General features: G+C 40.4%; 1 long non-coding RNA gene across 1 annotated transcript; it reads left to right on the forward strand.

Moving 5' to 3' along the window:
* Nucleotides 1-12,013: 12,013 nt before the first annotated feature.
* Nucleotides 12,014-23,439, forward strand: LOC134477252 (uncharacterized). The gene is made up of 4 exons (XR_010049176.1): nt 12,014-12,088; nt 16,262-16,313; nt 18,140-18,226; nt 22,900-23,439. It is a non-coding gene; the product is annotated as an uncharacterized LOC134477252 (long non-coding RNA).
* The last annotated feature ends 48,650 nt before the right edge of the window (nt 23,440-72,089 follow it).

Here is a 72,089-nt window from a genome sequence, read left to right on the forward strand (position 1 = left end):
TATTTGCAAATAGTGACAGTAGGACTCTGACTCAAGGAAGAGGTAAATATGTCCAATGAAGATGCATCTGGATTTTGTTTCAATAGGGAACGTTATTAGAAGGCATTACCAGTGTTTCAATGTACAGAAATTTGTCCCAAAACTTCATTATCTTTTCAGAGGCCTATGAAAGAAATGAAATTGATGGCTGAACAGTCACAAAGCAGTTTAACAAAACAGGCAGATCTGGGATCACTTTCTGAGTCTTGTTTTAGGCACAGGAGTTGGAAGCCGAGAGAGGAGAAAATGCTGCTGGACAGATTACGGAATCTCGGCACATGGAGAGGAACAGGGTGAGAATGAGAGTTCCTGGGAGTCACACACCAACATGACATCTGAAGAAGCTCCTAGGATATTGATGATAGGGTTCGGTGTGATCCCTGAGAGCTGTGCAGAAAAGGAAAAGTGACCACTGCAAAACAGACCCAGTGCCTTTTCCAGACAAGTGCTCAGAATAAAGCTTCTCATGAAACTTATTTAATTTGTGGGAAGTGAATGACCCAAACTATGAGCAACCACTCATTCTTCACATATTACAAGAAGGAGTGAAAGTAGTCCGTAGGAGAAATAAATCAGAGGAAATGACCTGATCCTCAGGAGGAGCTGTCATGGGAAAATTAGACACACATTTGGGGATTCCATATGCAAGATGGTGGGCCAGGATGATAGGGATCTCACCATGAGAACACAGTATCTCCTTTTGTACTAGATTATATTTCTCCTGACAATATAGGTGTCTTTTGACCCAAAGCTTCACCACCAATTCTTTTTTTTTTAATTATTGATTGTAACTGTACCTTGTGTAGTAATATGAAACATCAGGGTTGACTGAATTTGAATTTTTCTAATAGCAGAGATATTGAACATTTTTTTTTTATGTCCTGATTGGCTATTTGAGTTTCTTTTTTGAAGAGTTAGGCACAGCACACAAAAAGATTATAAGTAGGACTCAAGCTAACGTCTCTGGAATTTTGATGCTTTTATCTAAGTGAAATGGTGCTCAAAGCAAAAAGTAATAAATAAAAAACGTTTAGAAGAACATGCATATCAAGTGCGTTCCGTATTCCACAGAAGAAAAAAAAAGAAAAAAAAAATATATATATATAATCTTGCTAGCTATAAACTAATCATTTTTTGTCTTTTTAAGAAAGGGTCTCACTATGTGGTTCAGGCTGGCCTTTGGCTCACATTTTAGCCCAGGCTGATCCCAAACTTGCAATGATCCACCTGCCTCAACCTTCCAAGTGCTGGGCTCTAATCAATTGTAACTGCTTAGAAACCATTGACCTGAGGGTTACACAGTCAGTGATCTATTAACTGTGCTCTCCAGATCCCAGTGGGAACCCATGTGTTTTATCACAAGTGGAGCTGCAAGAGTGTTGTCAGGACTGCGGAGACAGAAAGAGCACCCCCTTAACATTAATTGTTACAGTTTAAAACTCAGAGTCCTCCAATGCATGTGTGGTGAAGGCTGGATCCCCAGCTGCAAATGTTATTTGGAGGTTAGGGGGAAAATCAGGAGGTGAATGTTTGGCAGTAAGTAGGGTCCAGAGGATGTGTCCTGGGAAGAGCACACTGCGATCTTGACTCTTCACACTGACTGGACATGAACTGATCAACAAGTGTCTGCTGTGCCCTCCTGCCATGCTGTTCTGCTTCATCACAGGCTTAGAAGCCATTGATCCAGAGCACGGACTAAACCCTCCAAATATTTGAGACATCAGATTTCTCTCTTCAGAAAAGACTTATGTCTTTGAAGAAGGTGGGAATATGGCTTAGAAGGTGAGACTATTGGTTCTTCTCCTGTGCCTAGTGAGACATAAATGTCATAGGTCCATCAGAAGGTTGCTTGCTATATCAGCTAGAATTCATTAGAAGGACCTTTAAATAGAAAATATGTACTAAGTAGGCAAATGATGGCTTCCCACAGAGTCAGGAATGGAAGACTGTAAAATAATCATGTGTGAAGATGAGAGTAGGAGGATCCATGTGAAAACAAAGAACTTCAAACTTCTTCTGACGTCCAGTGAGTTTGCATGCTGGAAATGTAAGGGTTTGAACTGTAAGGCTTAAGAGTCTGCACAGGTTGCATGAAACAATAAGGAACATTCATTGTCAACAGTGAAAACTGGATATCCTCTAAAGAATAAAGTGCCACCTTCCTTCTTTACCTTTTTATTCCTTTCATTCTACAAGCTGATAGGTTGATGACACTTGCATTCCTCAGGTATCATCCCTACACAGTTTGGGGGATACATGACAATAATTCACAGACACAGTCATACTTGTGCTTTACTAATATCATAGACACTTCCTAGTCTACTTAGGCTGACCTATCACAGTTAACAATCACACATGGGAAAGTTAGGAGTGCAGGTGACTTATGGGGTCTGATTCTTCTTGTTCTTAAGTGTTCATTCCCAATTACAAGCGCAGGAGTTAGTACCTGTCTCTGCAAAGCTCTCACAGCCTATGCCCCTCCCCGCATGGCCAACAATTGCTCCGTCAATCTACTAACTAGGTAATGGTGTGAATACAGCATAGAAGACATGATGAAAACTCTAAGTAGAATCTATCTCTCAAGGGCCACATCTCCACCTGCAAAGATGTCTTCAGGAGTGGTTCTCCATGTGTATGAGCTCTGTGACTTCTGAGGATACAGACACACACTACTGTCCAAAGACAACATACAGAGACATCTATGTAAGTGCAGAGAGGAAGCTACCTTCAGGAATTCACAGGACAAATTAATTAAGTCAGACTTAAATAACTCAGGGAACCAACTGTATGGTGAATGCAGAGAAAAAACTGAAGGTTTCCTTTCTGGCTATCATTCATGAGCCAGTAATCTTTTCTGTTTTAGATTTGGATCCCTCTGTACTCAAAACCCAAATGCACTCAGTGGTGTATATTTTGAAAGGCGAGTGGATCATGGCTGTGTGATGCTCCTGAGTGAGTTAGTGTAGGAAAGGACCTCAAAGCTGTCTGCAATGTCAGAGTGAAGCCACTCAGGGTGAGGTGAGTCACTCTGGTATGCACTGGGAAGGAATATGTACTTCCTTCTCCCTTGCTCCTATTCACTTCTCACTGCCATACTGTGAGAAAGCCTCCTCTGGAATGTCACTATCTCATAACATCCTGCCTTGGAGCCAATGACCATGGACTGAAAACTCTGAAAACTGTGCCTAAAAATGGGTGTGGAGAGTGGATCCTAAGGAGTGTCCCATTATTTTGCTTGGTAACACAGGATTGGCTTTCTCAGCTAAGGCAGGGATGCCAACATCACAGGGAGTATGTGTGAAAATCCCTCTGGCACTGTAAGTAGGAAAACTTGTACATTTGGCAGGGTAATCGCACAAGAGTCCAGGAGTTCCATGTCTTCAACCCCACCAGTGTACTCACAAATGTCTCCATCTATGACCTGGATGTCACTGATCCACCAAATCATACATTTGGGAATATACATCAACTGCTCATCATGAAATAGAAGAGTTGTGAACATAATCAAGCAGGGCAGCACCACTGAGCACAAGCAAGGCACATAAAGAAGCAGAGAAAATGCACATAGGCTCTTCACTGTACTGTCCATCCCTTAGTTTAGGGGCACATAACTTGGCCTCATGGAATGCACTACATGATCAGATGCAGAGGAAGAGAATACGAGGGCCTGTCTTACAGACAACTGAGAACATTTTTCAGGCACCACACACACATACACAGCTGCAGAATCACATCCTCCTCCCAGGATGTCCCTGATGGACAGTAGTGAATGGAAATATTCACAATGGGCAGAGGACAGTGTAGTTCACTTGGTAGTACATTTTGTCTGGAAGGAAACACAGCCAGTTATATGGATCCATACTGATTTTCGGGCTGTAGCCAATAGTTTCACTGGATCTTCACAGATTTTTTTTTATTTTAGAAAAGTTTAAAATAAAAGAGGACATAACAAAACAGGTCAGAACACAAACAATTTAGGCAGCAGTGTTTTACCACAAGACAACCCGATATAACCGTAGCTACCATAGTGTTTCTTTCCTTGAAATATTTGAGTATACCTTCATACACTGCAGTATCAAACATAACAAAACAGTATAAAAGTATTCAAGAGAATGAAAGTATTATAGGCTATTCAGAACCAAATAACAGAAAATAAACAATGGTTACTATATATTTGTGTATACTACCACATATAATAAAATCCAATGGAAAAACAAAAGCTGAGAAGGACTTAAGAACAAGATGTTATTAAATCAGCACTAGCAGGGGCTGGGGATTTAGCTCAGCGGCATAAGCGCCTGCCTTGTAAGCAGGCAGTCGTGAGTTCGATCACTGGTACCGATAAAAACGAAAAAGAAAAAAATATATAAATAAATAAAAAATAAATCAGCACTAGCTATTATACTGTCTTGTTTTCTTCAAAATAGCTGTTAATACCATCACAGACAATAAAATCAAACAATCAAGAATAAAACCTTTCAACTAATGAATGAGAACATTATAAGGCTTCAAAACCATATAATGGGGAATTATGATTACCACATACTTTTATGTATTCTTAACATTTCTTACACTAGGGAAACTATTAGGTATTTATATATGTGAGTTTGATTTATTTCATTTATGAGAATGGCCTCAAGCTGTGTCCATTTATTTATAAATATCTCAATGTGATCTTTCTTTATAGCTGAGTGCTACTCCATTGTATAAAAATTCCACAACTTTTTTATCCATTCCTCAGTTGACGGACACTTAGGTTGTTTCCAAGATCTGGCTATTGCAAATTTTACTGCTATAAAAATAGCTGCACAAATATCACTGTGGTATGAACCGTCCCAGTTACCAGCGCAGGAGTTAGTACCTGTCTATGTAAAGTTCTCACAGCCTATGCCCCCCCACCAGCATGGCCTCCAAGTACTCCATCACATCCACTAACTGTTGAAATATGAACTTGATTGGAATACGACTTCCAAACCCAGCTTTTTGAGATATCTCTAGACAGACCTCAGTAACCTCACAGATATTTAAGGAATAATGTTATCAACCATATCTTTCACAGAAGTATGTGAATTGACCTCTGCATGTGGGCAAAAGACATAAATATATTTGCATTGCATGTAAACAGTCACCTAGAACTCACCTAAGCAGAAGACTTTAATAATCAAGTGGGCTTGGCATGGTTTTGCACACCTATAATTACAGCACTCAGGAGGCTGAAGCAGGAGGATTACTTCAAGTTGGACGTCACTCTGCGGCATAATCCTCCTGCTCTTGCTCTTCATCATCATCATCATCATCATCATCATCTCATGATGATGCAAATAGGATGACTGGTTCTCTGGAAAACAGTCAACCATTTTTTCAGCTAACCTATCAATGACCAGTAGATTCATGAACAGTGTCCACAGTGGCAGGACGGAGCCCATGATGTGACACAGCTCTGGAAATGATACACTAAGATATTTCCTACTGTGGCATGGTCAACTTAACCTCAGCTGCATTATCTGAATGCTGATCTAAAAACTCCTGACACATGTCTGGTGCCTTTGTGAGCTGTTTGTCTGGCATAGCCAGGCAGCTGAGATAATCACAGGAAGGAGAAGCCCAGGATCCTGGAGCTATAAAGCAGCAAATATTTTTGTGGCATTGTTCTGCCTAATTTGTGTACATTGCAAGGGAAGTTTTATTAAATTGTACAGGTTTCAGTGGATTCTTGGAAAGCTTGAACTCTATTTCTTCTTTGTTGGTTAATTTCACCTTCTTCTTGGACTTAAATAGAACTTACTAATGGGAATCATGTTATTTGTGATTACAGTTACTAATACCCCCTCTATGAGCTCGAGTTGTATTATCTGATTGTAAAAATGCAAAGCCTTCTCTGTATGACCTGAAGCTACAGAATGTAGAGCATCTGACCATGAAAGATGGCCAGTGCTGCCTGTGGGTATTCCTCCATCCATTCAAGGTATTCTTAAAATGATTGCAAGCAAAGCGCTGCAGCCTTATATAGGACTTTCTTTACCTGTTTCAGGTGGCCTTGTCCTATCAGGGCACATGTGGCATCACAGCACAGTTTGTGGGTCCCTTCTGGAAGGCCCAGTTTCTCTGGAGCCACTTTGCCCAGAGAAGTGCAACTAGGAAGTTGCACTTCCAAGTGCAACACGATGATGGGTTTGGAAGTGCAACACTGATGATGGGTTTCCTTTCCTCAGTCTCCTCATAGTCTTGTTTGGAGATTTGGATGAGATTTACATACCCAGCTTAGCATTTATCATATTATTCCAAATTGTAAAAAATTCCTGCTTATGTATTCAAACTATTACATTTTTTACATGGTGTTGGAGACCAGTACTGGGCACTCAGGACCAGTAGCAGGAGCACAAGATCAAGGAGAGGGGACTGCAAGAGACCAGGACGGGTGCTCAGGACCAGTTGTCAAAGCTCTGGACCAGTACATGGACATGGGGATCTGCATGGAACCAGGAGAGGCCCCATATTTGGTGTAAAGAAGGAAGCTCCAGACTGAGGGCTTCACAACTTTTAGTATCTGAGTTTCCATTCTGTCTTAGCGTCACACACATACATTGGAGAGTGCACAGTGCATCCTCCCACAGATTCACAGGTTAGGTCTTCAGACTGGATAGAATTGAAGGGATTTTGGTGTTGACAGAATATGTTTACACCTGTATTTTACATTTTTCATCATCTGACATCCTGAGGGAAGGCTGCATCAATGTACATATTCTGGAAAAAGGAATGCGAATCTTGGGAACATAGATGCTTTGTGATACACAGTTCTCATGATCATCATGCAAATGTAAGCTTCTATTTTTGTCACCATGAGGGATCTGCCACATACAGCCAAATTTTTTCAGTTTAGGGAATAATAGAATAAAAGTATTTACAAGAAGGGAGTTTTATTGAAAACAACAGGAGACATTTACGAGCACTCACACTAGGTATCTTAAGAATGGACATGGTTTGTGAGTATTTACCTACTTGTATAGTTGTGTCAAAATGTATATCACTTGTTCATCAGTAAAATGAACATCTAATGCATATATTTTTGCATAATCTATATAAAAATGTTTGTTTTCTGAATAATTTCTTACCTTTCCAGCACTCAAAAATGATATCAGATCCTTGAATATAATTTTGAAAAAGGTGCCACTTGTCTACTGATTTATGAATACAACAGAATACAAATGATAGTGTCCCAGTCACTCATTGGAAGAAGACACGTGACAATCCTTGGGCAGCAGGACCACTCCATCTTGGAATTGCTCAGCAAGCTGTTGAGTTCTGCGAGAAACATTGGAGGACCTCACAAACAGGATGAATTTATAGCCTATGATCTCACATCTCATAAAACATTAGCCTTCTCACTCTATGTACACATCTGCAATCCTGTGTAGTTACCGAATCCACTAACTACATATGTGAGAATAAAAAAAAAAATGTGAAGTTACAAATAGGAAGAAACCATGTGTTCTGTATGCTCGGAATGTTACAAAACAAATCTCAAAACACTCTCATGTGCTTTGAATCCTTCCTTTTCCGAGGCTTCCACCAGAGAAATGTCCAAATATACAGGAGGCCATGCAAATAGGGCCTCCCTGTGCAGATGGAAACCAGCACAGCCCTGACCCTGTGGCTCTGCAGAGGAGCCCAGCCTTGGTGCTGAGCTGTTCCCACTCAGTGGCCAGGAATGACCACAGATGGCTCCCCATGGAGCTGGCGCTGATCTGGGTGTTCCTGTTTGCAATTTTCAAGGGTAAATTATTTCGAACAAAAGATGCTAAGGGGACCAGTGAAAATGCATGGGTTACACAGTGGTTGTGTCCGACACTTCACTAAGCAGGATGTCTCTGTGTTTGCAGGTGTCCAGGCAGAGGGGCAGCTCATGGAGTCTGGCGGGAGGCTTTTTACAGCCTGGTGAGTCCCTGAGACACTCCTGTGTGGCCTCGGGATTCACCTTAAGTAATTATGGGATGGATCACCTCCGCCAGGCTCCAGGGAAGGGGCTGGAGTGGATCTCAGTAATCAGTAGTGGTATTAGTACATATTACGCAGACTCGTTGAAGGTCCACTTCACCATCTCCAGAGATAACGCCAACAACACTCTGTATCTGTAGATTAGCAGCCTGAAACCAGAGGACAGGGCCGTGTACTTCTGTGCAACTGACACAGTGAGAGAAACCTCCATGGGAGTCAGTCATAAACTTCCGTGCAGGGGCGCTGAGGATCAGCAGGGGTCACTGGAGAACACAGCACAGAATCTGCAAAAGGACATGTATTTTACCATTTTATTATTTTAGATTAGCATTATGAAATTTTAAAAAGTGATGTTATGGGACAATGGAAACATCAAAGAAACATTATAAAATAATAACTACATAAAATGCCAACTAACCCCAGAATTATAGATTCATTTTCCAAAACTAACAAAAAGCAAGAAATCTATTGTACAAAATAGTGTAATACAGTTTGCTATTGTTAATATTATTGAAACAGTGTGGTTTTTTTTTTATTTTGTAGCCTTTTCTCAAAGAAAAGAATAACTTTTTCAATGTTTTATAATGTAACGTAAAAGAAGTTAGTAAAATACAGTATAAATTTGCTTGAATGTCTCAAAATGCATCATCTCACATGTCTCTCACAGATAATATGCTGGACAAAAAGACAAAAATTTTCCATCAGATGTATAATTACATACAAGTCATATTTTGACCTACTCACAATGAAAAATCATATAATACTGTCAGAAAAGGGACTTAAACTGTGCTTTTCAAGTAGAATTTAATTCATAAAAAGCCATGATCCTAAGTACTTAGACATTCAGAGAGTTCAATAATTATCAGCTTTTTCTATGAACAAAACTTCTGCCAAATATTTTTTTCTAAATTATGTTCTACACCAATGTTTCTAGCAAATGTCATGTATTAATATTTATTTTCTGTCCCAAGAAGCTCATGGACAAACATCAAAAATGTCTATGTACAGCAAAGTTGATGACACTAAATCATGTTTGTATCATATTCATCACCTCAAGTATTTTAATGTTATAAATTTATTCAATGAAAAAACAGCACAAAATTAAAATATTTTTGAGTTTTCAGGTGTTCAGTTTGAGGTGCAGCTGGTGCAGTCCAGGAGGGCAGGCTTGGTGCAGCTGGTGGCTTCCCTGAGACTTCCCAAGAAGACCCTGGACTCACCTTTTGTGACTGCTGGATGAACTGGGACTACCAGCTCCGTGAAAGGGCTACAGGAACTCATTGTGGTGGTAACACACACTGTACCGACCCTGTGAAGGGCTGATTCACCATCTCCAGAGACAGTGTCAAGGCTATCCCACTGCATCTACAGACGAGCAGCCACACATCCAGGGATACAGCCCTTTGTTACCATGCAAGAGCCACCGTGAAGGGACATCAGTGTGAGCCAGACACAAATCTTCCTGCAGGGCACCCACTCTCTCTATCTGTCATTCTGAGACAGGGTTTCAGGCTGGCCTTGAATTCAGAGCAGTCCTTTCACTTCAGGCTCCTCCGTGATGGTCTTTTGGCTCATGACACTATGCCCATCTCTTGGTCTCTTTCCAAGGGGTGCACATCCACACTGTTCACACTCAACTTGACCCAACATATGTTTTGCCACGATTGTCCCATACCCAGAAAATCCATTCCCACACTTGCTCATCAGGCCTCTGCTGACAAGAGTTAGGAAAACAAGATGTTCTTTGGGAGAATAGTAGACCTCCTTATGGCTCACACTGTGCCACTGCCCCTTACAAACCTTCCGGGATTCGAACCTGGTTACAGGCCTAAAGGCCTAACTGGCTGTTGAGTGTGGGATCTGAGGAGTTTCAGAATTATTATGCTTGGTAACACAGGCTGAGTTTCCTCAGGTAACAGTGGCAAGGTTGACATCACAGGCATGTGTGTGTGAATACTTTGGGCCCTGTGAGGAGGGAAATTTCTCCAATTGGCAAGATAATCTGAGTTCAGGAGTTCAGTATGCTCCAGCTTATAAGGTTACTCACAAATATCTCCATCCCAATGCCCAGGATCTAATTTTTCACTTTCAGAACCCTCACTTTTACTTCAGGTACCTTTTATGTCTGAGCATTAAAGTTATACTTCATGGTATATTCAGGATTTACAAGGAAACATATTTAACAAGACACATAATTTATAGGATTGTTTTATATTATTCACTGGATCAATAAAAATGCAGAAGAATGCAGGAGATCTGTCTACACACCAGAGAGCCAATGAATCCAGCTAAGGACCAGTACTAATTGCAATGTCCTCCACTACACTAGATGGAAGCTGAGAGCCCACAAAAATGTCCCATACAAGTCTTTGTGAAGAATCTGCACCAGAAAGGCCCAAAGGTCAGTGGTGAAAGTTAGAAAGCCTGCATCAATGGGATGAAGGATCTAAGCTGCAGGCTGAGGGATCTGCATTGCATCCATGAAACACTGCTTAAAATAAATGTCGCAGCTCTGCCAAGAAGAGCAGCAGCCATCCTCCATGACTGACATAACCTGATCTCTTCTGACAAGAATAACAGGTGAGTTTCATTCAGGAAAACCACCAAGACAAGCTTCTCAAGGAGCATCAGTAACAAACCAACTTTCCCTCCACTTCTGCTTTTATGCTGCTGGCAAGAGTCCTCAGGTGGGACTTAACATCCAGGGCCATGCTAAGTTCAGCCAAGTATCACAGTTGACCATAGTTAATTCAGTGCTTTTATATGAAGGAATAAAATTATCAGGACTTTTAGGACAAATAATAGCTATTACAGTTGCCTTTGGAAAAATAGTAAACCAAAACCAGTATCACATTCCTTGTGGGATTAAGGGATTGCAGTGCCTCTATGCAAGTTTTAAAAGATGTAAGACTTCTGGATCCCACCATATCTCATTTCAGTCTTTTTGGGCCTTGCAGAAGATTGATTGTTCCTGGAGAATGGGAGTGAATGATCATGAATTCAGTCAAGTACCAATTCCGATTGTACTTCTGAGCAGATGAAGTTTCTTTGATGATGGGTTGGTAATGGTTTTTTGATCTCTTCACAAGTCGAATAGAGTTGTTGATGTGACACAAGTGTTCCTTTCCATATCAACCATAATCACAGTGGAAGAATGAGGTTTCAGATGGCGAGATCAGCAGTCTAAGAGCTGCAGTGTCCTGCCTCAGAGAGATATTAACTCTTCATTCCTGGGTCACAACTTACTCCCCAGGGATCTTGATCATCTTTATCTCCCACAAGGTGTTCCTCTGGTCTCTTTCACTGATAATATGAGGTCATTTGCACCAAATGAGCCCAGTTTGGGAACCACCCTGGACTTGAAATTAGAACATGTTCCAACATACTTGCAATTAAAATTTAAGGTCCCTGAAATTTAGTCACACTTCTAGGAGCCCAATGAGACATTCATAGCTATCCTTTCTAAGTTGAAAGATAAATGGTCACATCTCAACCATCATTAGACCAGAGGCATAAAGTTGAGTGCCCCAATTTGGATTCTGACACCAACACAACCTCACTAAAGGGATTTGCTCTAGCTGTTTACTAAACGCTTCAGAAAGGTTCTAATTTGAGTGTGGTCGAGGAGGACAACAAACTCTGCAAGAGGTCCACAGTTCTGTGTAGACTGTCCTGCAGCTGGGCTATATGATCCAGAACACTGAATGGAATTTGCAATGTCTGTGACAGATAAGAATGTTGTTTATTTTCTGAGGTAGGATTTCACTGGTAATTAACAGCAAAGGCCTTTACAATTTTGAATGAAGTGTGGGTCATCACCTGAAAATAGATTCTCTCCATTTGTGAGGCTGCTCATTCCTTGTAACAGGCCTCAGTGTACATTGAAAGCTTGAACAAGAGTCACCAGGGTAACTTGCATTCTAAACTGCCTATTATGACCTGGATATTAGCGATCCGCTAAGTCAGACAGTTGGAAATACACAGTAACAGCTCATCATGAAATGGAAGAGGTGCACATGTGATCAACACAGGGCATCCATTTGGCAGAAGCAAGGTACGTGAAAAAGCTGCCCAAATGCCCAGGGGCTTCTACCCCTACAGTGTACCCTTTAGTTTAGCAGCATGCACCTATGGCCTCCTGGAAGGTAGGTCATGACCAGCTGCAGAGGAAGAGGACACTGTGACCTGGTTTACAGTGAATTCTGTGCATTTTGCAGGCACCACACACAGATAGATAGCTATGGAATCGCAGCCCCTATTCAGGAGGGCTCAGATGTTCAATAATGAAGAAAAATCGTCACATTGGATAGCACTTTGGGCAGTGCACATGGTAATATGTTTTGCCTGGAAAAAACATGGCAAGATTTGTGTCTGTGTGCTGATTCTTGGGCTGAGGTCAGTAGTTTCCACAGTGGAGTTCAAGGACAGCCTGAATTGCATAGTGATACCCTGACTCACAAACCACATCAAACTTCTGGTCCTCCTCTTGTTCCTTCTCCTTTTCATCATTAACTTCATAAACATCATCATCATTATCATGTTAATAAAATGGAAAGTGTTAATTTTTATCAGGCACTGCCCTACTACCCTATTGGCACATTAATAGAGTGTCTATTGTGGCGGGAATAGAGTTCATGAGTATTAGATTCATTCTGCAAACATTGCCTGAAAAAATTTTCCTTTTTCCATGGTCAGCTTAAATGCAGCTAAATTTTCTGGATTCTATTCCTGCAACATTTCTATTGCTTTTGTGAGCTATTACTGTTTTTCTGCTGGGATTTTGTTTGTTTTCTTTCTTTCTTTTTTTGTTTGTTTGTTTGGCAGATCCAGGAAGCTTGCATCCTTATAGGTAAGAGTGATCAGGGCATTGAAAGTGTGGACCTGCAGATGTTTTGTCGCATTGATGTTTCTACTTTAAACTCACAGCAAGTAAACATTTTTAAATTTCTATAATGTGAAGTTGTTTGTTAGAAAATTTAAGCTCTAGCCTTCTGTAGTTGTTAATTTCCCGTTGTTGTGGGAGTCAAAAACAATGTGGTCCTTACTAATTGTAATTGTGTTAGCTGCAGGTATAGCTGGCTATCTCCTGTCTATTAGCTCGAGTTTTATTTTCTGATAGTAAAGATGAAAAGTCTCCTTTGTATGACCCTGAGGGTACAGAATGTAGGGCATCTGACCATGTGTGATTCCTACCCATAGATCTTTCTTCATCCCATCAAGATCTTCTGAAAATCATTGCCAACAAAGCTCTGCAGCTTTCAGTAGGATTCTCATTTCCTCATTCAGCTGGCCCTGGCCATACAGTGCACAGGTGTCATCACACCACAGTTTGTGGGTCCCTCCTGGGAGGCCCAAGTTCTGTGGAACCACTTTTCCCTAACTTCTCTACAACAACTGCTAAAAGTTGTCTTTTCCTCTCCTCATTGCAATCTTCTTGGGAGCCTCAGAAGAGATTTATGTACATGGCTGTGCATCTATTATTACATTCCCAGTGTTACATAATTCCTGCTTTTTTAAAGGTGGCAAAGTTCCAGATATATCACAGGAGGGCAAAATTCAGAAGTGTTGGCAAAATAAATGGGCTCAGAGTAATTCTTGGTCAGGTAAAAAGGAATTAATAGAAAAAAAATATTAAGACACACTCAGTAGTGGAAGGCATCATGTGAAGAGCTACTCAAGCTGCTCTTGTTTTAAAGTGAGGGGAAGAACATTTTATTACAGGGTGGTGTAGAGTGCACTGAGGAGCAGAGTGTAGCCACTCAGAGCAGTGAGGCACAGAGTCGCCTTTTGAAGGTGCAGTGGCAGCACCTTTTACAAGAAAATACCTTGCAGGGCTGGTTTGATTCTTCCCAAGTTCATATGTGTCTTTAACCAGGGTATGCTCCATGGTAATTTGCCTGCCTTGGCACATTTCATGGGCTCAGGAATCAAGTTGTGGAACTGGGAAAGGTACCAATTATAGCTGCTCCTAGTGACCTGCAAGTAAATTTTCTACATCTTTGTTCCCACAAATGAGTGCACTGCTGGCTTAGGTGCCTTAGTTTCAAAGGAGCAGGAAGCTAATATCATGCAGCAGAATGATGATTTCATAGATCCTGCAGCCGAGGATTCCCCTGGTTATTTTGGGCCCTCCTGCCTCCTACCTCTTCATAAGTTAAAAGGAATGATAATGAGGCAGTAGTGATTTACCCAGAATATCCAAGGGAAACTGGAATACTACTCTACAGTGTAGAAAAAAAAATACTTTATGTGGAGAGCAAAATTTCCCTCAGGATCTGTCCTTATCATACTCTTATATTAAAGATAATGGCAAAGGACCAGCAGGGGGTGATGGGAATCCATGGGTCACAGGCCAGGGCCCAGGGCAGGTGAAGAACAGGATTCAGAGAGTTGATGGCTTCCTGTTGGCCTTCGGGGTTTCATTTGGGTATTAATATCACATAACTTGAAGAGCACCAAAATACACAGGCTTCAGATGATGTATGAATTATTCACAGTACAAGTGCAGTTTATATATTCTTTTCATAGTCTCATACTTATGATTTTTCTTAAATTTCCAGTAAAACACAAAGTACCTTTTCAGCATTGAAATTTGCTTTAATGTCACATTATTATTAAGTAAATCTGTACCCTAAGGGGCTGGGGATTTAGCTCAGTGGCATAAGCGCCTGCCTCACAAGCAGGCAGTGGTGAGTTCGATCCCAGGTACCATTAAAAAAGAAAAAGACAAAAAAAAATCTGTACCCTAGAGTATAGTGAGAGATCAGGAAGAGGTACAACACACGATTCAATTTTTTTTTTTTTTCAGCAGGCACGGAATTCACCACTGCATGTTTGCATGGAAGGCACTTATGCTGCTGAGCTAAGTCCCTGGCCCTATTTTTTAAAGTGACTTGAGAAGAAATTAATAGAGGTGCACTCAAGAGTAGAGTGTGGGTGCCCAAAGATAAGAGGCACCACAACAGCCATTTGAAGATGCAGTACATCACCAAGAAAAACAGAGAAACATTGCAGGGCTGGTTCAGACCTCTTAGGAAGGCCCTGTGTGCTTTAAACCAGGGTGTACTTTATCATAACTTGTATGCCATAGCCACAGTTCATGGGTCCAGGAATCAAGAGACTGTGTTGGGGCACAACTAAATTATTAACAAAAGCAAAGTTATAAAATAACTAGATAAAGCTGGGTGTGGTGGCTCAAGCCTGTAATCCCAGTGCTGGGAAGGCTGAGGCAGGAGGGTTGTTGCTAATTGAAGACTAGCCTGGGCTACAAAGTGAGCGCCAGTTGAGGCCCAATGCACAGCAAGACCTTGTCTCAAAACAAAACAAAACAAAACAAAACAAAACAAAACAAAAAAACCTCCAATTTACATATGTGTAACAGCATAGTAAAATCAAACAGCAGACTCGGTCTAACTCCTGCCCCCTCCCAGGTAAACACCCTGCTGAGTACAGGCAGCCTTGATGTCTGGATCAAGTTGCTTTTTTTCAGATACTGTGTAGGACCAATTTGAGTGTTCCAGTTGATTTTTCCATTAATGAAGTAAATGCATTGCTCCTAACTGTCTTCAAGGGCTTTGATTGGGGTAAAGTAACTCAGTCAAAGATATTTTTTTTTACTCCATTTACTGCAGTTGAACCTCCCACCCATCATTTCCAGGGTGTACCTTTGTTATGATAAGCAATTCCTTTTAAACAAATGTGTGCAGAGTTAGCTTATCTGACACTATATGACTTAATTCGTTTCCTGTAACGATCATGCAATGCTTGTATTTCCTGCTTGCAAACTATAGGTAAACTGACACACAGCTGCCTCAGTGCTGATGATCAAGATCTGAGGTGGCTCTCAGCCTGGCAGCACAGTAAGCAGTTGCCATCTTCATGCCTCAGTGCAAAGATTCTTCCGTTCATTTTGATATCGGTTTTCCTCTAACAGTGGAACTGGGAAAGGCACCAGTCCCCATTATCCCTGGTGAACTACAAGTAACGTTTGTGCTTCACATTCACGCAATCATGTGCTCTGCTGGCCTATCTGTCCTCCTTCTGAAGAAATGGGGAGGCTTGCACCATGCACCACAATGATGATTTCATGGAACCGGAAGCTGAGGAATTAACAATGGTCATTTTTGGCTCCTAATGCCTCTGAGGAAACAACATAAAAGGGATGTGGTAGTGTGGCAGGGTTGACTGATTTAGACTATTAAATGTAATTTGGACTATTACTCCACAGTATAGAAAAGAAGCAAAACACTTACAATGCAGAAGTTCCCTTAAGCTTGCAGGTAAGTCCCTTTACCATGCCCTGTTCTTATGGTCATGCTTCTGGTTAAGCTTTTAGCACTTGTCCTTGAACACAAGGTTTCCCATCCACAGCACCTTAACCCTTAGTCTTCCCAAAATCAACATACCTTGGTGATCCCAAAGATGTAGGGATGACACACTTCAGTGATGTGTGCATACCAATGTCCAAGCAGCAGTGTCCCTAAGAGCTTAGTCCTTCAAGCAGCCTGTAAGGCTAATAACAGATGATGGATGTGCTTCCCATACTTAATGGAATGCTACTCACATACAAAGAAGAGCAAATTGAAGATATTTGTAGGAAAAGGTGTGTACTTTGAAAATACAATGTTGAGAGAAACAAATCAGACACGGAAGCTTAAATACCTTACAGGATTTCTTTTCTGAGTAAGGAAAAATGCAAACAAACAGCATGGAAAAGGAAGGCTAGAAGGAGACAAGTGAGCATATCTCTTGCAGATGGGAAGGAGTCCATTTGGAGTCTCACCTATGTGAGAAAAGGAGAAGGGAAGGAAGTTACAGCAAAGTTCTGATCTTTCAGGATTCCCCCCAACCACATTTTTTTCATCTATTTCAGCATTTAAGATACATTACTTTTAGGAGATTGGGGGTTGGGCCAAGGCCTGAGTACTCTACCTCAAAGTTTCTTGTGATCATTCAATATGAAGTTTTATTTCTTTCTTAGACTCATGAAAAATTGTGTTGTTCTTTTATCCATAATTTTGTAGAACTGAATATGTGGATAATGATTTTGTGCCTTATAGTTTCAAGTGAAATCTAGGCCCAAGTTCAGTGGCCAAATAACAAATCTTAGATTAGTCAGAGTTCTAAGATCAGTAACTGAAAATGATGTTTTCACAATCAGGACTGAACACTAAACAAAAGAGAAAAAAGAAACAGAAGGAAACTAGAGATTTCTGGGATTTTCTGGTGAGGGAATTCCAAAGTTACAACAGAGGAGATTTATCTATATCTCAGGAGGTAATGTTTTCTGGAGCTGTCCTCATTTGTCTCTGAAACAACAGATGCACCTGGGACATCACATCAGGAAGAGGAATTCTAATTCCTTTACCCCAGGACACCACAGTGATGATGCTGGTCAAGCTCAGGTGCAGAGCAGGGGGAGGAGGTGGAGGTGCATTTAACTACACAGGAGGAGTGTGACTGTGAGGTCATGATCTTATCTGAGGGACAGTGGCCTGTATGTGAGAACCTCATCTCAGTTCTGCCTTCAAGAAAGAGGCATCTGTTTTTTTCTCCAGATGGTATGTTCCTGTTTCAAAGACGACCATAATAAAAAAAATATTAAAAAGACCATAACTAAAAGTATAATAGTAAGTATGCAGGCATATTGCATTATATGAGGACAACTAAGCTATATGAGACTCATAATTATAGAATTAACTGAGATAAAACAAAGAAATGTAAAGGCAGAAATATAAGAATCTATTTAGGAAAGAAATAGGAATATTATGAAGCTAGAATATTTGACTTTACATATTCTCATTATTTAACACCTTGAAATCAGAAAAGGAAAATGAGAAACACACACACACACACACACACAGAGAGAGAGAGAGAGAGAGAGAGAGAGAGAGAGAGAGAGAGAGAGAGAGACCATTCAAGACAGAGACTGGAACTCAGAAATATATTACACTGAATTTGGCTGTATTTTATGACTCACTAATTTCTAAGACCCAAAACCAAGATGCAGGGCCAAGTTCACTTCATTGCTCTTTGACAGAATGAGCACACAGAAGCCTGGGGACTCTGCCTGAGTCCAGTCAGGTTTCTCCTCTTCCTTTCACAGGGTGCTGGGACTGTTCCTTGGGACCAGATCTCCTGAGGATGCGAAGCCGAGGAGAGGGCTGTGTGTTCTCAGGCCCTGTACACAGAGGTGGGCAGGATTTAATTTCCTAATGTGGTGCATTTATTTCTACGTGAGACAACTCCTTATCTGGAAAAAATTAGATGAATTTTTAATGATGATGATTTAACATGTAAAAGAAATCTAATTCTGTGTTTCTAAGAGAAACATGGGCCACAGCCACTGATATGGCAGGATACACAGAGCGCATCTGTCTGTGGAGTCCACGGTACACTCCTTATACAGAGCCACAGATTCTAACAAGTTGACTGCATGGATGTCTCCATCTGGCTTTGAAACCAAGCCCTGGCTTTGCAGACATAGGCAGGAACCACCGCAGGAGGGGGGACACTGCAGAGACCACACAGAGCCATTGCCACCACCAGGGTTGTGTGAGAACCAGCACAGAGGTTGCAAACCTTTAGCCTTGTTGACCTGTTTTGCCCTGTTTGCCACAATACCCCTAGCCTGCAGTGCCATCACCTTAGAATACCATTGTGGGAGCCAGCAGGCTTGAGCTCACACCCATGTGTTGCATGGAAGATTCTTCCAGAACCTTCTCAAATTGTGACTTTGTGTCACAGTGACATGACATCACAAAGGGTAACTGTAAGTCATGAGGTAGAAATGCTGATCTAGTGGGGATTTCGTGCTTTGTGGACATTTTTACTCTGTTCCATCAGCTCTGTGGACTGGGAATGTCCACCCTGTGACAGGACCAATACTGAATTTGGGAAGCACTGAGTACAGTTAATTTTCTAAATACAATCTGATCGGAGTTATCCAAATCTGACGCATAGTTCATTCAGATGCTGTTTATCTTAGACTTTTAAATTAATACAAGAAAAGTTTCAAACATTGGGGCCACTATGAGTTAAAAAATTGACTTTAATTAGAGTAAAAAACAGCATGTAGGACAGGAGGGAAAGCTGTGATTTGAAAGCATGGGGAGAAATAAAAGGACATGAACAGAGAGAGATACCAAGACATTTACTCACAGTTGGTTCTCATGTCATCTTGAAGTGAATAATTGTTGCTAAACTCCATCATCACACTCACATCCTTGGTGGACAGAGCCCTGTGTTAGATTTTCATGCTCCAAGCTGTCTGTATAGCAGGAAGCCATGCAAATGGGGCCTTCCTGTGCTGATGAAAATCAGCCCAGCCCCAACCTGCAGCTCTGCAGAGGAGCCAAGCCATGGTGCCCAGGTGATCCCAGTCAGTGATCAGGATTGAGCACAGATGGCTCACCATGGAGCTGGTGCTTAGTTGCATTTTCCTGCTTACAACTTTCAATAGGAAAATTATTTAGAACAAAAGATGCTGAGGGCATCAGTGGAAAATCGGTGATAGTTTTCTGAGCAGGAAGTCCCTGTGTTTGCAGGTGTCCCGGGTGAAGAGCAGCTGCTGAGTCTGTCAGAGGCTTCATTGCAGCCTGTGTGGTCCCTGAGACTCTACTGGGTGGCCTTCTGGATTCACGTACAGTAGCTACTGCATGAGCTGGATCTTCCAGACTCCAGAGAAGGGACTGGAATGGAACTCAGGGATTAGTTATGGTAATATGAATATGCAGAATATGCAGATTCCATGAAGGGTCGATACATCATCTCCACAGACAACAGCAAAAACCCTGTATCTGCAGATGAGCAGCCAGGGTCCTGACAAAACGGCAGTGTATTACTCTGCCAGAAAACAAAATAGGGGACATCAGTCTGAGCCCAGACAAAAAACTCCGTACAGTGTCTCAGAGGACCAGCAGGCTGTGTTCGGGAACACATGGAGCAGGGAGTCTATCACAAGAGGACTTGCGTTTTACCATTTTATTATTTTAGGTTGCCTTTATGACAGTTTAAAAATGATGCCAAGGGGTAATATTTATCTACATACCTAGACCTCATCTCTCCTTTGGCATGGATCCCTATGTCTTTTCAAAGCCTCATACACTTTATGTCAGCATTCCGAGTGGTGCATAGACTTAGGGTGTATGGATATGTTTAAGGGCACGTGTCAATTAGATGTACCATAATTTATGTTAGTGGTCTCCAGGCCTCATGGGGTTGCATTGTGCATTCGTAATTGGTTCATTGTCTAGTGCTTGGATTGATGGTGTCAGTGCTACACCTACGTAGGGGTGGAGCCAGCATACAATATAATTGCTGGAAGAAGGTGTGCCACTCTCTCTTGCGGGTTTCTGCCTTGATGTTTTCAGCCACCGTGAACTGTGCTCAGTCATGCTACCCTGCCTTGGCACAAACTGAGTATGGACTGAAACCTCCAAAAACTGCAAGAAATAAATCTTTCCTTTCCCAACTTTGGTCATCAGGCATTTTGTCTCAGTGACGAATAAAATATAACTAAGGCAGATGACTTCAGTACAGGTCTGGGGCAGGACCCTGGAAACACTGCCCTGGCTTGCGCTTACCACATATGCTTCATCCCTATATGAAGATGAGGTACAGGGAAGTTTTCTCTCTATTAATAAAAGCATTGCAGTGCTGGGGTCCATATTTCCAAGATTTAAGCAATGTGTTGAAATTACAAAATATCTTGCCAAATCCTACAGTGTGAATTATCTGGCAGGTTATCCATTTTTTTTTTCTCAAAACATTTCCCTCTCTCTTGCCACTTTTTCTGATGCCATTCAATCCCCTTGTCTTTGGGCAACTCCCCCTCAGGAACCAAATCTAGGAGCTTTTCCCACGTAATCCTAACTCATGTTCAGGGTGGGATTGTTAGTCAGATCAACTAGTTGGCTCCCAGGAAGGGGAATTGGATTCTTGTTCTTCTTTTTATTCCTCCCAGGCCCAGCATGGTTTACACTGGGTCAACGGAAGAGTGAATTTGGCTTATTCTCCTCCCAGACTCATCATGGCTTGAAAAGTGCTCTTGCCTTTAACAAAATAGATCATTTAACACATGTGTGGTGATACTGATGTGCATGAAACATTTTCAAGTGTTACATCACACACAAAATTGCAGCAAACCATTTTTATTTTTCTCTAGAGTATATTAAAAAACAACAGCACATTTAAGACATTAAACAAATTAATATATACTATTTTAGTTGTGTTAACAACTGTTATGTTCTTACATGAATGTGAATTACTCTATGTGTTTGATACTGTAATATTAAAGTCATCATATTACAGTGATGCATATTTATAATACCACAGCTCACAATAGATAAAATATGGAACTGAGCTATTTATACTCATGATTAAATGAAGGCAGAAAGTCTGGTATATATACAAAAGAGAGACAAATTTGAGTTATTTTAGAAATATGGCACATACTGTTTGTGCCATATTAGTTTTAACTTCCTCTTTGCGTTTCCTCTGAAGTAAATAAGAGCGAGCTAATTCAGACAACTATGTTAAACATCACATGATCTGTCTAAAATAAGAGATACACATTAGAAACAATTTAAAGAACAAAATAACCTTGTTAAAGAACTGAAAATTACCCTTTGCGGAAATGTGAAAAAATCTGGGGCAGAGAAAATAGTAGGGGAATGATGTGACATGTAACCATTACCTGTCACAAACATATAGTGATAAGAAATTTAAAAAGAATGTTGGATAAAATGGATGATAAAAGAAATGTGGAAAACTTTTAGGTGAAATAATGGATTAGAATATTGGGAAGAAAATGAAGAGGTATGTGTAGCACAGAATGTAGAACAAGTCTGGGTACAAACCAGAATATGGTAAATGGAGAAATTTAAGAAGTGCTCACCAGGATATGCTGCAGAATAAATATTCAGGTAGCATGTTGAAAGTTTGGAATTGCTTCCCTTGATTGCTAATGTTGAAAATATTTCATTTATTTATTGACATTTTCTACTTCTATCTCAGAAAAGCATTTCTTCATTTCAATTGTCCATTTATTATTTTGAGGGGGTCTTATATTTTGAGTTCTATATTCAGTTTTTTCTTGATAGTAGTGAACTGTCAAAGAGATAGTAGATTCCAGGAGCTGGATGGGCAATCAGTCTGCTTAAGGATCAGGGGAGCAAAGGCCTAGATAGTGGGAGTAATATTCACACTGTATCAGATCCTATGCCGAGAACACAGCTGTCATGACACTCAGCATTTCACATGTTTTCATAGCAGCCCGCATTAACATAAAAATCCATGATCCGTGCATAGGAATAAAAATCAAAGCCAATCAAGAGTTGAAAATAAAATAGAACCCAATTACTTGAGTTACCAATTGTTTTCTGTATCTGAGTTCCATCTCAGGACCTAGCACTGGACACCACACAGGCAGGCAGAGTGATCTCAAGCTATACACCTAGCACTATGAGTTGTCGCATTCTCTTGAATGCATCTTTGTTTCCAAACGTTTCCAGCAAAGTCATATCTGATGAGGACACTGCCTGCTCTGAGGGTGCGAATACAGCACTGTCTATTTAGCAGGAGGCCTTGTAAATAAGGCCTGCCTGTGCTCATAAAATCCAGCCCAGTCCTCATCCTGCAGCTCTTCAGAATAGCCCAGCCTGGGGTCCAGCTGTTCCTACTTGAGGATCAGGAATCAGCACAGATGATCACTATGGATTTTGGGCTGAGGTGTTTCTTCCTCTTTGCACTTCTGAGATGTAAATTATTGAGAACAAAGGATATGGAATGGGGAAATGGGTTTGTCGGGTATAAAGTGTGGACATGTGTGACAGTTTCCTGAGCAGGATGTCCCTGTGTTTTCAGGCTGACGCCCAGATGATGGAGGCAGGAGGATACGTGGTGCACCCTACACATCGCTGAAAGTCTCCTGTGCCACTTCAGGATTCACATTCAGTAACTACTGGATGATCTGGGTCCGCCAGTCTGAAGGAAAGTGGCTGGAGTGGATCTTTCACATAAACTCTGACAGTAGTAAAATATATTACACCGACTTCATGAAGGACAGATTCACCAACAGGGACAACGGCAAGAAAACACTGTATCTGCAGATGAGCATCCTGAGACCCGAAGACAGGGCCATGTATTACTGTGAGAGATTCACAGTGAGTGGACATCCGTTGAAGCCCAGACACAAACCTCCCTGCAGAGGCATGGGAACCTGCAGGGGGCACTGTGTCCCACAGAGAAACAGCCCAGGAGCAGGTGCAGGGGAAGAAGCTGGCAAATGAGGGCTTCCTGGTGGCCTCTGGGGTTTCCTCTCTGCTTTAAATCCTGTCACCCATGGACACCCTGAAATTCAAAGACTTCAGATGGCGTCCGATGTGTTCAAGTAAACATTTTCATTCAAATCTAATGGCATAAGTGCTTATTTGTTTTAACTTTCTTTATCTCTTTTGTAAGAATCTCACTTGATGCGAAAACAACACTTGTATCCAATTCAAAAAACTTATAAATTTGTCAGAATTAGGTTTCTTTTAAATCATCATCATCATCTAAAAATTCATCTAACTTTTTCCCGATAATGGGTTTTCTCATGTAGAAATAAATGCACCACCTAAGGAAATTAAATCCTGCCCATCTCTGTGAACAGGGCCTGAGAACACACAGTCCTCTCCTCTCCTCTGCATCCTGGGGAGATCTGGTCCCCAAGATCAGCCCCAGCACCTTGTGAAAGTAAAAGGGGCAGCTGACTGGATTTAGGACAGATTCCACAGGATTTTGTGTTCTCATTTTGTCAAAGGGTGATGAGGTGAACTTGGGTCTACATCTTTATTTTGGATCTTAGAAATTAGTGAGTCATAAAATACAGCCAAATTCACTGTGATACCTCTCTGTATCTCTGTCTCTGTCTCTATTGGTCTGTGTCTGTCTCTATCTCTGTCTTTCAGTCTCTCTTTCTGTCTCTGTCTCTCTCTCTCTGTCTCTCTGTTTATGTCTCTGTCTTTGTCTCTCTCTGTTTCTCATTTTCCTTTTCTGATTTCAAAGTGTTAATTAATGAGACCATGTAAAGTCCAATAAATACCCTTGTTTCATAAAATTCCCCATTTCTTTCTTACATAGATTCTCATATTTATCCCTTTACACTTGTTTCTTTTAATCTCAGTTAATTCTATAATTGTCAGTCACATATACCTTAGTGGTCTAGACATAATGCCATATGTCTGTATATTTACTATTACTCTTTTAGTTATGTTCATATATATATATATATATATATATATATATATATATATATATATTGGTCATGGTCTTCTTTGAAACATGAACACACAATGTGGAGATAAGAAAATCATTTACACACCCAACCTGCACATGTGCCTGTTTCCTGAAGGCAGAGCTGAGGTGATGTTCTCACATACTCTCCCTCAGATGTGACCAAGTACCTCACATTCACACTGCTCCTGGGTAGTCAGATGCACCTCTACCTCTTACCCCTGCTCTACACCTCAGCTGGACCAGCATCATCACTGAGGTTTCTTGTGGTTTAAGACTGAGATTTTTCTCTTGCTGATATGATGTCCCAGGTGCATTTGTTGCTTCAAAGACAAAATGAGGACACATCCAGAACACATCACCACCTGAGATATAGATAGATCTCCTCTGTTGTAACTTTTGTATTTGTCCCACCAGAAAATCACAGAAATATCTAGTTTCCTTCCATTTCCTTCTTCTCTTTTTTTAGTGTTCCATCCTGATTGTGAAAATATCATTTTCAGTTACTAATCTTAGAACCCTGACTCATGTAAGAGTTGAAATTTGGCCACAAAATGTGGGCCCAGCTTCTACTTGAAACTATAAGTCATACAAAATCATTACCCACATACTCAGGTCTACAAAGTTATGCATAAAATAAACAACATAATTTTTTTCATAATCCCAAGAAAGAAATAAAACTTCAGATTGAATAATCAACAAAGAAAGCTGGAGGTAGAATACTTGGGTCTTGGTCTAATCCATAATCTCTTAAAAACAGTGTACCCTAAATTCTTAAATAGATAAAAATTATATGGTATGAGAGAATCCTAGAAGGGCAGAACTATCTCAGGAGTAAAGACCATGTATCCTTGAAGGCCCATTTTGTTCCACAGATTCAGGGTGTATAATACCAGTGAGAGTAGTTTGAACAAAGGCAGTAAAATATGCTGCTTATGAGAACTGTCTGGTCTTTGTGATTGACAGTTTCATTACACGAGAATCCTTGGCGTGAGATTCAGCTCCCTGTGCAGTCACAACTTTATCTTTAGAGGCTGTGATTGTGAGCTTTTCAGTGCATCCACTGAGGACTGTGCTCAGCAACTTAACCCTCCCTGCTCTCCTACAAGTCAAGACATCCAGAGTCACAGCAGAGCCCTGCATCTTGCTGCACAAGAAGCTAGAGTTACAGAGTGCAGGTATGGGTAAGGGGAGATGGTGGATAACTGGAGCACAGTAGACATCTACAGTGACTTCACATCATGCACCTCAATAGGATCCTGGGATCTCAAGGGGGAAAACTAAAAATGATCACAGAAGGTTTTGAGGAGAAAGGGAGCGCTGGTCACTGAGAAGTGGTCATAGATCCTGGTCCAGACAGAAGTCACTCAGGGTTCTACTTTTCCACAAAATTATCCTACCTGAGAAAATTATTCTAACTACAAAATTAGTCTAACTATACAACAACCACTCATCATTAATATGATTCAAAGAAACAATATAGTTTACAGGATAAATATGTGAGAGAAAGTGGACTGTCTCAAACAAAGGAACAGAAGATCAGGAATATAGCTCAGTGGCACAGCATCTGCCTGAGTTACTTGAATTACAACCTATTCACCTATCAGGAACAGCACATTATTTCTTTAGAAGGTGAAGACACTGGCGAACAAATCAGGAGGAATCTTCCAAAGACCTATGTCTGACTAAGATGGACGATCACTCAGTGTCTTCAGATTTCTGGGTCAAATTGGAGCAGAAAAATGACTAAAAATGTTTCCATGAAGAGACTCTCCAAAACTTAAAATTACAGTTAGAGTATGATGGCCTCATAGTAAAGGAAAATTTTCAGCATTTTGTTTACTTGATCATAAGCTGCAGCAGCATCCCATGTAGTCAGAGGAACAGGAACAGGAACAGTCAGAGGAACGCAGCCAGGACTGAATCTCAGAGCCACACTGCCAAACTCAAGCAGGCCCACTGCACAGAGCCAGCGGTCACCTGGCTCTCCTCTTCTAAATCCCAGACTCACATACAAATCACACTGGCTGATGGCAGGGAAATCCACTCACAGGCTGGGGCAGTGTGTTGTCTTCATTCTGAAGGCACCATGAAGATGCAGTGGATACTTTTATATCTGATAGCAGCTTCCCTCAGTAAGGCCCCTGGCATTTCTAATTTCAGGTGCCTGGTGGTGGGATGAGAAACACTCACCATGACTTCTTTGTCCTTAGGCATCTTGTCTGATCTGACCTTTGGGAGTCAGTGTTTGGTCATGCTAAAGAAAGTTATCCACAGGAAAGTGAGAGTCCAGAAACAGAAGAGATTTATTTGAAAAGCTGAAGCAGCAAGACAGCTGAGGCCATTGGAGCACCACTGCTGGAGGGCTTCAATTCCTTTGTTTTTTGTATTTATATAGCCCTCTGTGAGGTCACAAGGTCAAGGATTACATGGATACCATTTGTTTTGCAGCATTTTCATTGCTTTGGAATTTTGCAAGGCCTTTTACATAATTGGTTAATTGACACACAGTATGTGGGCACTGGGCAGTTTGGTCACCTTGAGATAAAAGTGTTTGCTCCCCTTTTTGTAGTTTTTATGACAAAATAAGAGAGGAAGGAGAAGCAGTATTTTGGGGGACTTGGCCAAAATTCGCTCATTGTTTAAAGTCAAAATCTAGCTAAGCATCTGAGGTGTTATAGGACATAAAATAAGTATAGTTTTCAAAACTAATATTTGGAGGTTTTAGAAGAAAAGTGTGCATGCACACACACACACACACACACACACACACACACACAACCAAATAGTGGGTTTATGAGTGGTCTCACACCTAGCATGGTATACCCCAGACAAACACTGTCCTTCACCTGCACTCCTACATGAATCCCATAAGTAGCTTGGTCATGAACTACATCTGGCTGACTACCGGGAAAGCTCCACCATGGATGGATTGCTTGATAGGGAGTTCTGGCTAAAATCCAGACTTCAACAGCTGCACCTTCATCCCCACTAACACGGGCAAGAACCAGTTCTTCCTGTAGCTCAGCTCTCTGGCCACTGAGAACATGGCCATGTATTATGGACAAGACACACTGAGAGGGTATCACGTGAAAAAAAAACACCTTCATGGACAGTGTAATCTATTTATTTTCACATTGTGTCATTCAGCTTTATGGGTCTAGAATGCATATCTTACATTAGATAAATTACATAGGCTCATTTTGGATCAGGATTCCAGATGAAGTTTTTCTTGCCTGCACAGCCCTGATACTTGAGGACTGGCATCCTTACACTTCCTATAAACGCATTTGCTCAGTGACTTAAATTCCAGCCTGTGGACCCCTACTCTTGCAGGTGCCCCTATGACTTGTTATGCAATTGGTAGGGGATAAAACTTCAAAATGGTATTGTGGGACATTGAAGGCTGAAATTAGATCACAAACTGAAGCCATATACACAAGACAGGTAGTTGGCATAAACATAATAGAAATAATGCTTCTTAAAAATTTATAAAAATTTTTAAAAATAACAAAATTTACAAGAAGCAACAATACAACCCTAACAAAATTGCTGTAGGTATCAATACAAAACAGTATACAGAAAATATACAGCCAGGTTTCAGACTAATAGAAAACATTCATAACTTGCATATGTGAGAGGTAAATTTTTTCTATGCATTCAAAGGACATTATACATTCTACAAAATAAAGCTACAAATGCAATGATAAATGCATGAAAAATCTCAGCACAGTCTTCAGAAAATCACAGATAAAAAAGGAGAAATAAGTATTGAAAATCATTTACTTGGGAGTTTCCAGCATGCAGGCGGGTGCACACTATCCTGAGAGACCAGCCTATTTGGGACTCCTGCACCATCTGGGTGCAGAGGAAGAGCTGGGCGGATCTGGGGTGCCTGCATTCGCCTCCCCATGTGTCTGGAGGACTGTGGATATCTCAGCAAGCAGGCGAGCATCGCAGGTTCCAGAGGCCCTGTGGCCTGCTGTAAGTGCTCAGTGCATTCTTCCCCAAGCCCAGACTGTTTGGGACCCTCCAGGCTTCCAGGTGCAGTGAAATGCATAAGTGAGTTTGAGGTATCTACATCTGCCTCCCCATTCTAGCTGCAATTGGAGAACTGTGGAGCATCCAGCAAGCAGGTGGGCACACAGTGTCCCTGGAGCCCAGCTTATCTGGAACTACAGAGTTCTAAACAGGCAGAAGAGCGCCATTGGTTCTAGAGGCCCAGTGGCTTGGGGGAACTGGGTACCAGAGACCCAGGAGCTGCGAACATAGAAATGGATTTCCAACAGAACCTGAGGAAGCTTTCAAAAAACACTTGAAACACAGAAATACAGGCAAATGACAAAACAAAAGACCAAATTACAACCTCAAACCTCCAGCCCATCTCAAGAAACCCTAGGAGTGATGTATATTGAAGAAAATATATGCCATTCACCTCAAATACTGGACATAATAGCTAATGAAATTAACAAGCAACTCCAGGAAGCTTTAAAATAATTGAAATTCAAAATAATCTCCCAGGTAAAAGAAGAAATGTTAAAAGAAACGAAAGAGATTCTGAATATATCTAAAGAAAACACAGTTAAAATTGGAGGAACTAAACAAAAAGGTAGAATCCCTAGATGAGCAATATAAGAAACAAACAGAATACATAATGCAGATGCACAGAGATATACAGGAAATAACTCCAATGAAAGTTGTAAAAACTGTCTCAATGAAAGTGAAGATAGACTTTCAGACCTTGAAGACAGGATTGCAGCTAGTGAGCAGGAAAGGAAAGATCTTTTAAAACTAACAAGGAATCAGGAAATAACAAATCAACAACTTCAAGATGATGCAAAGTAAAATAATATAAGATTGATAGGGATTAATAAAAAAGAAGGGGACAGCATAAAGTATGTCAAGAGGATATTTAGAGAAGTGATAGCTGAAAATTTCCCAAGCATGAGATCAGAAACTGACATCAGGATCAGTGATGCATATAGAACTCCAAATAGTCATAACCAAAATAAAACTACACCCAGACATATAATAATCACCATCCCAGAAACCCAACACAAGAATAGATTATTAAAAGCTGTCGCAGAGAAAAGAGAGATCACTTATAAAGGAAAACCTATCAGAATCACAGCAGAATTGTCAGCACAAAACAAAAGTCAAGAAGAGCATGGGGTGAACTATTCCAGGTCCTAAAGCAAAATGATTTCCAACCTAGACTGACGTATTCTGCAAAACTATCATTCAAAATTGATGGTGAAATATGATAATTCCAGGACAAGGAACAGCTGAAGAACTTCATGAACACCAAACCAACCCTGCAAAAAATATTGAAAGACAGGTTAGATACACAAAGGAAAAAAAAAACACTAAGCAAAGCAGATAATTAAACAGAACAGAAAGATAAAGATGCAACAGCAGAGACATAACATGTCAACAATAAACCAGCATTTAACAGTTATAACCATTAATGTAAATGGTCTCAATGCACCAATCAAAAGAAACAGACTAGCAGAATTGATCAAGAAACAAAATCCAACCATATGCTGTTTAGAGGAAACCCATCTAACCCAGAAGGATACTCACAGACTGAAAGTCAAAGGATGGAAAACAACACTTCATGCAACAGTAATCCAAAAAAAAAGCAGGAGTAGCCTTTCTGTTTGCAGACAACGTGAACTTTAAACCAACAATGACCATAAAGGACAAAGAAAAGAAGGTCACTACATACTCCTTAGGGGAAAACTCCAAGAGGAAGAGATAACTATCTTAAATATATATTCACCAATGTCCAGAGCACCCAGTTATATAAAACAACTATTAACAGAAATTAAAACTCAAATTATCAGTAACAATTGTAACAGGAGAGCTTAATACACCATTGACAGACCACCTGATGTCGGTTTCTGATCTCATGCTTGGGAAATTTTCAGCTATTCTAAATATGCTCTTGACATACTTTATGCTGTCCCCTTCTTTTTTATTAATCCCTATCAATCTTATATTGACAGATAATACACCAAGAGACAGGTCAACCAGAAAATGAGCAAAGAAATAACAGAACTGAATCACACTTTCAAACAAATGGATTTTATAGACATATACAGAATATTCCCCCCAACAACATCAGAATACACATTCTTCTCAGCAGTACATGGATCATTCTCTAAAATAGACCATATATTAGCTCACAGAACATATTTAAACAAATGGAAAAGAGTTAAAATCATCCCTTGCATGTTATCGAATCATAGCGCTCTTAAATTAGAAATTAATGATAAAAGATACTGCAAAAATCCCACAAACACATGGAAACTGAATAACACACTCTTGAGTAATCAGTGAGTCACGCAAGAAATTCAAGAATAAATTAAACAATACCTACAAGAAAATGAAAATGAAGATACAACTTACCAGAATCTGTGGGATGCAATGAAAGCCATCCTCAGAGGAAATTTTATTGCACTAAATTCCCACATGAGGGAAAAACAACGAATACAAATAAAAAACCTGATGCTACACCTCAAACAGCTAGAAAAAGAAGAGCAAGTCAAGCCCAAAGCCTAAAGAAGAGAGGGAATTATAAAAGTTAGAGCAGAAATCAATGCAATAGAGACTAAAAAAAAAAAAAAAAAAAAAAAAAAAAAATCCAAAGAATCAACGTATCACAGAGTTGGTTCTTAGAAAGAATAAACACAATTGATAAGCACCTAGCCAACCTTATTTTAAAAAAGGGAAAATCGATAAGCCCATAGCCAACCTCATTTAAAAAAGGGAAGAAAAAGCTCAAGTTCATGCAATAAGAAATGAAAAATGTGAAATCACAACAGACTCTACAGAAATACAGATCATCAACAGCTATTTTGAAAATCTCTACTTTCAAAGGTTTGATAACGCAGAAGAAATAGATTCTTAGAAACATATGAAGTACCAAAGCTAGTTCAAGAGGATGTAAACCTGCTGAATAATCCAATTTCTGTTAATGAAATTCAAGTGTGATTAAGTCCTTACCTACAAAGAAGAGCCCAAGCCCACATGGATTCACTGCTGAATTCTACAAGAAATAAAAAGAAGACCTAATGCCGACAATCCTCAAACTATTCAATGAAATTGAAAGGGAAGCAATCCTTCCTAAGTCATTCCAGGAAGCAAATAATACTCTAGTAACAAAACCTGAGAAAGACTCGACTAAAAAAGAGAACTATAGACCAATCTCCCAAATGAACACAGATGCAAAAATCCTCAAAAAATATTGGCAAATAGGATGCAGCAAATCATCAAGAAGATTATACACCATGATCAACTGGGATTCATCCCAGGAATGCAGGGATGGTTCAACATACGTAAATCAATATATGTAACCCACCATATCAATAAAGCCAAAAGTAAGAATCATATGATCATTTCTATAGATGCAGAAAAATCTTTTGATAAGGTCCAACATTCATTCATGATAAGAACTTTACAGAAAGTTGGAATAGATGGTCTTTACCTCAATATAATAAAGGCCATTTATGACAAACCAACAGCCAGCATCATACTAAATGGACAAAAATTGAAAGCCTTTACTTTAAAACCAGGCACAAGACAAGCATGTCTTTATCACCACTCCTATTTAATATAGTACTGGAAGTACTAGCCAGAGCAATTAGACAAGAGAGAGAAATAAAAGAGGTAAAGATAAGAAAAGAAGAAGTTAAATTATCATTGTTTGCAGATGACATGATACTCTACATAGAAGACCCCCTAAACTCCTTTGAAAGACTCTTAGATACAATAAATAAATTCAGTAATGTGGCTGGATACAAAATCAATACTCAGAAATCAATAGCATTCCTATACACTAAGAAGAAAATCCCAGAGAGGGAAATAAGAGAAACCACACTTTTCACACTAGCAAGCAACAAAATGAAATATTTAGGAATTACTCTTATGAAAGAAGTGAAAGACCTATACAGGGAAAATTATAACACACTGAAAAAAAATTGAAGATTATCTCAGAAAATGGAAAGACATCCCTTGCTCGTGGATAGGAAGAACAAACATTGTGAAAATGGCCATTCTCCCAAAACTGTTATACAAGTTCAATGCAATCTCAATAAAAATACCATCACTATACCTTATAGATCTAGAGAAATCACTCCTAAAATTCATCTGGAACCAGAAGAGACCTAAAATAGCAAAGGCAATTCTAAGCCACAAAGGCAAGGGAGGAGGTATCACAATCCCTGACTTGAAGTTATACTACAAAGCAACAGTAGTAAAATCAACATGATACTGGATTCAAAACAGAGACGAAGATCTGATCCGTTCCATGGATCAGTCCATGGGCCTCGCCTGGAGAAGGTATGGGGATGGAGGGCTGGGCAAGAGAAAAGAGAGACGGAGACAGGATGAGATTCCAATCGAGTCTCGTTTATTCAAGAAGTGCACATGCCTTATATAGAGTCAAAGGGGACGTGGCCTTACAGGATGGGCCAGCTTGGATTTTCTCATATGCCATGGGCCTATCAGACTTGCAGAAAATCATGCATAGGCACATAGGTAAGTGGACATGATGTCAACAAGAAGGGATTATGGGAGATGTAGGCTGAAGTGGGAAGGTGCTTACGTCATGTGCATTGTAGGCAAGGGGAGGATCATGGGAAATGTAGGTTGACACACAAAAATGCCCTCAGGTGGGAGGGGCAGGATAATGGCACCCATGCTGAGCCACTCCCTACATCTCCTCCCTTATTATTTTATATTTTTAAGAGTATTACAGGCCCTTGGAGGACACCGCCTGTCTTGGGTCAAGGACTCATCATATGAACCCAATCGAGCCTTACCCGTCATGGGCCTGCAGGAAGCTGTAGGTCCTGAGCCTGTCTTAGGTGGCCGATGGCATAACATATATGTCATAGTTGTCCATCTCTGACTGCCTGTCCAGGACCTCAGGGCATTTGGGCCACAGTATCATGTGGGCCATCGGTGGGTGTTCTTTCCCAATAAATTTGTTGCTCTGCCATCTCCAACTGATGGTAATGTACCTGAATGGGGTTAGCCATAAATGTATCAATCCTGTTATTAATGAGCATCATGATCCTCTGAAAAATACAAGGTCCTACAGTAAGCAGCAATAGCAAGGCAGCAAGGGGTCACAAGAGGGGGGCAATGTAGGAGAAAAGATCCCCCACATGGAGGAGAAGGTGGTTTCTCTGAGGCACTTCTTTTCTCTCTCTTTGAGGTGTTCTTTTAGTTTATTCATGGACTCTTTGACGACTCCTGAGTGGTCAGCATTAAAACACCATTCTTCCCTGAGGGCAGCACACAAGCCGCCCTCCTTCAAAAATAGGAGTTCTAGCCCTCTTCTATTTTGTAGGACTACTTCAGATAAGGATGTTAAGGACTTTTGTAGGGCTATTATAGATGTCTCTATTTCTTTTAGATCATGGTCTACTGCCACCTGTAGCTGGGAAAAGCGGACATCTTGTGTTACCAGTGCTGCACTCCCTGTCCCCACCCCTGCTGTGACCCCCAGCTCTAGCAGCATGGCCAAGGTTAGGGACACGGGTTCCCTTTTGACTCTGTAAAGCACCCTGTAAATCCTGGAAAAAGAGATTGTCAGAATGGTAAACTATGCGAGGAAGGAACTGGACAAGAACGCAAAAGTCAGCCAACTGATTAAAAACATTGGTTGTTATGCAGGAAGAGAGGCCAGTATTACAGGCCCAAAGTGTCCCTTGGGGTGGGATATGGTATTGGTTACTAGGGAAATCTGTATGAAATTGTGCACATAGTTGTCTTTGATGTTGGGGCCAGTGATCTTTCTTACCATGACAGGTGCCCTGTCCAGAGATGTCAGGGAAGGGTTAATTTATTTTGGATGGCCCAACTGCAGGCACTTGTGTCAGAGGAAGTAACGAAGGTTGCATTGAGTGCCCTTCCGGAGGAGGGGCAGCCAAGCATAACCAGCAAGACTGGGTCAAATTAGGCTGTGTTAGATTTAGAGCATAATAGGCTCCTGAAATTAAGTCAAAGAGATTAGAACCTGTAGGATAAGTGGTGTCCTTGGATGGGGGTCCATGGTGGGGTTCAAGGTGGGAGTCCATATTGGTGGGGGATTGACTTGGGGACCGTGAGCCCTTGGAGGGTTGGGGACTTTAGCAGGGGGGGGTGACTTTGGTTTAAGGGCTTAATTTGGGCCCACTTTCACAGTAGGCAAGGGTAATGGCTCCTTTTTTATGTAAATAAGGCCTCCCCTGTCTGTGCTCTCTTCATAATATCGAAAACCCCAGGTTCCTCCCTGAAGCCAGGCTGGGTCATTGGGTGTGGTGACGTTGATTTCTAGATATTGACAGGTCACTATTTCCCCCTACCAGTAATCAAGTGGTGTGCACCCCTGTGGCCACCATCCTAATTGGAGGTCTCATGAATAGAGGGGGTCCAGCTTGTCACTGCGGTTTTGCAGCCCCAATAGGCACAATAGTAGTGTCCTGGGGAATTGCAGTATGTTCTATCCCTGGTGGAAGCAGGGCAAAGGTATATGGGTATTAAATTGAGACATGGATCTATAGGAACAAGGTCACAGGAATAGCCCTTAAAGTTTAGGTTTCCTGATCCTGTCCAGGTTGTGACAACCTTATGGTCCTCCCAATGTCCAAGAATCCACTTCCAGGGCTGATGTGGGTCACTGTGCTATTTTGTCAGGTGCAGTTGCATTAGGAGTCTGACACTGATCCACACGGAAGCCAGCATTGTCTGTAAGAGAGCACAAAGGGTTTGGGCCTCAGGAGATGGTATCACTCCTGGGTATCATCTGGATTTTTAGATGAAGGACCGTCTATTTGCTTTACAAGTCATTCAGGTAGCCATCAGGCTCTGTTTTCCTGTTTGGAGTAAACACAGACTGAGCCTTGACCCCAGATGAGAACAGGGTCGGGGCCATTCCAGGTATTGGTTATTGGGTCTCGCCACAACACAGAGGTGAATTGTGTCTGTGTCTGTGTATGCCAAAGCGAGATGCTTCAGAGCAGCCTGAAGCATCCAGGGATAGAAAGTTTAAAATAACGAGAACATGTGAAAGGATATTTTTAGGAGACCCTCGGGTTGAGTACCAGGTTGCTCCTTTTATTTTATCTATAGTGGATTTGAGGGAGCGATGTGCACATTCAACAATACCTTGCCCTTGAGGACATGTGAAAGGATATTTTTAGGAGACCCTCGGGTTGAGTACCAGGTTGCTCCTTTTATTTTATCTATAGTGGATTTGAGGGAGCGATGTGCACATTCAACAATACCTTGCCCTTGAGGATTGCAAGGTATACTCATGGTGTGGAGAATATTAAGGCACTTACAAAATTTGGCAAAAGAGACACTAGTATAGCCTGGGCCATTGTCGGTTTTGAGCTGTTGGGGACATCCCAGAACTGAGAGAGTTGATAGCATATGGACTATAATATGTTTAGTAGCTTCTCCAGTCTGGAGTGTGGCAAAGATGAAACCACTGCATGTGTCAACAATTACATGTATATATTTTAAGTTGCCAAATTCATTAAAATGAGTGACATCCATCCGCCATAAGGCATTGGGGATTAAAACTCTTGGATTGACTCCCAAATGTTGAACAGGCAAATGAACAGCACAAGAGGGGCATTTTTTTACAATTTGTCTGGCTTGCTCTCCGGTAATTTTGTGGAGGAGGCAGAGAGTCGGGGCATTGAAATGGTGTAGCTGATGAGCCTGTTGGACCTCAGATATCTTGGAGCCATCTATAGGCTCAGAGTAGGCCATGAATACCTGTGTCCATGTGGCAATATCAGCCAAATGATTTCCCTGAGCAAGGGGACCCAGGAGGCCAGAATGAGCTCAAAGTGGCCAATGAAAAACTTGTGTCTGTGAAGCCAAATCATATCTCACAATTTTTTGAATAGGTTTGCAGCTGGGGAGGCATGTCTTATAGTGGCAACAGTTTCTAATAAGAGGAGAGACTGGGCGAGGTAGGCACTATTGGTGAACAAATTGAAGGGTTGGTTGGGGTAAGCAGTGAAAACAGCCAGGATGACCTGTAATTCAGCCAGCTGTACAGAAGAGGTGTCTGTCTGGAGGGTAAAAACACTGTCTTGAGCTACATAGGCTGCCTTGCCGGAGGAGGAGCCATCAGTAAAAAACACTGGGGCACCAAAAAGGGGCGGTGAAGCTGTAATTTCAGGGAATACAAATGGGTGACGATTAGCACAATCAATTAACTTATTTGGAGGGTAATGGTTATCAATGGTCTGTGAGAAGGAGGCTATAGCAGTAGGCTATGCCTCAGTGGTCTGGTGTAGCCAGTCCACTTGATCTTTGGTGAGGGGTTGAATGATGACATCTGGTTCCCTTCCAAAATAACATTTTCCTAGGCTTCTGCCTTGAATTATCAGGTTAGAGACTGCTTGGTAGTAAGGCAATAATACTCTCTTTGGGGAGACTGGTAGATAAGCCACATAAGAGGAGCTTGTTGCCAAAATACTGCTGTGGGGGAAAGTTTTGTACTAAAAATGAGATATTGTAGTGGTCTATTAAAATATATGAAGGAGACAGTTTGTTGAGCAATAGCCTCTTCTACTGTATGTAGTGTTTTTCTAGCATTGGGTGTAAGCTCTAGTGGGGAATTTGGGTCAATTTCACCTTGGAGGACCTCATAAAGGTGTTGTAGGTCATGTTTGGTCAATTTTAAATAGGGTAAAAGCCAATTAATATCACCTAGAAGCTTTTGAAAATCATCAAGTGTCTTAAGGCCATCAAGCCTTAGTTGAGGCTTTGGAGAAAACACCTGAGTGCCTTGTAGCTGAAAACCCAAATATGTGTATGGGTCAGTAAGCTGGACCTTGTCAGGGGCTATTTGAATTCCAGCCTTTTGTAAGGCAGCTTGTAGTGACTGGTAACACTGTAAAGTCTGGTCTTGACTTTCTCCCACCAAGAGGATATCATCCATATAATGGGAGATATATATATATATATATATATATATATATATATATATATGGCCAATGATCTCTAACTGGCTGTATTGCGGCAGTGACAAAAGTCTGGCATAGCATGGGGGAGTTAGCCATACCTTGTGGTAAGACTCAACATTGAAATCTCTGGGTAGGGACTCTAAAATTAATTGATGGGAGACTGAAGGCAAAACGCTTTTGGTCATTTAGATGATTGGGAATAGAAAAAAAGCAATCTTTAAGATCTATGACAGTTTTAAAAAATCCCAGGGGAATGGCACTGGGTGAAGGGAGGCCTGGCTGTAGGGGTCTCATCAAGACCATGGTCTTATTTATTGCCCTAAGGTCTTGTAGCAGCCTCCATTTCCCCGACTTTTTTCGAATAACATAGATAGGTGTGTTCTAAGGGGAATCACTAGGGACAATGTGGCCTGCATCTAACTGGTCCTGCACCAGCTGCTGTGCGGCTGTAAGTTTTTCAGAGGTAAGGGGCCACTGATCGACCCAAACAGGTTTGTCTGTTAACTAGGCAATCTCTTTTGCATGGGACACAGGAATGTCAATGACCCCTATTGAAAATGGCCTAAGCCTGCTCTTGAAGGATTTGGGGTTAGGGAAATAGGGACTTTAATACCTGAACTCTGTTTACCTAAACTTTGATTAGCAAGGACTCCTTGAGTGAGCATTTGTTTGGTGACTATAGTATTAGGGCTGCCCATCATCATTCCCATTTGGGTCAGTAAATCTCTGCTCCACAAATTAACAGGTAGCCCTTCTACAATGTAGGACTGTATGTGCCCCTGATTCTTTTCTTTATCTTTCCAGGTAAGTAGACAGGCACTACACTGTGGATTTTTAGATTGTCCAATCCCTTGTAATTGTGTCATAGTGGTCTCTAGGGGCCATGTGGGAGGCCAGTCCTCTTTTCTAATGACTGTTACATCAGCACCTGTATCTATGATCCCTGAGAAACTTTTCCCTTTAAGCAGCAAAGCCATAAGGAGTTTATCTTTGGAAATGCATTGAGCCCAATATATATCTGAGGATCCAAGGGAAGAATTTTCCCTGTAGGAAGCCACAGCTGTATTAGGAGTTTTGACTAAAGGCAATAGCACCAATTGAGCAATACGTTGTCCTTGGCTAATGGAAACCATGCCAGAGATACAGGATGCCATGACAGTAATTTCACCAGTATAGTCGTTGTCTATGACTCCTGGGACAATTTGTAATCCTTTCAATATTGTACTACCTTGTCCAAGAATTAACCCACATGTGTCATTGGGAAGAGGGCCAAAAATCCCGGTAGGGATGGCTTGTATTGTTATGTCAGGAGTTAATACTGTGTGGGAGGTGGAACAGAGGTCCAATCCTGTGCTTCCTGGTGTGGCGCAGAGGAGGTTTGAAATGGATTGTTTTGTGCTGGGTTGTGTTGTGTCAGGTTGTTTTGCTGTGGGACAAATCTTATAGCACCGGAGGTCTGTCTGAGGTTGGGGGTTGGAGCTGACCCTGAATCCCGTTTCCCTGCTGGGGGAGGGGATTGCCATCTACATCTGTCTTTGATCTGCATTCACTAGCCCTATGATATCCCTTTTGCATTTTGGGCATAAACTTGTAGGTCGTCGCCTTGGGTTATTGTATTGAGACTTTTGGGCCATAGGGCAGTCTCTGGCAAATGGCCTGTCTGATCACATTTAAAGCATTTGCCATTATTTGTTTTTCCTCCTTGCTTGTGTGCAAGGAGGATCTCTTTCACAGCTATAGCCATAGCTAAGCCTTGATGGTAGGTGGGGCCTATGTCAGCACACAGGCGAATATAACCTGAAAGATCCTCCTTTTTTCTATGGGGTTTGATAGCAGCCTGGCAGGCAAGATTAGCATTCTCATAAGCCAATTGTCTAACAAGGTCAGAGTTATCCTCGGAGCTGCCAAAGTGATGCTCAGTTGCATGTAAGAGGCAATCAACGAAATCAGAGAAGGGTTCCTAGGGTTTTTGTTTTATTTTTGTAAGGGAGGAAGCGACTCCACCAGAGGGGAGACTTATCCACGCGTTGCTTGCTGCCAGAGTGATTTGAGCAAAAAAGCCCTGCCTCATATCGCATTTGGGCTTGTTGTGTAGCATATTGATCTGTTCCTGTTAGCATGGGAAGAGTATAATGATTTTTCCTGTTAGTATTGCCCTTAGCTAAAAGTTCACATTGGTCTTGGAATTCTGCCTTCCAGAGCAGATAGTTGCCCCCTGAAAGTGTAGCTCTGGCTAAATCCCTCTAATCATAAGGTGTAATGCAGCCTTGGGTTAAGGAATCTAAGACCGCAAGGGTGAAGGCAGCCATGGGACCATATTGGGATACCGCTGTTTTTAATTCTTTTAGGGCAGTTACTGGGAATGGTGTATGGGCCCTATTAGTCCTCAGCGCTAGGGGCAGTGGGTCTGTGTCTTTATCACTAACATGTGAGTCAGAGTCATTTTCTTCCTTGCTATTATCAATTTCTATATCTTGTCTCTGTAGACACGGTAACTGTCTTTTTTTGTTTCCCCTTGTTGTTGTAGTGGCCTGTATTTTATCCCTTCCATGTTCCTGACTTGGGGATCAATTCCCGTGTCTAATTTGCCTCTTTTGTTTCCCCCTTTCTCTAACTGTTTCACTGTCGCCCTCTTGTGGACTGGTGCCATCTTGGGTGCATCGAGTTGTTTCCCCACAATTGTGTGAGTCATCGCCACATGTACCAGTTTGGACAATTTCTGTTACAGGAAACAGTAAGGGATGTGTCACTTTTAAGGCTTCTGTTTCGGGAGGGCAGGTCATCTCTGTTACCAGGAACATCATTGTGGGCAGACCACACGGCGGACCTGAGATAGGTGCCATCTTAGGGAGTGGCAGACCGGAAACGGCCATCATTTTAGGGGGATTTATATGTAATGCTTGAAGCTCTAAAGCAAGCCTTTGTATATCCTTAGTTAGCAGAATTGTTGTAGATCATGAAATTGTTTTCTAATGAAAGGAGGGCAGGAGATTGGCTGGGTGGTTGCTGAAGACCTGGGGGTAGTTCTGCAGCAATAGGAGCCACAACCAGGGGGGAATGGTATTGGGAAGCCTCTTCCACTAATTGTGACCAATCAACTTCCTGGCAATTAGAGAGGTCAGGATAGATAGGGTGGTATGGAGGAGGGAGCCTTGCAGCACCATTTTGAGTATCAGGGTGATGCGTGCCATTTTGAATACCCTCCTGGTCACCAGACAAAGGAAGTGGCAGCAAGTCGCCATCTTGAAAAGGCTCCGGGATATCAAGGACCACTGAGCAGGGAGGGCTGGGTGCCTTAGATAAGTTCTGTGGTTGCAGAGTACAATAGTGGGAGGCAGATAATGCAGCCTCACCCTAGGTGATTGTCTCCAAGATCTGGGGATCTGCGTGATGTTGTGTCAGCAGCTCAGAGATTAAAGTCAAATATGAAAAGGTGGTTACCGGAATCTTTTTTGGGCCAAAAAACCCATAATAGTCTTTGAGAGCATCTCCTACTCTTTTCCACCTGTTTAAATTGATGGTGCCCTCTAGAGGGAACCACGGACACACTGAATGTATAAACTGAAAGTATTGAAGCAAGTCTTTTGTTGTAACCTTAATCCCTCTTATTTTGAGTGCTTTCCTGAGGCCATTCATGAACAATTTGTGCTCACTAAGTGCTTGCCCCATGCTAATGCCGTTCACCTACCATGATTTGGGCGAGAAGTAAGGTGGCCGTCGACACAGATCACAGGAATGAAGTCCCGAAACAGTCACGCTGGCCAGCGATTTACTCCTGTGAACAGTCCCACATCGTTATTCCTCGTGGCAGGTCTAGCCCCACGTTGGGTGCCACTTGATCCATCCCGCAGATCAGTCCATGGGCCTCCCCTGGAGAAGGGACAGGGATGGAGGGCTGGGAAAGAGTAAAGAGAGACGGAGACAGGATGAGATTCCAATCAAGTCTCATTTATTCAGGAAGTGTACATGGCTTATATAGAGCCAAAGGAGAAGTGGCCATACAGGATGGGCCAGCTTGGATCTTCATATGCCGTGGGCCTATCAGACTAGCAGGAAATCATATGTAGGCACATAGGTAATGGACGTGATGTCAACAAGAGGGGATTATGGGAGATGTAGGCTGAAGTGGGAAGGTGCTTATGTCATGCGCATTGTAGGCAGGGGGAGGATTATGGGAAATGTAGGCTGACACACACAAAATGCCCTCAGGTGGGAGGGGCAGGACAGCCGCACCCATTCTGAGCCACTCCCTACAAAGATCAATGGAATAGATTAGAAGATACAACCACAACTACAAACACACTCAACCACCTTATCTTTGATAAAGGAGCCAAGCAGGTTCCCTGGAAAAACGACAGTCTCCTTAATAAATGGTGCTGGAAAAACTGGCTCTCCATTTGCCAAAAACTAAAGCTAGACCAATTCCTATCACCATGTACTAAATTAAAATCTAAATGGGTCAAAGATCTGAATATTAAAACAGAAACACTAAATCTATTGGAAGAAAAATAGGGTAGAAACCTTGAAGATGTAGGGGTAGGTAGAGAATTCATGAACAGGACTCAAACGACATGAGAAATACTTCCCAGAATCAATAACTGGGACCACTTCTTATTAAAACGTTTCTGCATGTCAAAAGAAATCTCCCGCACAGTGAAAAGAAAACCCACAACTAGGAAAAAAAATCTAGCGAACAGCCCCTCAGACAAAGGACTTCTGTTTAAAACATATAAAGAATTAAAAAAACTCAGACTCCCAAAATTCAAACATCCAATCCAAAATTGGGCATCTGAGATGAATACGCACTTCTCAGATAAAGAAATACAAATCCAAATAAATACATGAAAAAATGTTCATCATCATTGGTCATTAGAGAAATGCAAATTAAAACCACACTGAGATTCCATCTCACACCTGAAATAATGGCCTGGATCAAGAAAACCAGCAACAACAATTGCTGGAGAGGCTGTGGGAAAAAACGAACTCTCCTACACTGTTGGTGGGAGTGTAGATTGGTAAAACCTTTGTGGAGGTCAGTCTGGAGATTTCTCAAAAATCTGGGATTGGAAGTCCCATTTATTCCAGCTATTCGACTCCTAGGCATATTCCAAGCAGAACTGAAAGCATCATACCACAATGATATATGTGCACCTATGTTTATAGCAGCACAATTTGTAATCGCCAGATTTTTAAAACAACCCAGGTATTCATCAAATGAGGAATGGATAGAAAACTGTGGTATTTCTATACAATGGAGTATTACTCACCTATAAAGAAGGATCACATTGAGATATTTACCAATAAATGGGCACAGCTTGAGACCATACTCATAAGTGAAATAAATCAATCTTGCATATGTGAATACCGAATAGTTCCCCTAATGTAAATAATGATTCAAAATTATAAAAGTGTGTGGTAATCATGATTCCCCATTATGTGGCCTTGAAGCCTTATAAAGTTTTCACTTATTAATTGGAATGGCTTTACTCTAGGCTTCTTGATATGGAAATATTTGAAGCTATTGTATATGGAGTTTTATTCAAATATTTCAAGGAAATAGACAGACACTATGGTAACTACTATTAAGTTGGGTTATTTGGTGGTGAAACAGTAGGTTGCTGAAACAGTCTTGCTTTGACCTGTATTGTTATGTTGTTACATCCTCTTTTATCTCATTCTCTCCCTTATTCATTAAAAAAATATTGTTATTTTTTATGTTTTTTTTTAATTAAGGGGAAAATTTTTAAAAATTCACAGGATATATTATAGTAACTTTTTTTGATTTCCTATTAACTTTATTTGAAGTCCTGTAATACTCCCACTATCTTGTTTTGACTGATTAGACTCTGTTCCATTCTGTATGGTAGTATTAAGTTTGAGAGTATAGGCAACTACTTTGAAGGCAATAAGATTCACTAAGATGCCCATTCTGGTTTGACTAAATTATCTCCTTTGGAAGTCCTGTAAGGTTTACAATGTTTAAGTTTTATTGGTCTTGTTCTCTACTGTTTTGTTCAACTTTATAATAGCTAATGAGATAGACAATTCTTTTTAAGGAAGCAAGAGGCATTATGGTAACCATTGTTGATAACCTTGTACTCTGTTTTTACATCATGTACTATGTCTATCCTTGGTTTTGACTGACAGGTTTTTTTTTTGCCATATTTGACTTTATTTTCTTCCAAAAAAAGTAATAAGAACTAAGGAGTAATAAAACCCAAAATGTGTAAATTTTGTTGTAATAAAGAGAGGGAAAAAGTGCTCTAAAGGATACAACTGCAAGTGGGTTTAGGGGTGTTAAATAGCTGACCATATTGATGTTTTTGGTTGGATCTTTGAGAACAACTGTTTGCAGTCTCACTGTTTGAGTTTTCACTTTGTATGCTTTGATACTGTCACTTGAGCAACTATCTCTAGGATGATAGTGTGTGGTCTGTTAACTGGTGATTTCTTACTATTTTTTCTTGTGGTTCTGTATATTGCTTGTACCCTTCCATCGCTTTGTTTTGTTTTGTTTTTTTCTCTTTTTCCTTTTAAATAAATTTTTTTAAAAAAGAAAGTAATTTATTTTTATTAGGTATCACCAAAAAAACTAATAGTTAATAAAAAAGATCACATGAAAGAAGACAATTTAAAAGAAAGAAGAAAATCACAAGGCAGTGGGAAAGTGAACAGTTAAGGAGGATAAATGTAATCTCAGTATGTTTGTTCATGTTTTAAGATGCAAAATCAAACTCACTAATATGTACACATGCATCAAACTCTAATAACAAATTAAACAAGTTTAGCTAACAGCTGCTACGTGGTACAATGAGTAAAAGAATGAGAAAACCAATACTAAGTGTTAGGGAGAATACCAACCATCACTGTGTCTTACTTATTCCTGAAGAATGTAAGCAGTGTAACAATTCTGAAACACATCTTACCTGTTCTTTTACAGTCAAAATGGTCCTCAGCGTACACTCCCACCACAGTTTCAGAGTGAAGTCAGGTGACAGAAGGACAATGTGGCAGATAAACTGTGAATTGCTTCCAGTTTAATTTCCTACTGACATATCACAGTGTGACTTCTTTCCTAGGTGGCTGAAGCTCATCTCTGTTTTTAGGACACAGCCTTCCAGCTCTCGATTTCATATTTTTATTTGCTTTGTCACTTCATTTTCTTGATGGAGTCAAGATACTTAATTAGTTCAGTTTTGCCCTTCTGTTCTTCTCTTTGTTTTTCAAAATATGAGATCCACTCTTTCTCGTGTAATTACAATTGCAAGAAAACATTTAGTATTTCTTGCAGTAAGTTGAAACTTAAAACATTTAATTAGCTATTAACAAATCCACTGAGAAAGTTAAACTGAAAAGCATTTTCTCGTGTATTTATTTTTATGGCTCCAGGGACCAAAGCCAGGGCCACACAAAGGACAAGGAAGCAACCTACAACTGACCTACAGCCCCACCCTTAGGTTTATATAGTGGGGTAATGTTGGATGTCAGTGCTCACCTGCTGTCCTACATAGAGTCAGGAGAGCTTTGCCCATGTGTCCACTACAATTCAGCAGGTCCCTGTGCACCCTTTTAATCTATTCATCCTTACTAACATTGAAATAAGTGTTACCTGCCATCAGGCCACATGGTTATTATTAGATTTTTGCAGGGTAGGGAAAGGGAATAAAACACCAAGTTGTTTATGGACATACATTAATTACCCATGATAAAGGCAATCAGTATGTACAGAAAATATGTGCCAATAAAAATAAAAATTTAAAATAAATACAATTTGAATCAACTGTAATATATGATATTAAAGTCTCTCTTAATGAGAACCTATGAATAAAAGAGAATTTCAGGAATATGCATACACAGAAATCCATGAATAGCCCAGAGCAGACACCTGTCCCAGACACAGACGTGGATCATTAGCACAGCAGAGCAGGCATCTTGTGGGATCACACTTTCAGGTTTCTGAGGCCTCTTTTGTTTCCAGAGTAAACAAACGGCACTCATGCAGTGGAGATGACATTGGAAACTAATGTCTCCTTGCTGAAGAGGTAACATCCAGAGTGATGTTTGCATCCAGCATTTAGGCCTCTTTACACTGGAAGTCAGAATGCACAATCCCCATACTCAGGGTCTCCAACTGAGAGGGATGGGGCTGTGCTCTGCTCTCCATCAATGACTCACTCAGGAATCCTTAGCCCTACTTTCCTTACTCAGAGATGAATTGATAAGGATGGGAGCTCACACAGGAATTATTTAAGGAGATTTAATGAAAGATATTGTTAGCATCCATCTTTCTGTACTGACCTTAGGTAACTCATGAAACATTTGCTGTGGAACTCAGTAGCAAGAAATCATGACGGTACTTGCTTCTTCATTACTGGAAAGCCTTCTGATGATTGATAGTAAACAATAACTGGACCCACTGGCTGAGTGAGAGTTATGTGAAGACCAGAAACATTCCCACTACTGAGCTGATATTCTTTCAGTGACAGGCTCTGTGCTCAGTTGTGAGTATCATGGGAAGCATTGTTCTCTACCATGTGGGAAGATGACAGCTCCAGGTGTCCTAACAGCAATGCACCTTGCTACAGAAAAAATGTATCACTAAAAATACAATGTATTTAAACAGGCCTCAAATTTCCCTACACTCATGTAAATATCTACCAACAGGTAGAAAAAAAGGGTAAGGATCTTTGAGGTGAAAATAAATGTATTTAAACATAAACCCACAAATACACATTATTATGAGTATGTTTCACAAGCACAAAGAGAAATACAATTAGACGACTTTAATAAATGAAACAATTTATTAGAACTTTTGTGTCTGAGATATTTTTTGCCAAATACCATGAAATGCCAGAATTTAGCTGAGGGCTTCAGAACCCTGGAATATGGTAATGATGGTATGAGCAAATAAGTGCAGAATGGAGAATGACCATGAATATGAGTTAGGATCTGAAAAAGGATGTGCATATATGCATATAGAACGTGAATTGATTTTATGTTATGCACATGAACCTATGCATGTGTGCAGTATAAACCTCACAGCTCTTTCATGGGACCTGCATTCTAGTTTTCAGATTTGCCAAGCCATCCTTCATCTGTAACCATACACAGCTCCCTGCCTAGCACCTTCATTACATGCCCTGTATGGAATAGGAATATTGGGCCTGGATCAATGGACCTAAGGAACCTGATTCTATTATTCGAGGGCTCAGTCTGCGTCTTTCACAAAGATGCAGTCTCCAAAAAGGTGCACATCCTCTGTCTCCTTGTGATCATCATTTACAAGAATGTACCACACATGCAAATGCATTGGGAGCTAAAAAATAAACTCATATTGAAAACTGGCTTTATTTCTTTTGTGTCTTTTGATTCTTAAGATGTTCTCAGAAATTTGTAAAGCTACTCTTCAGGAACCTTGGAAAATGCAGGTTTCTTCTCCTTTTGGTGCTAGCTCCCATATGGGTGCTCTGGAAAATTCAGACAGCATGACATGGAGATGCTGATCTCAGGACTCACTGTGTTCTCCCACTGTCCTGTCTCAGCTGCTGCTGCAATAGACCCGATCTGGCTCTGTGAAACCCTCTAGTTCTCCTCTCCCTGCACGTTCTCCAGCTCCTCCAGCTCTGGGATACTGCCCCTTGTAGCTGAATGCTTCAGCCACCAGGGAGGAAACCCAGTGAATGTGTCAAGGTAACTGACAGCAGAAACACAACTTATAATGCATCTTTGACAACTCAGTATGTCTAAAGACACAGCCAAGGATGAGTTCTCCATGCAATTGACCACAACATCGATGGAAAACACCACTTTGCAATAATGCACAAGACAGTTTCCAAGAGATAAATGGGATCCCAGACACAAAGCTATACGTAGCAAGTTAACAGCTCCAGGTGTTTTCACAGCAATACACCTTGCTACAGAAAAAAAATGCATCATAAAAAATGCATTGTATTTCAAAAAGGCTAGAAATTACACCACACACATGTAAACATTTACTGTGAGGCAGGAAAAACAAGTGTAAGCAATTTTGAGATGACAAAAAATATCCACACAGAAACCCATGAGCATACATATCATTACATTTCACATGCACAGACAGAAATACCATTAGGTGAGTGTTTAAAAGCCTACAAAACTTATGACAAACTTTAGACAATTTTTGCACATTTCAGTGGATACCAACATTGTGATACTGGTCTAAAACTATTGTATTTTAGCAGTTATCAAATAAGCTAATGGAGAACAGAAAATGTAAATTGATTTGAGCAAGGAACTTGAAATGAATGTGAATAGATGCACATAAGATGTGAATTGATGTTGTGTGTTATGCACATGCACCTATGCACATGTGTTCTGTGAACCTCAGAGTCATGTTTTATTTGGCACCTGTGTGATGGTTTTCATATTCCTTGTTTTCTTTCATCTTAAGGCATGGTCCTCTGCCTGAGCAGCTATTCCACTACATGTCCTATCCTGGAGTAGGAGGTTTGGGCCTTGAGCAATGGACTCCACAAACATCTCTGAGTTGTTAGAGGGCTCAGTCAGCATCTTCCACCCAGAGGCAAACCTCCAAATTTTTAATCCTCTTACAAGGCTGCAGTGCTGATGCGTATTTTGAGCTACATTTTCTAAGGAGATATAAGTGATTTCCCAAAGCTATGTACAGGCTGGTTGGAATAAGAGGGGCCACACAGCAGGTTCACATGACCAAGATCCACAGCAGGTTCACATGACCAAGAAGAGGGGACTGCAGGAGACCTAGACAGGGTGCTCAGGACCATTGGGCAAAGCTCTGGAGTGGAATAGGGACTTGGGAATCTGCAGGCAACCAAGAGCAGCCACATAGCTGGTGCAGAGAAAAAGCTCTGCACTGAGGGCTTCACATGTTTAGCATCTGAATTTCCCCTCTGTGTTATCTTCACATCCACTGTGGAGAGCATACAGTGCACCCTCTGCAGTTCACAGGTGTGGTCTCCTGACTGCAGAGAATAAGGGATTTTAGTATCGACAGAATGTATTTATACCTGTATTTTTTACCTCCTTTATGTGAGCTTGTATGAGGGGCCTCTAAAAACTTTGAAACACTGCAAAGAAGACTGAATCTTAGAAAATTCAATGCTTTGGAAAGCATTGTTTTCATGATCATCATGCAAATGTGCTCTGTTATTTTTGTAACTATGACAAAAAACTGTCATATAAATACACTTGGTAGTTTAAGAAAGAATAGGATGAAAGAAGTGACTGAAGGAAATTTATGGAAAATGACAGCAGAATTTATGAGCCGATAAATTACATATCTTGAGAATGGGTGTGAATTGTAAATATTTAACTACTTTTATACCTATGTAAAAATGTGTCTCACGTATCCATCATTAAAGTACAATTGTTTTATATATATATATATATATATATATATATATATATATATATGCATTGTATATATATATGTATGCATTGCATATATATATAATATATGTGTTGCATATTTTAGAGCAGAATACTCGAGCTTTCTTATCCCTTTCCAGAGATAAAAAATGTGACATTCTAGAACACAATTTTGAAAAAGATATTGGTATCTTTTCAATTATAAGTATAATAGACTATGGAATAGTGCTCATTAGAAGAAGACATGACATCACTAGCCATGGTCACTATGTCTTTGAATTGATCAGCAAGCTGTTGAGTTCTATGGCAAAGACTGTAGGACCTAATACCTGGGATGATTTTTTAGCCTGTGATCTCACATCTCATACGATATTATGCTTCTTATCATATATACACATCTGCAATCCTGTAACATTACCAAATCCACTAATTATATATTGGTAAGAATACAAAAAAAATTGAGGTCACACACACAAAAAGCCATGTGTTATACATATCAGGGATATTACAAAACAAATTTCAAAACACTCTCATGTGCTTTGAACCCTTCCTTCTCTGAGGCTTCCAGAATAGAACTGGCTATTCTTCCAGAATAGAATATACATGAGACCATGCAAATAGGGGCTCACTGTGCTGATGAAAGTCAGCGAAACCCTCATGCTGTAGCTCTGCAGAAGTGCACAGCCCAGGATGCCCATATGTTCACCCTTGGCGATCAGGACTGAGCACAGATGGCTCACCATGGAGCTAGAACTGAGATGGATTATCCTGTTAGCAATTTTAAAATTAATTTATTTGTAACAAAAATATTGAGGGAGTCAATGGATATGAGTGGATTACATGATGGTTATGAAGTAGTTTTCATAGCTGGATGTTTCTCTTTTGGCAGGAGTCCAGCGTGAGGCGTAGCTTGTGGAGTCTGGGGGAGGCTTTGTGCAATCTAGGGAGTCCATGAGACTCTCCTGAGTGGCTTCGGGATTGGCTTCAGTAGCTATAGCATGGGCTGGGTCTTCCAGGTTCCAGAGTAGGGGCTGGAATGGATCTCAGCCATCACTAGTGGTATTTGGTGCATATACTTTTCTGACTCAGTGAAGGGCTGATTCACTTCAGGGACAGTGGCAAAAACAGGCAGTAACTACAGGTGAGCTGGCTGAGATTTGAGGACAAGGCTGTGTATTACTGTGCTAGTGGAACAGTGAGGGAAACCTCAGTGAGAGCCCAGAGAAAAACCTCTGTGCAGGAACCCTTGGGACTTACAAGGGAAGCTTAAGAGACATAACACAGAATGTACCACAAGAGGACTTGAATTTTACTAATTTATTATTTTAGGTTGGCCTAATGATAATGTAAAATATGATGCTATGGGATAATAGAAACAGTATTTTAAAAATGACACCTCAGGTGTTTCAAAGTTGCAAATTTATTCAAAGAAATAAACAGCACACAGATCAAAATATTTCAGTGTTTTCAGGTGTCCTATGTAAGGCTCAGGTGGTGCAGTCCAGGATGCCAGATTTGGTACATCCAGGGGCATTCCTGAGACTCTCCTCTGCACTCAGATTCATCTACTGTGAAAGATTAATGAACAGGGTCTACCAGCTCCAGAAAAGGGGCTACCAACATTCACTGCGATGGTGACACACACTATGCTGACACTGTGAAGGGCTAATTCACCATCTACAGAGGCAATGCCAAGGATCCATTGCATCTACAGATGAGCAGCCACAGCCATATTTTACCATGCAAGAGCCACAGTGCAGGGACCTCAGTGTGAGCCGAGACACAAAGTTTTCTGCAGGACAAACAAGGACCAGTAGGATCACAGAGTGAGCACAGGTCTACATCAAGAGAACATTTAGAATAAGGTGAAAGGAGGTTTCTTGTCAGTATCCAGGACTTCTACGTATAATACTTACCCTGGATACTCCAATTTTATATGTCTATCTTACCTTGGAAGTCTTTCATTTAGACATGGTCATTTGTCAATAATTCATCCTTCTTTATAGCTGAGTAGTAGCCCATGATGTACAAATGCTATATTTTCTTTATGCATTTAGCTATACTGGCTGCTTCCAGGATTTATCTATTGCAAATCATGTTGCTATAAACACTGCTATGCATGTAATTCTGTAGTGTGATGTTTTAGCTTTTTGGCAAAGATACCTAAAAGGAGAATCACCAATTATATGGAATATATATATATATTTTTTGTCTTTTTCATTTTTATCGGTACCGGGGATCGAACTCACGACCGCCTGCTTGCAAGGCAGGTGCTTATGCCGCTGAGCTAAACCCCCAGCCCGGAATATATTATTTTAGTTCTTTGAAATATTCTGATGTTGATTTTAAAATATCGGGACTGATTTCCATCCCTAGGAACAATGTAGCAAAGTGTAGGAAAGTAAATGTGAAGCAACAAGAGAATGGTCACAAGATGTCTGGTGATGGGATGTGGGAGAGAATCAGGGAGGGAGGGATTGCAGTGCAGTCTCAGGACACATTGAGGATGACATGTGTGCTCGCTGCTTTGGGAGTGTGTGGCTGTGCCAGTTTCCATGTGTATTAACACTTCTCAGGGGCACACTTTACATATGGGCCACTTATGCCTTATATTTGGTGAAGCTTTTACAGATAAACAACAGTGACAACAGAAGAGGGAGAGAAATAACAACACCTGACAATGAGAGAGCCTCTAACAGGTACCAACATGATCTCCATTTGTTTTCCTATCAACAAGCAGTGGAATGCAGCAAAGTCACACAAGCTCTCACCACAGGGAGAGGAGATGCAAACCTCAGGAGGTGCATTCCTGTGTCCAGGAGCTGTAACAGGAAACAGTCTTTTCACACTTTAGAGAGCATAGGTCAGATGGAGGGCATAACCTTATAATACATGGGGTCCTATGCAGATGATAAAACAGTTTATGACACTTTCATTATTTTACATAATCACAAAGTAAGGAGCATTCGTTAAAAATCTATGATGTGTGTACATGCACAAAAATAAAATGAGGTCAAGGGATACACATAGAATAAGAATCTAACACATAATTGGTTATCATTTTTTAACGCTATCATGTTATGAAACTTCCTCAGGCCAGTCACAACTGTGTTGTGTGATGAGTTCTCTGAGAGATCCATCCCCACAGCTGTCTATATAGCAGAAGGCCATGAAAATAGGGCCTCATTGTGCTGATGAAAATTAGCCCAGAGGTCACCCTGCAGCTCTGCAAAAGAGCCAGCCCTGGATGCTCAGCTGTTGCCACTCACTGATCAGCACTGATCTCAGAAAGCTCAACATGGAGTTCTCAGTGAGCTGGGTTTTCCTTCTGTTTTAAAAGAATTCATGAAAAAGAAGAGATACTGAGTGAGTGAGTGAGTGAGTGAGTGAGTGGCATGAATGGGATAAACAGTGGGCCTATGTGACAGTTTCTGAGCAGGATGTCCCTGTGTTTGCAGGTGTTGTGTGTGAGGAGCAGCTGGTGGAATCCGGGGGAGAATTGGTGCAGCCTGGGAGGTCACTGGGATTCTCCTGAGTGGCCTCATAATTCATTTGCAGTGACTACTGAATTAAGTGTATCCACCAGACTCCAGGAATGCGCTGGAGTGGATCTCATACATCAGTGGTGACAGTAATAATATAAACTACGCAGACTCGGTGAAGGGCTTATTCACCATCTCTAGAGACAACAGCAAGAACACGCTGTATCTCAAAAGGAGCAGCCTGAGACCTGAGGACAGGGCCATGTATTACTGTAACACACTGTGGGAAAGTCCATTTAAGCCCAGACAGGAACCTCCCTGCTTACTACCAGAAGGGGGAGATAGAGATGCACGGAGCAGAGGCCTGTGCCCCAGGAGCAGGTGCAGAGAGGGAACTGGAGATTGAGGGTTTCCTGTTGGCTTCTGTGGTTTCCTCTCTGTCTTAACATCACAGGAAGAGACCAGAGATACAGAGGTTCAGATGACTTATGATGTATTCAAGCTATAAATTCAGTTACATATGTATATATTTTCCTTTTTTTCTTAAATCCTATCGTGAATTTTCTTAAAAAGGCAATAACCTCAAAGTATCTTATACACCTTGACAAATTAAGTGTATTTTGAATATCAAATCATCGTTATCTAAAATGAAGTTGTTTTTCTCATCATGAGGAGCGATTTTCTATTGCCATAGTAAATGTTTCAGATTAGAAAATTAAATCCTTCTCATTCCTTTTCACAGGATCTGAGACCTTGCAGCTCTTTCCTCTTCTTGGCCCCCTCAGGATACCTGGTTCCCAGGCTCAGCCCCAGCACTGTGAGGAGCGCTGAGCTCAGGAGAGGAGGAAGAGACGGCAGCTGGACAGGACTCACGGCTGTGTCCAGGATCCGCCTGACCTCTTTCTGTCAATATTATTTGGCTAGAAGTTTGCTTATATAATTTAAAACTTTGAAATTTATAAAATATGCTTTACTACTCTTCTTTGGTAACCCTGAATCAACTTCTATTTTTATCTCTCGAATTCACAGATCAAGCTATACTTTAGTATAATAATACTTAATTTTAAGGTAAAATCATACTGTTTCATAATATTTAGTTTATTTTCTAAACATAATCTGAAATATACATATTTCTATTTTTAATTTTACTCATTTAATTTTGCTCATTTCTGTTTTCATTAGTCACATATCTTTTCCAAATTTTATAAGATAGATACACCTCTATACTGACTGACATAACCCTTATTATCATGCTGTTGTGTGAATCAACTGTCCACTGAACAGGAGGAAATTATTTGAGATGCCAAACCCCGCAATGCAGGCTTCCAGAAGTCATAATTGTGGTAAGCTCTTCACACATGGATATCATACATACTCATCATGTGGCTGTGGACACATAGTCCCTGTCATCCTGGGAAGCTGAATCTTCTCCACCTCCATACCAAGTTCTTCACCTCACTGGAGCCATCATCACCACCACTGTGTCCTTGTTTCAGGATGAGAGTTCCTGTTCCCCATGGTGTCCCAGGTGTACCTGATGATTCCAGCCTAGGGTGATATCACCTTCCAGAACATGCCATCTCCTGAGATATATCTGGATATGCACTTTTGAAGTTTTTCAATCCCATTTTCATGGAGGGCCTTTTGTTGAGTTTGTGTTCATCTTTTTTCTGTTTCTGAGTCCCAATGTCATTTTCACATGGTGATAATAGAATTGTGACTCAAAGAAGAGGCCAAAGATGACCAGTGAAGTTGCTTCTGGGCTTTTTTCCAACACAGAAAGACATGAGAAGGCATTCCTCATATTTTATAGTCTACACAAATTTAGGAAAATTTTTATGATTCATGGAGAATCTCCATACTCTTGCAAACAATTTTGGTGCAAGTGGATTGGATCTGAAGGAATAGCAGGGCCAGATCCATCTGGAGCAGAACTCTGAGATAAGTGTCAAACATTCTTCACATGTTTCCATGGTCTATCAGTTAGGTTCATTATAGGAAAATCTTTATATTTCATACAAAATGTAAAGTATTCTTTAATTAAGCTTCAGTGGCAGTCTACAGAGGAAAGGTTAAAAATTTCAAAATTACCATGTGTGAGCTGCAGTGCTGCAAGATTGAAGTGAAAATCAGAGAATTGGAGCTCCTTGTTGAGTCCAGAGAGTTTCCTTTTGGAAAATGTAAGGATTTGCATGGTAAGGCTTAGGAGTCTGCACAGGCCATATGAAAGAATAAGGTACAAATATTCAGTGTCAATAGTGAAGACTGGATTCAATCTGAAGAAGAAAGCTATGTCTTCTTTTTCTTTCTATTCCTTTCAATCTGAAAGATGATAGGTTGGTGCCAAAGCTTCAGTGGCAGCCTACAGAGACAAGGTAAAGATTGTAAAATCACCATTATATACATTCAGGATGCAACTTCCCTGCCCAGTTTGGAGGATACATTATAATAATCCACAGGCAAAGGCAGAGCTATGCTCTACTAATCACATAGACACTTCCTAATCTATTTAGGCTGACGTATCACAAGTAACAATCACACTTGGGGAAGTTAGTAAAATAGGGCATTGATGGGGTCTGATTCTTCTTGTCACTAAATGTCTAGTCCCAATTACAAGCACAGGAGTGTGTACCTGACCCTGTGATGCTCTCCCAAACGCTGTTCCCAACCAGCATGGACTCCAGTTACTCCATCACACATATTAACTGCTGGAAATGGATCAGTCAGAAACTAAGGAAGGTACTGGTATGGATGCAGCACTGAAGACATGATGAAAACACCAAGTAGAATCTATCTCTCAAGGGCCACATCTCCACCTGCAAAGTTGTCTTCAGGAGTGGTTCTCCTTCTGTATGAGCTCTGTGAATACTGAGGATACAGACACACACTACTGTCCAAAGACACTGTACAGACACATTTATGTAAGTGCAGACAGGAACCTCCCTTCAGGGGTGCACAGGACATGTACATTAGGTCAAGCCTCAGGGAAATCACTTTATCATGAATGCAGAGACAAAACTGGAGGGTTTCCTTTCTGGTCGACTATCATGTGTGAGCCAATGATCCTTTCTGTTTTAGATCTGTGTCGCTCTGTGCTCAAAACCCAGATGCACTCATTGATGCGTATTTTGAGAGGTGAGTGGATCATGGCTTTGTGATACTCTTGACTGAGTTAGTGCACTGAAGGATCTCATAGCGGGCTACAATATCAGAGGTAAAAACTCTCAGGGTGAGGTGAGTCACACTGGGAGTGGCCTGGAAAGGAACTTGTACTTTTTTCTCCCTTGTTCCCATCAACTTCCCACTGTGATACTGTGAGGAAACCTCCTCTGGCATGTCTGGCATGCTTCCAGGCCTTGGAAACAGTGACCATGGACTGAAAACTCTAAAAATTATGCTCAAAATGTGAGTGTGGAGAATGGGTCCCAAGGAGTGCTACATTATCATGCTTGGTAACACAGGATTGGCTTTCTCAGCTAAAGCAGGAAAGCTAACATCATGGAAGGGTGTGTGTGGAAATCCCTCTGGCACTGTAAGTCAGGAAATTTTTTCATCTGGCAGGATAATCACACAAGACTCCAGGAGCTCAGTGTCAGGATACTCACAGATATCTCCACCACAATTTAAAATATCTAATTATTACCCATTCAGCACCCTCACTTTTACTTCAAATATGTTTCAAGGGTGAGCATTAAAATCATGCTGTATGAAGTATTAAGGTTTTATAAAGGAATAAATTTAATAGAGGACACAGAATTTATAGGGAAATCTTAAAAATTCACCCACTGAGTCAAATGCAGAAGAGTGCAGATGATATATATACACACTACAGACCCCCCAAAATCTATCTGAGGACCAGGAACCCCATGGCAATGTCCTGCATGAGTACAGCTGAAGACCATGGAAGTGTCTTCCTTGAGTCCATCTGGATAGCATGAGCCCACAACTGTGTCGCATACAAGGCTGTATCAAGGATCTGCACTGGTAAGGCCCAAGGCTCAGTGATGAAAGATAAAACATCTGCCTGGGATGATGGACCTGTGCCCCCAGTCAGAGGAACCTGCATTGTAGCCAGAAATCAATGCCCAAAATCAAAACCAGAGCTCCTCCAAAAATAATCTCAGCTGTCCTCAGCATCATCAAGCACACGAGCTCCCCCAATGATGAGAACAGGTAATTTCTTATGAAGAAAACCAACATGACCAGCTTCTCTGGGAGAGTCATCAGTGCATCAACTTCCACTCCTATTCAGCCTTCATGCTGTTGGCCACAATCCTCAGGTGGACCTTCCTCACCCAGCACCAATCTGACTCAGTTCTGCAGGGTGTTACAAGCTGACAATTAATTAATCCACTACAGTGTATTTTAGCCCATAAAATGATTATGGTTTGAAAGGACAAGTGTAAAGTGTTAGAGTTGCCTTTGGAAAAATAAGAAATGAAAAAAGTATCACATTCCTGGTGGGATTCAAATTTTTGAAAGAAGAAGATGTAGTGGCTCCCCCACTCTCAATTTACATTTCTTATTTGGTCTGTGCAGAAGATGAATAAGACTGGAAATGTGATGGTGATTTATCATAAACACAATCAGGTAGTGACTCAAATTTCATCTTCTGTACCAGATAGGGCTTCTTTCCTTGAGCAGCTTAACATGTCTCCTAGTCCTTAGTATCTAGCTACTGATTTGACATATGTGTTCTCCAAAGTGAACATAAGACACAACTAATTAGCTTTCAAATGGCAAGACCAGCAGTCTACCTTCAATGTTCTACCTCAGGGCTATATTAATTTTCCAGTTCCACATTACAACTCAGTTCCCACACACCTTGATTACCTTTCTCTCCCAAAAGCGATCTCTCTGGATCATTACATTGATGAAATCAGGCCGTTTGGACCATGCGAGCAGAATACAGCAATCCCTCTGGACTTAGTAGAAAAGCATGCGCAAGTCTGGGGAAAGAAAATAACTTGAACTCACATTCAAGATCATTGTACTTCAGTGAAATTTCAAAGAGTCCAGTAATTTGGGGCATGCAGAGATATCCCTGCATAGGTGAAAGATAATTAGTCATACCCTTCTCCTCCAACCAGATGCATAGAGCCTTGTGGGCCTCTTGGAATTCTTGAACAAATACATGCTTTTCTTAGGTGCTTGTTTCTAGCACATGAATCAGAGAGGGTCTTCTCTGAGTGACACTTGTAGAAGAACAGGTTCTACACAAGTCCAGGCTGCAGTGTAGACTGCTGGGACCACATGATCCAGCGGATCCAGTGGTACTTATAGATGCTGCTTGGTTTCTCCAGCAGGCTTCCATAGAAAATCAACTGCAGAGGTCTTTAGCATTTGGGAGCAAGGTTCTGACATCACCCTCAGACAGTGACTTTCCATTTGAGAGTCTGCTCTTGGCCTACTACTGGCCTCAGTGAAAACCAAAACTTTGAACGAGGGAAACAAGGCTACTGTGTGAACTAAAATGTTTATTATGACCTGGATGTCACTGATTCACTAATTCATACAGTTGGAAATGCACAGCAACATTTCATCAAGAAATGGAAGAGGTACACACAGGATCAAGGCAAGCAGCATCACAAGGCACAAGCAAGGCAGATGACAAAACAGGGAAAGTGCACATAGGCTCCTAACCATACTATGCAACATTTAGTTTAGCATAACATACCTATGACCTCATGGAATGTGCTACATGATCAGTTTCATAGGAATAGAAGACAAGGTCCTGATTTACAGACTACTCTGAACATTTATAGGCACCATATGCACATAGACAGCTGCAGAGTCACATCCTCCTTTCAGGAGGTCCCTGATGGACAGTGGTGAAGTGAAATATTCAAAATGAGGAGAACACTGGGAAGTTTACAAAGTGCACTTGGTAGCACACTTTGTCTGGAAGAAAATCTGCTAGATATATGACTACATACTGATTCTTGGGCTGTAACCAATTGTTTCACTGGATTCTCACAGATTTTTAAGGGACATTGTAAACAAACATATTTGCTGCAGAGGTATGTGAATTGACTTCACCATATGGGTAAAATACATAAAAATATTTGCATTGCATGTAAACAGTCATCCAGAAGTGACCTCAGAGGAAAAGTGGGCTTGGCATGGTGATGCACACCCATAATGCCAGCACTCAGGAGGCTGAGGCAGGATGATAGCCTCAAGTTGGAGTATACCATGTGGTATATTCTGAGTTCAAGAACAGCCTAAATTGCATAGCAAAGCACACTCATACACCAAATCCTTCTGTTCTTCCTCTTCTTCTTCTTCATCATCATCATCATCATCATCATCATCATGCAGATAGGATGACTAATTCCATGAAAACCAGTCAGAAATTTTTTCAGCCACCCTATCACTGGCTCAGTAGATTCACGAACATTGTCCATGTTGACAGGAATGGAGGCTATGACACATGTTCTCGAAATGCTACCCTGAGAAATTTCCAACTGAGGCGCAGTCAGCTAAACTCAGCCACATTTTCTGGATGCTGATCTGAAAATTCCTGAAGCAGCTCTGCTGCCTTTGTGAACTGTTTGTCCAGAAGAGCCTGGAAGCTTGGAAGAGCACACATAGCAGATGCCCAGGATTCTGGAACTGTAAATCAGCAAATATTTTGTGGGATTGCTCTGCCTAATTTATATACACTGCAAGGAAAGTTTTACAGAATTCTACAGCTGGCAGTTGATTCGTGGAAATCTTAAACACTATTTCCTCTGTGTTAGTTAATTTCACCTTCTTCTTGGACTCAATGATAGCTTACTAGATAGCTTTCTAATGGGACTCATGTTATTTGCAATTACAGTTAGTAATACCTCCTCTGTGGGTTCGAGTTGCATTATTTGATTATAATGCTGTAAAGTCTCCTTTGTATGACCTGAAGCTGCAGAATGCAGGACATCTGACCATGAATGATACCCAGTGCTGCCTGTGGGTCTTCCTCCATTCCATCAAGGGATGGAGACAACACTGATCTTTGCAACAAATATCTTCAGCTTTGACTTTCCCTGCCTGGTTCAACTGGCTATGTCTTATGAGGGCACATGTGGCCTCGCAGCGTATTTTGTGGGTCCCTTCGGGGAATCCCAAGTTATCTTGAGCCACTTTTCCCCAGCTGCTTGGAAGTGCAACACTGATGATAGGTTTCATTTCCTCTGTCTCTTCATAATCTTCTTGAGAGGTCTGGATGTGATTTGTATACAGAGCTTAGCATTCCTCGTAATGCTCCAAATTGTACAGATTTCCTGCTTATTTACTATTACTTTTCTTAAATGTTGGTAGGTACCCAGGAGGGGATGCTGAGAACTAGAAGTGGGTGCACAGTACCAGGAAGAGGCGACTGCAGTAGACCAGGACTGAGGGTTCAGGACCAGCTGGAAAAGCTCTGGACCAGCACACTGACCTGGGATCTGCAGGGAACCAGGAGCCTTAGGTGGTGCGGAGTAGGAGGCTTTGGACTGAGGGCTTCACAACATTTAATGTCTAAGTTTCCCCTCTGTCTTAGCGTCAACGCACTGTGGAGAACGCACAGTGTGTCCTCTCCAGTCCACAGGTGAGCTTTCCTGACTGCACTGAATGGAAGGGATTTTGGTGTTGACTGAATATATTTATGCCTGTATTTTATTATCTCCTTCATGTGAGCTCCTGTGGGAGGGCCGCAGCAACTTGCATATTCTGGAAAATATACTGCTAATCTTAGGAACATAAATGCTTTGGAATACACAGTTCTCATGACCATCATGCAAAAGTAGTGTGCTATTTTAGTTAGCATGAGAGGGAACTGTCACATACAATCATAAATGTTTCACTTTAGGAAAGAATAGAATAAAAAAATTTACAGTAACGAGTTTTATGGCAAATGAAAGCAGACTTTATGAGTTCATTACCCTAGAAATCTTGATAATGGGTATGTACTTGTGAATATTTAACTGTTTGTAATATTGTATCAAAATGTATATCACTTATTTATCATTAAAATGAACATCTAATGTATATATTTTTTGCATTATCAATATAATAAGGGTGTATTTTCTAAATAACTTACCTCTCCAGAGGGAGGAAAGATGTCATATTATTGAACATAGATTTCAAAAAGATGTTTGTTGTCTACTCATTTATGAATATAAGAGAATGCTCAATAATATTGTCATTTTCTCTCACTAGAAGAAGATATCTGACAGTCATCATGAATCATGAACACTTTGTCTTGGAATTGCTCAGCAAGCCATAGAGTTCTGTGAGAAGACTGTAGGATTTCACACACAGAATGATTTTATAGGCTGTGATGTCACATCTCATAGGACATTATGCTTCTCATTCTATGTAAATGTATGCAATCCTGTGAAAATACCAATCCACTAGTTACATATCACTATGAATAAAAAAAATGAGGTTACACATACACAAAAAAACATGTGTTCTGTATATTAAGGATATTACACAAGAAATTTCTAAACCCTCTCATTTGCATTGAACCTTGCCTTCTCTGAGGCTTCCAGGATAGAACTTGCCATATCTACAGGAGGCCACGCAAATAGTGGCTCATTGTGCTGATGAAAACCAGCCCAGCCCTGACCGTGCAGATCTGCAGAGGATCCCAGCTCTCAATACCCAGCTGCTCCCACTTGGTGATCAGCACTGAGAACAGATGGCTCATCATGGAGCTGGCCCTGAGCTGGGATTTGCTTCATGCTATTTTAAAATGTAATTCATTAAAAACAATAAATTCCAAAGGAGTGAGTGGCATGAGTGGGATAAATAATAACCATGTGTGACAGCTTCCTGAGCAGGATGCATCTCTGTTTTCAGGTTTTCAGGGTGAGGTGCAGCTGGTGGAGTCCCAGAGAGGCTGGGTGCAGGCTGGGGGATGCCACTGGATTCACCTTCAGTGATTACAGCATGAACTAGATCCACCAGTGTCTAGGGAAGGGGCTAAAGTGGATCTCATACATCAGAACTGAAAGTAGTAGTAGTAGAACAGGCTACGAAGACTCCATGAAGGGCTGATTCTTCATTCCCAGGGAAATGGCAAGAACACCCTGTATCTGCAGATGAGCAGCCTCAGACCTGAGGACACTGCCATGTATTACTGTGGGAGAGACACAGTAAGAAGACATCAGTGTGAGCCCAGAGAAAAACCTAAGTGCAGTCGTGCACTTAGGACCAGCAAGGGGCGCTTGGGCTACATGCAGCACAGAATTTATCCCAAGAGTACAGGTATTGAAGCCTTTTAGTTTGCAGGTTGTCTTCATGACATTTTAAAAGATAATGGTTAGTGGTATGGGAGCAAAGAAATAAAGAACTAAAATCCAAACTATGTAAAATGTCACAGGAAACCCCAAATAATTCATTGTCTAATTTAAAAAAAAACCCAAATGCAAATAATCCAATAAAATAGAGTAATACTTTTAGGAAATTTGTTACTGAAACTGTAAATTTTGTATTTTGTATCCTATGCATATTGAAGAAAAAAAATCTTGTTAAATGTTTCATAACATATATCAACAATTTAGAAAAATACAGTGTATACTTCTAAAAATCCTTTAAACCTATGACCTTACATGTGGCTCATAGGCCATAGGTTGCCTATGTTATACACATAGCAAGAATCTACTAAGGCAACAAAATAAAAACAAAAAATACCTGTCAGCTCTATGATACCATACAAGTGACTTTCCCATTTACACACAGTGAAAAGTCACATCATTGTGTCATTGTGTCAGAAAAATTTTTAAAACTACACACTTTAATAAGAAATTAATTCAGTAAAATTGATGATACTGAGAAACAGGGCATTCAAAGATTTGAATAGCTGTGAATTTTTCAGTTGATCTCAAAATTTCAAATTTTTTCTGTGCCAACATTACTGAAAAAATAAATGTATTTATTATTTCATACCTTCACTTTTTGCATAAATGATCTTTAATAAGTACCTGAAATATCCAAGTATAATAGGGTTGAGATGACACTGAATCAAATCCTCATGTATTTTTAACTGTCACCTCAAGTGTTTCAATGTCTCAAATTTATTAAAAAAAACACCATAAAAATCAAAATGGCACAGTGCATATTGTAAATAAATCACAACAGCATGTGTAAGGGAAAGTGAAAGCGGTGGCCTCTTAAACCAAGGCTGACTGAGTACACAGCAGTGACTGTCTCCTGCACAGCAAATCAACTCACAGTGGTCCCAGGTGAGACAAGACAGTGGAAAGGACGCTGTGAGACCTCTGAGCTTCGTGCAGACCTTCAAGGACCTTGACTGTGGGCCTGTGAAGCTGTGGGAGAGTGAATGAGTTGACAAGTGGGAAGTCCACTGACCCCTGAACTTTGCACATCTCACACTGATGGTTAAATCTGATTTCCTCAGGTGTTAAATGAAGGCTTTACACACACAGTGTTTCAAGTACACAACTAATTGCACTTCATGAGAAATAGGAAGCTTCAACTGAAATACTGTTGAGTATTTACACACTTGATGATGCTAGTGTCTCATACTCTTTTTAATTTAAAATAGGGAAAAATTGTATGGAAGGAGAGACAGTTACTAAAATCTACAGAGATATGGACCATACAGATATCTAGTATGACACCAAGAGGTCTCAATAAGTTTGGTTAGTTAAAAATAATGATTTCTGTCATGAAAATCAATGATTTATGATGCAGAAAATTTCAATAGGTATACTGTTATTTGAAACTAAGAAAATACTGAGTACACACCCTTTTCACAATTTGTGGTAATATTAAGGTCTTAAATAGCTTTAATTTCAGAATCCTTTGGATTATCATAAAGATTATAATAAACTAAAGCACTCAATTATGATGTGGAAATGTGGTTTTAAAACTACTCAGTCATTAATAGAGTTGTCTAATTTGTTCACAGCATTTGATTTCAGAAAGTTGTATCAACGTTATGTGGCACAGATCATATATTTTAAACTATGATTCATTGGTCTGTCCTCCTGTCCTAGTTTTCAAACTACTGTGTAACTGAGTGACACACATAGACTTTTATTTAGAAGGTGAGCTGACATTATTGGACTAAATGCCCATTAAGGAAAATAAAGATCTTTCTGATATTTTGACTCATTACAATTCTTTTAAAAAGAAAAAAGAAAAAATGGAAAAGAAAGAAAAAACAGCTCTTTTTGTCTTTTGTTGCCTGACAACCACTACAAAAGTTTATTTCATGAAATAAAGGTTTTCTTCTTTTTCTTTAAAAAGAAGTGAAAGTATAAACTTCTTCATTTCCAAATATCGATTTTTGTCACCTGCACTGCTATATAATAGTCTACTTTTCATCCATTTCTTTCAGTTCAATATACTTTATCTACAATATTTTTCCATGTATACAGACCAAGAGCACATTTAAAGGAGGGTGAAGGATAGTTTCCTGTAAGGTTTGGAAATTTCTGCATATGATACCTAACCTGGATACTTTGATTTCATGCCTTTTCTTACCTCTGAAGTCTCAGTTTATTTTTAAAGAAGAACACATTCTCAACTCTGCACGCCTCAATTTATCATTTGTGTCAAATAAGATTCTGCTGTATTCATCTGGCCCAGGCCCCAGTGAAGCTCGGGAAGCCTGGTAACAGTCTGGTTGGAAGATGGATCCATAGTAAATGGAAGACAGTATGAGCCCAGCCACAACCCTCACCTCTGCATGGATCAGGACCCACAGATCCTGCTCCTCACAGCCCAGGGTTGTTCACTCCCTTCAGAAGGAGCTGAGGAGCATTCAATGGGATCACTATGCCCAGGAGCCAGCCCTTCCCGGTCCCAGCACAGGAGCAGCTGTACAGAGACTTTGGGGGAACTTTAGTTGCTGAGACCCCAGGTCTTCCCCACTCCTCATCCTCCTATGACTGACTTCCCTTTATGGAAGTGGAGTAATAATGGGCCGAGTGTGTCTTTTATTATATCTTCCTCATGCAAGTGAGACTATATAACATATTATAACTATCAGTCTGACTCAACAATCTGGCTGAAATCATTTAGTTATCTCAGTTTCACCAATTTGAATTTAAATCTTAATTTTTGGTGAGTACATGCTATTAAGTCTGCAATCAACAACACAATATTAGTGTGAATTATTTTTCCAAATGTCAAGTTTTGCTGTCCCTCTTCATTCTTGCATTACCTAAACCCTGACCTGGTCAAAGTGAATACAAATTTCTACTCGGTTTGTGGATTTCCTTTCATTAGAAAATTGTCTTAAGCTTGAAACAAAGGAAAGTGCTTATATCTACACTCAACAATTAACAAAATAATATGAGTTTTTTCCATTTTATTTCATACTCTATGATTAGGGTAAAAATGACAGGCAAGACACATACTGATGAGAATGCACTAACATTAGAGCCCTCAGCAATGGGGATGAGATTGTGTGATTTCACAGCTGCTTTACAAGTAGTTTAGTTATTTTGAAATTCAGAAAATAAATGCTTTTTAGGATTTACATTTTCAGGTAATTCTTTAAAAGTGTTCAAAGTTCATATTTGCACAAAATAATAAAAACTGACATTCTTATAAAAATTCTTCATGGTAACTAAAACTTAGAAACTAACTACAGTCTGCCAATTAAAGAGGATATTCAAATAATTTTACCCAAAAATGAATGTCCCTCACTCATAAAGAAATGAATTTAATGATCTTGTTACTGCATGAGTATGCATTTAAACATCCTAATGAATACAAATGTCCTCACATGTGTCACTCTGGTGACACATAACATCTAAACATTTTGCAGTAATTGCACACTGAATATATACTTACAGCTTCAAGGGGCTATGAGTACATGAATTATGTGATGAATAATTAGGAATAGTTATAAATGTCCTTATCATGATAAACAAGCAGGTTGAGCATTGTTATGCTAGAATTAGAAATTATTTAATATGCACACTTTCCTTCAATTGTACATGTAAATTCTGATCTTACTAATTGTGGGTATAAGTCAAGCAGAATGCCATTAAAAAAGATGAACCAAAAGATATAGCATCTAATATATTTCTGAAAATACTGTAAAATCCTAATTTAGACTTCTAAACTTACTGGAAAATCTCAGTAGCGCACTGATGCTGACACCATGCATAGATTTATAAAGATAATACAGCAGACAAGACTTGGTGCATAGAAATAGACCAATAGAGTTTATTTCTAATGATGCATTGATTGATAGAAGCGATAAGACAGGGTGGAATAAGAACTCAAAGGGAGGAAAACTTAGCAATTAGGAAATTTCCTAGGCTGACCAAATTATAAATGACACAAGATTTACTAAAATGAACACTCAAGTCCTGTGAAGGGATCACATGATAGGGAGAGCAGCACAGATTGATCCACATGCTGATCCACATGAAATTAGGAAACTGAACCAAATGGCATTTAGAGTCTCTCACTCCCACCAGAGTGCAGGGACTTGAGAGACTGACAGGGTCATTGATGGTCAACCTGAGACATCAATTCTCATTTATCAGGGCTTTCTCCAGTGTCAGCAGCAAATATTTTGGGCCCCCTTGCTCACTAACCTCATGTGGGGCACCTGTGTTTCCAAGAGAAACGTGGGCCACAGCAGCTGATATGGGAGAATACACAGAGTGCGTCTATCCGTGGAGTCGATGGTGCACTTCTTATACAGGCCCACAGATTCTAACAAATTGGCTGCTTGGATGCCACCATCTGGCTTTGAAACCAAGTCGTGGCATTGCAGACATAGGCAGGAACCACTGCAGGAGGGGGACACTGCAGAGACCCCATAGAGCCAATGCTACCACCAGGGTTGGGTGAGAACCAGCACAGAGGGCACCAAACCCTTAGCCTTGTAGACCTGTGCTGCTCTGTTTGCAACAAGATCCCTGGCCTGCAGTGGCACCACCTTAGAATGCCATTGTGGGAGCCAGCAGGCTTGAGCTGACACCCATTTGGAGTCAGGCAACAGCCGCATGGGTGAGTGTTACAGAACCTTTTCAAATTGTGACCTTGTGTCACAGTGACATGACATGACAAAGGATAACTGTGGATCATGAGGTAGAAATGCAGATCTAGTGGGGGTTTTGTTCTTTGTGGATGTTTTTACTCCATTCCATCAGCTCTGTGGACCCTATGACAGGACCAACACTAAATTTGGGAAGCACTGAGTACAGTTAATTTTCTAAATGCAACCTGGTCAGGGTTATCCAAATCTGATGCATATTTAATTCAGATGCTGTTTATCTCAGACTTTTAATTAATACAAGAAAGATTTCAAACACTGGGGCCACTATGAGGGAAAAAAGTGACTTTAATAAGAGAGAAAACAGGATGGAGGACAGGAGGGAAAGCTGTGATTTGAAAGCATGGAGAGAAATAAAAGGACATGAACTGAAAGAAATACCAAGACATTTCCTCACAGTATGTTCTCATATAATCTTGAAGGAAATAATTGTTGCTAAACTCCCTCATCACACTCACATCCAAGGTGAACAGAGCCTTGTGAGCTTTTCATGACCCAAGTTGTCTATATAGCAGAAAGCCATGCAAACAGGGCCTCCCTGTGCTGATAAAAACTAGCCCAGCCATAGAACTGAAAATACAGCCATATGCCATCATGCAAGAACTAGAGTGGGGGAATATCAGTGTGAGCCCAGAAACAAAGTTTCTTGCGAGATCCTCTCTCTGTCTCTGTCTCTGTCTCTGTCTCTGTCTCTGTCTCGTCTCCTCTCTCTCTCTCTCTCTCTCTCTCTCTCTCTCTCTCTGTCTCTCTCTCTCTCTGTCTCTCTCTCTCTTTGTCTCATTTTCAGATGAGGTTTCAGGCTGCTCTTCAACTCACTTGGTAGCCCAGGCTGACCTTAAACTCACAGCAATCCTCTCACTGCAGACTCTTGAGTGCTGGTCTTATAGGTTCATGCCACCATGCCCATCTCTTGCTCTGTTTTCAAAGGGTGCATGTCTACCTGATCCAGTGTATGATTTCGCCACCATTGTCTCACACTCATAAAATCCATTCTCATACTTGCTCATCAGGCATCTGCTGATAGCAGTTAGGAAAGTAAGATGCTCTTTGGGAGAACAGTAGACCTTATCTTGGCTCACACTGTGCCACTGTCCATTAGGAGCCTTCCTGGATTCAAACTTGGTTACAGGTCTAGAGGCTTGAGTGGGATGTGGAGTGTGGGACCTCAGGAGTGTCAGCATTTTTGTGCTTGAAAACACAGGCTTAGTTTCCTCAGGTAAGAGAGGGAAGGCCAACATCACAGGGTGTATGTGTGGGAATACCTCAGACCTGTGAGAAGGGAAATGTCTTTACTGGGCAAGATAATCTCACCAGACTTCAGGAGCTCAGCATTCTCCACTTTATCAGGGTGCTCACAAATATCTCCAACCCAAAGCACTGAAACTAATTCCTTCCCTTTCACCACCCTCACTTTTACTTCTGGCATCTTTTAAGGCTGTGCACCAAAGTTATAATTTAGGGTGTAGTAACAATTTAGAGGGAAATACATTTAATTCCGGACACATAATTTACTGGATTTTTAATAGTATTCACCTGATAAGTAAAATGCAGAAATGTGCAGGTGATCTGTGTACACACCAGAGACACAAAAATAAAGCTAAGGATCTGGATCAATATTCTCCACAGTGCCAGCTGTTGGCCTAGAATCCACAACAATGTCTCCTGCAAGTCTGTGTCAAGAATCTGCACTGGCAAGGCCCAGAGCTCAGTTGTTAAAGCTAGAATGTCTGTGGCAGCAGGATGAAGAATCTGAGCCAGCAGGATGAGGCACCTGCTCTGGATTCAGGAAGCAAGGATGACGTGACTGATAGGACCTAATCTCTTCTGACAAGGAGAAAGCCTGAGTTTCTATCAGGAAAATCACCAAGGCAAGCTTCTCCAGGAGAGTCAGTAACAAACATGTTTCGCTCCACTTCTGTTTTATTCTGCTGGCAACAATCCTCAGGTGGGACTTAACACCCAGGACCATGCTGACTAAATTTAGCAAGGTGTCACAGCTGGCCATAGTTAATTCACTGCTATGTGTATCAGGGAATAAAATTATCAGAACTGTTATGGTTTCAAAAGACATATAAGAGCTTTTAGAGTTTTCTTTGGAAAAACAGTAAACCAAAACCAACATGGTATTCCTGGTGGTACTGTGGGATTGCAGTGCCTCCATTCAAGATTTAAAAAGTTTCCTGTGCTATTTGTTTTCTCTGCCCAGCCCTATGTCTCCAAGACTTTTACCTACTTTGTCTTCCAGTAGATTTAGTGTTTCTGTTTTAATATTTAGATCTTTGATTCATTTGGATTTTAGTTTTTGCGCATGGGGATAGGTATGTCTCATTTTAGTCCTCAGCATGTGGAGAGCCAATTTTTCCAACACCATTTATTAAAGAGGCTATCATTCTTTCAGTGAAGATGTTTAGCCCATTTGTCAAACATGTGGTGGCTGAGTGTCTTTATAGTTATGTTTGCATTGTCTATTCTGCTCCACTGATCCTCAGGTCTACTTCTTTGTCATACCATGTTGATTATATCACTATGGCTTTGTATTATTTGTTTCAAGTCAGGAATTGAGATGCCTCCTGCCTTGCCTCTGTTGCCCAGTATTGCCTTTGCCATTCTAGGTCTCTTTTGTTTCTAAAATAATTTTAGAAGTGTGTTCTCTAGATATGTGTGGTATGTTAATCTTATATTGATTAAGATTGCATTAAAGTTATATGACAATTTTGGGAGTATGACCATTTTCACAATGTTACTTCTTCCTAGCCAAGAGCAAGGAATACCTTTCCATTTTCTAATATCCCCTTCAATCTCCTTTTTTAGCATAGCATAATTTTCAGCAAATAGGTCTTTTACATTATTAAGTGGATTTCTAAGTATTTCATGTTTTAGATGCTATTGTGAGGGGTGATATTTGCATAATTTCTATCTTTGTGAGTTTTTTGTTTGTTTGTTTTGTTTTGTTTTGTTTTTATACGGGAATGCTATTAATTTTTGAGCATTGATTTTGCATTTCGCTACACTGCTGAATTTTCTTACCACTGGTAGTCTTTTAATGGAGTGTTTTGGGTCTTCTATATAGATTACCATGTCATCTGTAAATAGTGACAATTTAACTTCTTCATTTTCTATCTTAAATCTGTTTATTTCTCTCACTTGTCTGATTGCCCTGGTTAGTATTTCCAGAACTATATAGAACAGGAGTGGTGATAGTGGACATCCTTGTCTTGTTCCTGATTTTAGTGTGAAAACTTTCAGTTTTTTTCATTCAGTATAATGTTGGCTGTTGGTTTGTCATAGATGGCCTTTATTAGATTGAGTTATACACCATGAATTCTGAGTTTTTGAAGGGTTTTTAACATGAAAATGTGTTGGACTTTATGAAAAGCTTTTTTGCATCTATTGAGATGACCATGTGGTTTTTGTTTTTGACTCTGTTGATGTGTATTACACTTATCGATTTGCATATGTTAAAGGATCCCTGAATTCCTGGAATGAATCCCACTTGGTCATGATGTATGATCTTCTTGATGATATGTATGATATTCTTGATAATATGTATGATCTTCTTGTGTTCTGTTTGCTAGTATTTTATTGAGAATCTTTGTGTCAATGTTCATTAGTGATACTGGGCTACAGTTCTCCTCTTTGGTGGGATCTGTCTTAGGTTTTGGTATCAGAGTAATACTTGCCTCTGGGAATGATTTAGGGAGGATTAAGGAAGGATTGCTTCCTTTTCAATTGCATTGAAATGTTTAAGGAGTATTGACATTAAATGCTCTCTAAACTTCTTGTAGAATTCAGCTGTGAATCCATCACAACCTGGGCTTTTCTTTGTTGGTAAATTTTTAATTTTGTTTTCAATTTCAATAGCTGATATTGGGCTATTCAAAATTGTTATATCTGATTGAGCTTCAGTAGTTCATATATTTCTGGGGATCTGTCGATTTCCCCTGTATTTTCCACTGTGTGTGAGTAGAGATTTTCAAAGTAGGTATTCATAATCTTTTGAATTTCGATGGGATCTGTAGTATTTTCCACTTTTTCAGTTCTTATTGCATGAATTTGAGTTTTTTCTTTTGTTTTCTTTATAGGGCTAGCTAGAGGTTTGCCAATTATTTTTATTCTCTCAAAAAACAGCATTTTGATTAATTTGTTCTTTGTATTGTTTTTTAGTTTCAGTTGCATTGATTTCTGCTCTAATCTTTAAAATTTCCTCTCTTTTATGAGCTTTGGGTTTAAGTTCTCTTTTTTTCTAGAAGCTTGAGGTGAAGCATTAGGTTATTTGTACTCATTCTGCTATCTTAATATGACAATTTATTGCTATATATTTGCCTATAAGACTGCTTTCATTGCATCCCACAGATTACAGTATCTGTGTCCACAGTTTCATTGAATTGTAGGTATTGCTTTAATTCTTCTTTAATTTCATCTTTAGCCCGCTGGTTGTTCAGAAGATTGTTATTTAATTTCCATGTATTTATGCAGCTTTTGTGATTTTACTTGCCATTAATTTCCAAATTTAGTGTGCTATGTTCAAATATTATGCATGGTATTATTTAAATAAATTTGTATTTACTTAAGAATGTCTCATGGAATAATATATAGTCTATTTTGGAGAATGTCCCATGTACAGCTCAGAAGAATGTGTATTCTGTTGTGGTTAGGTGTAAAACCTCTAGCAAGTCCAGTTATTTGCAGGTATGATTCAGTTTTATTATTTGTTTTCTGACTCTTTGTTTAGTTGATCCACCTCTTTGTGATAAGGGAGTATTAACATCCTCTGCTATAACTGTGATCTTCTATATTTGGTTTTTCATGTCTATTAATATTTGTCTCATATAGTTGGGTACACCTGTATTTGGTGCATATATATTTATAATAGTTAGTTCTTCATCTTGAATTTTTCCACTAACGAGTATGTAGTGACCTTCTTTATCTCTTTTAATCATTTTAAGTTTGAAGTTCACATCGCTGTAAATAGAATGGTTACCCCTGCTTTTTTCTGGGTTCCTGCTGCCTGGAATACTATTTTGCATTTTTTGATTTTTCATATATGAGTTTCCTTTAGGCACATATGTGTTTCTTGTATATAACATATTGTGGGATAATGTCTCTTGATCCATTCTGTCAATCTGTTGCTTTTGATAGTCTCATACATCAGATAATGGTGGCAGTAACACAAACTACACAGACTCCGTCAAGGGCCGATTCACCTTCTCCATGGACAATGGCAAGAACAAGCTGTATCCGCAGATGAGCAGCCTAAGATCTGAGGACAGGGCCTTGTATTACTGTACTAGACACAGAGCAATGGAAACCTGAGTGTGAACCAAGACAAAAAGCTCCATGCAGGGGAGGGATAAGACCAGAAGGGGGGCGCTTGGGACACCTGGAGCAAACTGTCCATAACAAGAGGACCTTATTTTAGCTTGGCATTATGACATTTAAAAAAAAATTATGCTATGGGATGATCGAAACGGTAAAGAAACAGATTTTAAAATCCATACTACATGAAATGCCAGCTAAAACACAGAATAATAGATTTAATGTCTAAAGCCCACAGAGAAGAAATCCAGTGTAACAAAATAGTGTAATGAACACAGTTCTTTTATTCTTGTTACTGAAACTGTGTATTTTTCATTTTTGAATGTTTTATAATATAACATAAAACAAGGTAGTAGAATACATTATGAAATTGCAAAAATGTCTAAAAACACATCATCTAACAGGTATCTCAAGATAATATGTTGGACAAATAGACAAAAATAATCTTCAGATGTATGATTACATACAAGTCACATTTCCTCCTACTCACAATGAAAAAGTCACATAAAACTGTCAGAAAGGGATCCTAAAACTACTCTTCAAGTAAGAGTTTAATTCGATATATCCATGATACAAAGTACAAAAGAATACAGAGATTTCAATAAT

Source organism: Cavia porcellus, unplaced genomic scaffold, assembly GCF_034190915.1.
Source record: "Cavia porcellus strain 051 isolate PalLab524CR breed Dunkin Hartley unplaced genomic scaffold, mCavPor4.1 scaffold_8, whole genome shotgun sequence".
NCBI lineage: Eukaryota > Metazoa > Chordata > Mammalia > Rodentia > Caviidae > Cavia > Cavia porcellus.